Below are 72,089 nucleotides of genomic sequence, written 5' to 3'. Positions count from 1 at the left end.
CTGTAGTTTTCTTTGTTCAAGCTCCCATGCAAAATAACGACTGAAGCCACTGTAGCAGCTTTTCAACTGCCAACCGGCCAAAGAGACCATAGTAACGTGCTCTGCCATCCATCATTCAACGTGCAGTTACACAATTTGCCTCCTTAATCCAGGTATTTATCCATTTTACCGGTAACCCTGCAATTTCAGTTTTTCACTGAGAATTCTACCTGAAAAGCCAAATTCTAGTTAAAAATAGTCTGTAAGTACCATAAAAGCCCCCAAAATTGTTGTTCAGTCCATTTTTTCCACAGAAACCTGAATTCCAGTTTGAATACACAAGAACCAAATATGGAAGCTCCCGTAGCCCTGAATGTCACGCCCATGAATGCACCTCATAAAGACTTGAATTATTAACCCTTGGCTGACAAAGATTTTCAAATTAAGGATTTATCTGGTGACAGGAACCATATTCAAGCCTTCTGCCAAGTCAGGGATAGCTATCTAAATAACTCTGATATTTTTGGATTATGGGAATCTAGCCTTCCCATGTATTTCCTTCCCTCAGTCCATGTTTTCCCAGATATCATTCATCAATGTTGTCCCAACTATGACCCTATCAATAGAGCAGTTATGTCCCCATCCCAAACTATCATTTTTCCCATAACTTCTAAATCTATCAATGAGATGTTACAGTTCCATCCCACTCAACCCCTTGCTCCTCTTTCTATGGGTTATCTACTTGAAAAAGCATCCCAATTGCCCACATAAGAGATAAGCCATATTGTTCAGACTTTCATGCTACCACAACACCAGCCTAAAGACCCACCCCCTTTTCTGCAAACCTTTTCCACTGACACTGGCAGACTCATTGTTGATATGATATCCCTGATCTTGGGATTTAACACCAGTGAGTATGTTGATGAGATCACCCTAGTTCTATTTTCTATGTTTACTCCAGGACATCCCCCTGCTATGAGATATGACTATGCCACTTTCATTGCCAACAAAATTCATATTCAATTCCTAAATTTGGATAGAAAAGAATTTTTCAAATATACATGTTTTCTCTACCATCTTTTGTTATATCATCAACCAGACAACTTTCCTTTCCCCATCCAGAAACTGGACTCAAAGCAAAATCGAAGGTCTGTGATCTTTTGGAGCTCAATCTTCCATAATACCTATGAGACCCCTTATACCTACAAAGAATTCATTGACTTATTTGTACATCTAGCATCCACTCTGTTGATAGGAGCTCCCCCTCCTAGGATCACTGGTGACATGAAGAAAATTCTGCAGCTCTCTAAACAATACAGGGTAGGTGACCGGTACCTGTACCAAAATCACATTGAAATCAGAATGTATGGGTGTGAACTTTGCCCTTTCAAGTTGCCTAGGTATGTGGCCATGAGATTATTTGCTCTAGAGTATTTCAGACAGATCATAAATGCAGACTTAGTTCACTTTTGTAATGCAAAGAAGAAGGCTCAATTGAGAATAAAGAACCAGCTAGGCCCTTATGTCATCCATTCTAGGGATGCATGGCAAGAAGCTGAAAAGATCCTAGAAGACCATCTTAAATTAAAAAAGAGTTTCTGGTGGGTGCCTTATGACTTAAATAGTTTCATAAGTGACAAAAGGGTATGAAACAGGCTATCAGTTTATGTACATCATAGGATCCCAGAAATTGAACAGTTTGCAAATCAGGATGAATGGGTAGAAGGGACCCTAGTAGAAGAGATTAGTGAAAAGGAAAAGATGGAAAATGCTATGAGAGATCTTGAGAAAACCCTTGACTTGGATTCTTTTGGGCAGGTATTTTTCAAGCTACCTCAAGGGCCAGAAAGGGGGGCATCCATTGCTGGAACTTCTCAACAGCCTCTACCAGAAGTCAACATACCAGTTACAGAGACTTCTAAAGGCAAAGAGGTAGACACCACGGAGCACCCTACAATGACAGATCAGCCTGGGATAGAACAGAGTCAAGTAAAAATTCCTCCAGCCCAAACTAAAGCACCAAAAATTCCAGCACTACAAACTCCTCTAAAGGAGGAAAGAGGCAAGAAGAGAGACAGAGAAACCAGCACACCTATCAGTGGACCTACAGAACAACCAGGTGCAAAAAGACAAAGAGCGAATCCTCCTTCAGAAGGACAAATCGTTGAAGAGACTACAGATAATCTATGAATTGAAAGAACAGTTAGCCAGCAAACAGTGGGAGGAACATCTAGCTCACATGGGGAGAATCTAGAAAGACAACACAGTATAGAAATATCATCTACCAGACCCCAAAGAAAATAGGCCTCCGACATTAAGAAGACATTTACAGAGATAAAAACCAGGAATGATCCTGTGAGAATTGAAATTTATAATCAATACTTGAAAATGGCCCCCTCAAACCAGCTGAGGTTAATGTTTGCCTATGACATTAAGGAGGGTAAAATGTTAATGAGTTATTTCAAGCGAAAGGTGCAGCAACCCCAGTCAGCAGTAGACTACATTAGAACAAACTCGGAGGTCCTAGCTAAAGATATTAATCATTTGGACCAAATTGAACTTCACAAGCAGACCGGGGAGATTCTTTATTCCACACTAACTGACAAAGCTATGTTGGCCCACCAGTTGCAAAATTCCTTGGACAACACAACAGCTCAGTTACATTTGGAAAAAACCTCTTCTCTGGCCAAGGATAACAGAATCAAATCCTTAGAAGATATTATCATTGAACTGGGACATGATCCCAAAGATGCTAAAGGCATAAAGGCACTAATTAAAAAGAAAGAAGAGGACAATGCTGCCCTAAGGAAACAACTGAAGCTACCCCCTTCAAGGCATCCACAAACTGCAGAAGTTATACAATAGAAATCAGAAGAAGATATGATGGACTTGCTCATGAAGCTCAATGAAATATTAAATGATATAGTGCAAGCACTGGAAAAAGCACTAAAGAAAAGGTAGGGAGAGTCGACCTCCCAGTCTCCTGAGGTAATCCCCATAGTCTCAACTGCACTGGAAACAGCATTAGCTCCAAATGTCCCAGTAGCTACAGCAGAGGCAATTACAGGTACATCAACAACAGGAATAGCACCAGGCAGCAGTACTAATATGAGCACAGAAGAATTGATAAAGGCCATGGAAGAATTGAGGCTCCAAGTATCAGAATTGAAACGAGTGAAAGAACAATTGGCAAAAGTAGAGAAAAATTATGACAAATCCAAAATGAATGTTGCAGAGAAAATAAGGGAGGTTAAAACATTAGAGAACAAAGTGAGAACATTAGAAAAGTTGCTCACCCTTGATAAGCCGTTGGCATAGATCAAAGGAATTCTTTGGGCCAACATCAATGAATCCCTAAGTAATGTTTGGCCATCCATCCAAGTTATCTATGAGCAGATTGACTTAGTCAGCGCAACACAGGTCGAAATTGAAAGGACAAGAGCTTTGTTGGGACAGATGCCTGAACAAGCCAACTGGCTTATACATTTTCTGAATACCAAGACCAGGGAACAACTGGAAGCACCTCAAATCACAGACAGAACAGACACCATTTTGGAAATCAAAATAGTTCTAACCAAGAGAACTTTGATGCAGAATTTGGAAAGAAGGTGCTAGGATATGCAGGTAGAAATTAATTCTTTCATCGCGAAGTTCAAAATTTTGCAGAAGAAAGGGCTGCCAAGTCCCTTATCAAGTGATGACCGACTAATGAAGCACGTAGATTATGTACATAAATTGAATAAATATGCAGTAGATCAAACTAGTTCATCAACAAGTGCTTCAGGAGTAAAAGCCCTCCCCATAGGCCAAGTTCTCTATGATAACTTAGAGAACTTATTTTATATTGAGCATGAGGTAAAACATCTGTTTCAAATGTAGCCTAACTTTTTTAGATATACAGAAACTGATGAGACCCTAAGGAAGCTTCAGAAGCACAAGTTTCCAGAGCAAAAATGGTGGGAAGATATGTTGGAAATTTTGTAAATTTACCTTTAGCAAAAAGTAAATTTTTGAGCTTTTACCATGATGATATAAACAGAGATGAAAAGGGGTCAAACAGGTTGAAGTGTATCAGAACAGGTAAAGAGTATCAGGTAAAACAGGGCAACCAGCACAAAGTTACCATAAAGGACAACAGCAAGCCAAATTCCAAGGCCTGCCTCCAGCACATTCAGCAATAAAAGGAACAACACAACATCAGTTCCCTTTTCTCCTATTTTCGAGACTAAGTGTCTCTATTTTTCTGTAAAAATAAGTAGTCATCGCTAGTTTATATCTCAATCTGTTATGAGATATTTTTGTAAAGATTTTTTGCATAAATACCCCCTCAATTGGAGTATTGTGGGTGGATTCATATAAATTGCTGTAATATTGGTTTTTTTGGAATAAAGTGCTGATTGGATCAAATTTTCGCATGGCTTGCTGGATGAAGAATTGAAGCTAAAGATATTTCACAGATTTCTTGAATCAAACACCGGATCAATAAGTCATCTACACTTTGTGTTTTGAAGTTTTCCTTGTTTCCTTATATCATTTATGTCCACATTTGAATGATAAATAAAAATGATTAATTCGGAATATGCTTGATTATACTCTGTCTTCGAAACTTATCATTCTTTATGTTTTCATCTGAAGTAGAATAAACAGTGAAATCTTGATTGCTCCTGTTTTCTATTTCATTCATTTAGATTATTGCTTAAATAATACTTAACTTCACTTTAGTAATAATCCATTCAATTCTCCTTTTCAAATAGTTGAAGAAATCTTAACTGCTTTTCATCTCCTTGAAACCATTCCATTTACTATCAGTCTCAGTTTGTTCTCTGTTTGACCATCTTGCTCTGTAAAACCATCTTTTTTTGAGAAACCAAGTCCAGTTAAGCCATCTTACTTGACTCCATTAGCTCAATGGCCTAAACTACTCAGTCTTACCCCTTTGCTATTGAATCTCACCACCCAAACTCAAACAAAACTCATAAACTTCATAACTAGCCCAATATCTTTAAAAAACAAAGCTAAAACTCAAAGAGAGAGCCCTCTCTAGATGCAGATTAGCTAGAATCTGTATCTAAAAGATTGGTTTGTGGTTACCTCGGCCTCCTTTCCCCTTCCTACAACTTTTGGGAAAACCTAAGTGATAACAAGAACAAAAGGGAATTTGGTAATATCTTCAAAGCCAAAAGAGAAGCTGAGCAGAAACTCCAAGAGATCAATCAAATCAACATCATAGAGGGCTTTACCAAGTAACAAAAAAAGCTAGCTGATTCTTTGCAGGAAGAATGGGAACATCGGTGCTTGTAAGAGGATATTTTCTGGAGATAGAAGTCAAGGATACAGTGGATTAGAGAGGGAGAAAGAAACACGAAGTTCTTTCATAAATTCACAATGGATCACAAGGCACACAACAGAATCACAAAGCTCAAAGACCCTCAAGGGAGAGAAATCATCTCTCACAAAGACATGGAATCTCTCCTTGTACAACATTTCCTCAGTATTGCAGAGGAGCATTTGGGGGATAGATCCAGGTTCATCAACCATTTCACACAGTATATCCCTCAGCTGGTTACCAGACAAGACAACCACAATCTTAACAGGCCAGTTTTGGAAGAGGAGGTCAGTGAAGTGATCAATGAAATGAAAAATGGAAAAGCTCCAGGCCCATATGGGTTCAATGTAGACTTCTTCAAAGCATGTTGGAAAACAGTCAAACAGGATATACTTGAGGTGGTGGAAGACTCAAGAAGATCCAAAAAGGTTCTGAAGGCTTTTAATGTTTCCTTCATAGCTTTGATCCCAAAATAGGAAAAAGCCATGACTCCGGATGGCTTCAGACCCATAGCTTTATGTAATGTGGTGTATAAAATTATTTCCAAGGTGATTGCCAATAGACTCAAGCCCCTTTATCAGCTCTCATCTCAGAGGAGCAAACGGGCTATGTGGAAGGAAGACAAATCCTCAATAATATCATCCAAGCTCATGACGTGGTTCAGTCTCTCAAAAGCAACAAACAAGCCGGTATGATCATTCAACTGGACATAGCGAAAGCTTACGACAAGCTAAGTTGGTATTATATAAGGGCAGTTCTAAGAGCCTTTGGCTTCGATCAAAACTGGATAAGATGGGTTATGGCACTAGTTACCATGACTAGTTTCTCCATCCTACTTAATGGCACTCCTTCAAGACTCTTCACACCATCCAAAGGGCTCAGACAAGGGGATCCGCTCTCACCCTTCATCTTTGTTCTCATGATGGAAGGGCTAGGCAGAGCGATTAAAATGGAAAATGCTGAAGGAAGAGTACAGGGCCTCAAACTCACCTTAGATGGAGTGGCTAACACTCATCAACAATTTGTGGGTGACACAATGCTGCAAGGCATACACATAGTCAGGGAAGCCAGAAAAATCAAACATATTTTGAACGACTTTGCTATGGCTACTGGCACAAAGGTAAGCCCCAACAAATGAAAAAAAAAAATCTTTAACACTGACATTTCTATTCAAAGAAATATCACCAGAATTCTTGGGTTTCAAAGGGACCAGCTACCTTCCAAGTATCTGGGCATACCTCTCACAGATAAACCTCTTAGCAAGGAAGTGTGGGAGCCAATTATAAATAAAATTCAAGAAAAGATCAGGAAATGGACATGCAGGTCTCTAAATTTGGTGGGGCGCCTTGTGCTCACACAGGCTATTCTGCACGCCATTTCCATGTTCATGTTCTCAACTCTTCCTACTCCTAAAGGAATTATGCAATAGATCAGGAGCATACAAAGGGACATTTTATGGGGTAGAGGAGAAAAGAAAAAGAAATGGGCTTTAGTTGCCTGGGACAAGATCTGCAAACCCAAGAGCCATGGTGGCTTGGGGCTTCATGATCCTGAAACCATAAGCAGAGTTTCGGGAGCTAAACTCTGGTGGAGGTGGATCAAGGAATCGACAACTCCCTGGGCTAAGCTTTGGAAACAAAAATATGCAAAGCATTGGTAGGAGAAGGATCACATTAGAATGTCAGGGCATATTAAGGGCTCCCACATTTGGAACCTTGCCTGGGAAAATAAAGGTATTGTTCAGCAACATAGTTTCTGGGAAATTCGAGCTGGGAACCTAGCTCAATTTTGGGAGGACAACTGGCAACAGGAACCCAACTTATATAAGGATGAATTAGCAGCTCTCAAGAATGACACAGACAACAAATGTCTACTTATGGTTAAAGACTTCTGGGACTAGGATAGGAACAATGGAAAATGGAGATCTTGGAAGCATCTAAACTACAGTGAAGAGAGTCCTCTGAAGGCCCAGGCAGACTCTCTTACCCAGGATCTTGAACATAGAAGGATTCTGGTATCCTCCTTGCCTGACCAACTAATATGGGGAAAGAACACCGAAGGAAACTTTAACCTCAAAGAAGCTAAACAGGTAGTAACATGATTTAACTATCTAAACCCTGATCAAGTTTGGAAGAATCTTTGGCAGAGCCCCCAATGGATGAAAATAAAATTATTTATTTGGCTAGCTCATCAAAGAAAAATCTTAGCTTGGGAGAATATTCTAAAAAAAGGCTTCACTGGACCATCTAAATGCTACCTTTGTGGCTCACAAGAGGAGACGATGGATCACCTTCTCAACCTCTGCCGTTTTACCTCCACTGTGTGGGAATGGGTGGCCTCAATCTTTAGGTACACTGATAGGGACAAACTGAGCATCTCCAACAGTTTGAAGAATTGGAGGAAAAATTTCTCAGGGAATGAAATCATTAATAAGGCCTAGACTCTGGTTCTAGGCTTTGTCATCGGGAATGTTTGGAAGGAGCGCAATAGTCGGATCTTCAAGAACAAAGCAAGCAAGCCCCAACACATAATTGACCAAATTTTAAGGTAGCTTAAACACACGGTTAGTAGCTTGTTGAGGACACTTCCTAAGGACCCTCCTCTACCCCAATATGCAAGTATTCTATGTCATTTGGGTCTCCAGTCTATAAGCCCACAGGGCATAATCAAGGCTGTGAGCCAAACAAATGCAGATATAAATATTTGGAAGCCTCCTCCACATGGTTTCTTAAAGGTCAATATAGATAGAGCTTCTAAGGGCAACCCAAGGTTAGCTAGTTTTGGGGGTGCTATAAGAGATGAACAGGGTCAAATAAAGAAGATCTTTCATGGCCACTTGGGGAAGGCCACTAATAACCTGGTGGAACTCATGGCCCTAGAGCAATGCTTGGAAATCTTGTTGGATTCAAATTCACATAATTTCATCATTGAAGCAGATTCGGAATTGATTATTAGAGCGGCCAAGAAAATATGTAATGGCACATCACTAGACAAAGTGTCGAAACACTGGAGGCTATCACAAGTCTTTCACCGTATCTACACCCGCCTGCAAACCTTAAAAACTGTAAGCTTTGTCCATGTGAAAAGAAAAGCTAACATGTTAGTTGATCGTTTGGCGAATGAAGGAGCGACTAATAAGGAAAGGGACACTCGGCACGTTTGGGAGTTGTTACCCCCAGGTAAACTGTTAGAGGACTGTCTCTATCAGGTTGCCAAATATAGGGAGCATTTGATTGACAGGATGAATCGAAGAGGATCAGGAGACAGGTGGGAGGATAGGGAGGCCTTAATTGTTTTCCTGTTGCTTGGCGGAAGACTGTGCAAATTAATTTTCTTGGCAGAAGAGCGCACAAATTAATTCACACGGAAATGGTTTCTTGAACCACAAGTGGTATTTTGGGTGGGGTCTAAGTGGTAACCGGTTTTTCGAGGTTGGCCTCCAATTCCCTTCTTCAAGAAACACATAGCAGTGAGGAGGAGAGAGGAAATCGCTTTTCGGGCGGTTAATCCTCATGCTACTTGTCCACCCGAAATCAATGTGGACCATTGGATCCATGATGGTAGATCAATGGTGAAGGTTCAGTCATGCAAGTGGTTGATCGGCGATCAGAGGAAGGAGGTGGGTTGGAATTGCGATTCGCCGATATACGATTTCGCGATTCGATGTTAGCCGTTGGATCATTGAAAGAGATGGACAGTAGTTTTTTATGGTTGCAGATGTATTATTTTTGAAGTCCGAGCTTATGGGTTGCGGGTCGGGTTTTATGTATTTCCTGTGTAATCTTTTTTTTCCGTTAGAGTGAATGGTTCCAAGTTTTAAAGGTTAAGCCAATAACACTTCTGATAGGTTATGTGGACCATTTTTTGGTAAATGAAAGGATTTTTGGTTTACCTTGTAACATATGTAATGTACTTGTTCGGTTAATAGAAAGCTCCATTCTTACCAAAAAAAGGAAACTTAGACTCAATTTAATTTACTAAAAAAAATAGTAAATTATTATTTTATGCGTTGTCCAATATTAATAATTACGGGCTCCAGCAAAAGTCAAAATGCAAATTAAAAATAATTTTCATAATTGTTTTACATACTTGGCATTACCCTCAAGTCACTTTATTGGGTTGTACAAATGTTATATAGAGTCCTATTTATGCCATCGGATTTGAATGGCTTTAAATTCAACGAATATGGTTCATTATTTGGTATTATGTTATAACTAGCAATTGCACCAGATGTTGCAAAGGAAATGTCGCAAGATATATATTCGAGAATCTTGACATATAAAAAATTCAGTGTAAACAAACAATTAAAAAATAAAAGACGTACTTAACATTTTATCATTAGAAATATCTTATGCATTCTACATGTCCATTCTTTACCCTTTTACATTACAAAGTTATTAAATTTATCTAAAACATTTTCTAACATGAATCATATCCCATAATATAAAAGAAATTTAAAATAGAAGAAAAATTTAAAAATGGACAAATCTCGCATGGTTCTATCATTATAAAGTTATATAAAATTATATTATTCAAGATAGATATCAAAATATTTTATTTATTACTTGAAGAGTGAAAGAGAAATATCAAAGAATCAAGTAGAATGAAAATGAAATATCAACTACAAAGTTATATAAAATTATATTATTTAAGATAGATATCAAAATATTTTATTTATTACTTGAAGAGTGAAAGCGAAATATCAAAGAATCAAGTAGAATGAAAGTGAAATATCAACCAATGAGTTAATTATTGTGTTAATGGATTTTTAATTGTTTATTTATATGGTTATTCCAGCTCCATTGGCCATGGGGTAAGCACATAAATATTGTGACAATTATGGTAACCAATTAGAAGATGAGCTCATCATGATTTTCAATCTTAAAAGTTCATTTTCACGTGTTCTCACACTAATAGGTAATCTGGATAGAGCATCTGTTTTAGTTGCTTGACCTTCATCAATATCCTCATCAAAATCTACCGAATCACCATAAGTAACTGGCAGATCTAGAGCTGATATTTGAGACATTTCTGAAGCACTGAAGACAAATAATCAATTTGGCATGCTTGCAACATTCAAAGTTGATGAGAGGTTGGAGTTGTGGTTTGTCTGTGTACATGGGGTTTCTTTCAGGTGGTTTGGAAGCACATGAGGACATGTTCATGGTGTTAGGGTATATCAGTTGTTGCCACTATCCACAGTTTTTACAAATCCATGTACTATTTTTTACATAAATATCCCCACATTGACTGCTAAGCAAAGAAGTGTGCATTGAATTTTTTTTCAAGCTTTTGTTTGGATTATTCAAAGTATCAAAACTAACTTCACAAGCTGGAGGAATTTTTTTTCAAGCTTTTGTTTGGATTATTCAAAGTATCAAAACTAACTTCACAAGCTGGAGGAACCAAAAATACCTTTCTGTAGCTGATTGATTTTTACTATAAAGGAAATATGAGTTTCATCATTTCTTATATCTTTATTTTTGCAGCTAATGTGGAGTAAAAATGTTGACCTTCTGGCAGATGTTGGACACAGACATCACTTCTAATGGCATCTACAATGCCAGAAAGTTCATGACCATTTTCACGTGTTCTCACACTAATAGGCAGTCCAGAAAATCTCCAACCACCATTGTTGTCAGCTTGATCTCATCCTCTACAAATTAAGAATCTAGTGCATGGTATAGATTGGTAATTTGTCATTTTCCTTCTCCAAATTAAGCCCCATTTGGTCAGTACTTATAGTTTGTAAAACAACCATAGTTTTATAATTATAATGGCATTGGGAGTGGTGAAGTCTCTTGTGGGTTTTCTGCTGTTGTTGAATTTCTGCATGTTTCTTGTTGTGGGTGCTATTGTTGGATGGGCACACCCTTTACCACACATACTGGTACTTACTAATTTCTTAGTAAATATACATATTGTTTTTCTGGTGCATTTACAATATGACAAACTGATACATTTTATAAAATATTTATTGTTCACTAATATCTGTGTCTCAAGTCATTTTTTTTTTCATTTTTGAACTTTTATTAATTCAAGGTTCACATAAATCTCTAGATGAATCACAATTTTTCTTTTTCCTTCCATACATAGTGTGTTTTTTGGGCTAAATATATGATGAAGTGTGTTTCTAAATGACTACATGATTGACTTGCAGGTCATGGAAGAGCTCTTCCTCTAGGGTTTTCTCCAATCTATTTTCTAGTGGGGAATGAAGCAACGGGTTTCATGGTTATTTTTGCTTTGATAGCTGCAATTGTAGGAGTTGCTTCATGCCTTTCAGGACTCCATCATCTCCGGATTTGGGGTGCCTAGAGCTTGGCTTCCAGTGCTGCTTCCTCCATGACAGCTTGGGCACTCACTCTATTGGCCATGGGGTAAGCACATAAATATTGTGACAATTATGGTAACCAATTAGAAGATGATCTCATCATGATTTTCAATCTTAAAAGTTCATTTTCATGTGTTCTCACACTAATAGGCAGTCCAGACAAAACATTTGTTTTAGTTGCTTAACCTTCATCAATATCCTCATCAGAATCATCGTTCATAACATCAGTACCATTATAGTCACCCCATGATGAATGACGGATCCGAATGCACTTGGTATGGATTAAGATCTGTTAGAAACAAAATAAAAATTTTGTTGATACCCTTTACGAGATGGGTTGAGATTTTGATCCTGGACAGTTTCATCATCTACCCAGGATTTGTAATAGGTACATCGCGTATTATATAGAAAAATGACACTTATAGAACTCATTGCATACCTGTGTATGCACTTCATATACATATATATAAGGAGAGATACTGAACGCCCAATTAAATTAATTTACAAAAAAACGAGATAGGTTCTCTAAAATTGAAATCTTTGCCAATTGTTTAGTTTGTTTCTTTGTTATTCAGTATGATAGTTGATTTCTCTTCATTCCATCGACACGAAAAGTATTTTGATGCTTTTTGAATTCAATTAGCCCAACAAACATTACCCAGTGTATTGTTCTGGACATGATGAACGTAACTTAAATCGATTGATCCAAAAGGACAGGAGTTTCACTAGTAGAATGAAAGAGATCATCACCACGTAGTTGTTCAAGTTACCACTGAGGAGTAGCTATAGATATATACAAATCATGTAGTCTGCATTTTCCGAATTCACGAAGAGCTCAACAACCCTTCTATTTTTCTTGGTTTTCCAGCATTTATTTTCAAGGGTAAATTTGTGTTTCTGTGCCATGTGTTATTGTTGTCTTTCTTGCATTGTATTTTTGGTTTCACACACAGTAGCATTGAGATATTAAAGTATGTATCAATTTGCTTGAATTCACAATTTACTTAGTTCTTCATTTTAATGGTGTGTTAATCAATTTCATTTCCTGTGATCCTTCGTATTAATTTGCTTCCTTTGCAAATTTGATGCCATAGGTCATAAGGGCATGCTATGGTTTTACCCTCTGCTTACTCCTTGTAAAGTTGCATTTCATCCTTGAGAAATTCTTCTTCAATTACATTGCCATTGTTTATTTTTTAACTAGAAAGAGTATTCATATTATATAATTCAGTGTCTAGCTCGCCGATTATTTTTTTAACTGGAAAGAGTATTTGTATTATATAATTTAGTGTCTGGGTCGCCACAAGTACATCAAGAAGTTTCATAGACATCTCATCAAAATTTTCCTTCTCTTGATAAAAAAAGATTTTGTGCCTTACCTGAAGAGGGTGATTATGGCTTACAAAAACAATGAATTTGTTTGTAACAACTGGAAATAGTATTTGCATTATATAATCTGGTGTCTAGGTCACCACAAGAACATCAGGCAATTTCATAGATGTCTCATCAAAATTTTCAATTTCATAGATGTCTCTTCAAAAATTTCAGTGTCCTTCTCCTAATAAATTTTTTTTTGTACCTTACCTGAAGAGGGTGATTATGGCTTACAAAAACAATGAATTTGTTTGTAAAGACTTTACAAAATTGCCCCAACAATTTATTATATTTTTTTTACTAATTTGTATATCCCATAATATAAAAGAAACTTAAAATAGAAGAAAAATTAAAAAATGGACAAATTTTGCCATGGTTCTATCTTTATAAAGTTACATAAAATTATATTATTTAAGATAGATATCAAAATGTTTTATTTATTACTTGAATAGTGAAAGTGAAATATCAAAGAATCAAGTAGAATGAAAATGAAATATCAACTATAAAGTTACATAAAATTATATTATTTAAGATAGATATCAAAATCTTTTATTTATTACTTGAAGAGTGAAAGCGAAATATTAGAGAATCAAGTAGAATGAATGTGAAATATCAACCACTGAGTTAATTATTGTGTTAATGGATTTTTAATTGTTTATTTATATGGTTGTTTCATATTAGTTTTTTTGATTTGGCCGACAAGAGTTAAAATTATTTTATTATATCAAAGAATCAAGTAGAATGAAAATGAAATATCAACTATAAAGTTACATTTATTTATTACTTGAAGAGTGAAAGTGAAATATCAGAGAATCAAGTAGAATGAATATCAGAGAATCAAGTAGAATGAAAGTGAAATATCAACCACTGAGTTAATCATCGCGTTAATAGATTTTTAATTGTTTATTTATATGGCTATTTCATATTAGTTTTTTTATTTGGCCGACAAGCGTTAAAATTATTTTTTATTTTTTTTTGAGAACGTGACATACTTACACATGCCCCTCATACTCGATTGTTTAATAAACCTCTCAACTCAATTAAAAAGAAAATTAGCAATTTCATTTTATTAAATCATAAAAATTAATAGAAAATGTTATCCACAATATTGGAAATGGAAGCATGCCTTAAAATAAAACCTGTACATACCCACATGGTATAACTTCATAAAAAAGAGTCACACATTTAAAGGAGTCATAGATATTAGCTAAGTTTTAGTGAATGCTAGAATAATGAAGTCTAAAAGACACAAACAACAGTTCAATGCTAGTGGAAAGCGATTGATTTAAAATATGCAGTCAAAGGAAAACCTGTATCAAAGATGAGTTTCTCAATCTCCCACAACTATTGTAGAGGTTTGGTAGCGAATTTTGTCGTTACATGTGGCGTGCACATGGCGCACATGATCCTCCTGTCATAAGAATCAGAAATCTACGAGGACCTTCATATTCTCATTACATTTCCATGATGAGAATATTAGAAATAAATTCTTTACTTCCCACATTCAGCAGCTTATTCTGAACTTCTTTGCTTTTCTATCCGCTGCTGTAAGAGTTGCAAGCCAACATAGAGAAGGAATTAATTATAGTTCGGGGTTTTTCTCTTTCTCTTTTATTGTCAAAAATTTGAATGATGGTAAGAGTTTAATAGATGGGTAAATATAATTTCATTTTATCAGAATAATTGTTTATTCAGAATAAACCAAGTGACTTCCTCATTTTAAATCTATGTGAATTGTCAATATTCAATAAAAGAAACTTCTACATTTCCATATCCACCTGTTACCATAACATATACCAATCCAAGATGTCTTCCCAATTTTAAATTTATGTGAATGGTTTAATATTCAATAAAATTTCACATTTCTATATTCACCTATTAACCTAACATATAGCATTTCCAGTTAACATTATCCATTAAAGCAAGAAATGAAAAAGCTAGAAAAAAGAGCGAAAGACATGTGAAAAACATGACTACAAGGGTGCACGGTGTCATCTTGAAAATTGGTCTGCAGAAGTCAGAGAGAGAAAGATTTAGATTCACCAGTACATGTGAAATTCAAGAGTTCTTAAATCAGAAGGAAGATGAGGTACGCAATCTGTCAACTCACAAATATATGCCATATACAGTTTTGTCACTCCAACAACTTCTGCCTCAGAATATGGGGATTGCAAAAAAAAAATTGAGGTTGCTTATCACTACACGTGATCAAAGGCTTATGGTCGAGTAAACAACGATCCATTCTATATACAATGAAAAAGTATATTTGAAAAGCTGGTTTTTTTCAATGTTCAAATTTCCCAGCTTCCTTTTGATGTGTCAAAATTAAAGGGCTTCAAGGAGTTGAGACATTTATGTTTCCAACCTGCAGATTTACAAAATCTAAGTCAGGAAGTTTACATAACATTCAAGAACACCAAGCTCTCAGTTCAAAGATTATATGTTCCTATTTGGGGTCTATCTAAAACAGGGGGCTCTTCTTACAGTTTATGGCAATTCCTTGCTCCCGGTCAAGAATAAGGAGCGGCTTATAGAACAAAGGAAGGTCAGAGTGGGTGGTCGTGTGTGGGTGGACATACCTGTGTGATAAATTGAGTGGATGGATATTGAACCTCCCTGCCATCAGGTAGATCCCCTGTTGATCAGAAGCATCATGCACAGTAAAAATATTTCTACGGTTTAACCATTAATAATGGTATCTACATTAAAATAAATTAAACTGGATGTAGCACCAAACAGACCCAAAACTGCCTTCGCCAACCTTTCTCTGTTCTTGAAAATGAGCTGTGGCTCCTCTCAAAGTCTTGTTTTTGAAAATAAGTTCCGGCTTTCACTACAGTAGCCAACAAGCTAGTAGTAATTGTGAACTTTGGCGGATTGGTTTCCACACTGTTGCAGAAAACCTATTTTTAAGGGTTCTCATTGAAATTTGTGGAAAAACAATGATTGTGGTAATGTAAAAGGCAGAATGGAACGGTTAGAGTCTGAGTAGGTTGTAACTTACTAATACCATAACTGACATTTTAACTTACTAATACCGTAACTGACTAATACCGGTCCAAAATCAATCTAATGGTGTAGACTATTTTAATCGTCTAACATCCCAATCAACGGTTCATGAAGGTACAGGTGTCCTGGGAAGAGAGTTATTTTCATAGGGAACGTCTTACGCGTAATAAGACACATAGTAATGGTGATAACAGGAAAGGAAAGAAGTATTTTTCTAAGAAAATTAATAAGTGAGACTAAATCAAAACAAATATAGTGAATAATGGACTGTAAATGTGTATGAATACAACTGTTTTTGGGAAAAAAATTAATTAGAATGAAACTGGAATTTTTGTGTTATGAAGCTTGCTTGAGAGTTTGGATTGAGGCTCTGTCCTCAATTTCAAATCTACAAAGAAAATTGAAATATGTAAAAATTTTAACCTTATAATCAATATATTTTTAATAATACAAATCCTTACTCATTTTATTTAAAAAATAAAATAATATTTAAAATCCCTATTCCAAAATAAATATATGCACATACCAACATAATTCATAAGTGTTCAACTCAAATTAAACTCAATTTAATTTACTAAAATAAAATAGTAGTTTATTATTTTATGAGTGATCCAATATTAATAATTACAGGTTGGGCTCTAGCAAAAGTCAAAATGCAAATTAAAAATAATTGACATAATCGTTTAACATACTTTGGCATTACCCTTAAGTCACTTTATCAGGCTGTACAAATGTAAGTCACTTTGTAAGGTTGTACAAATGTTATATAGAGTCCTATTTATGCTGTCGGATTTGAATGGTTTTAAATTCGACGATTATGGTTATAACAAGACACATGGTAATGGTGATACTTATATAATGCAACCAATTAAAATGTATGTAATAAATGTATTCATCTCCTGGTAAAATGCACAATGCTCAAGGTTCCGCTATAGAGGTTCGAACCATTGTATCATCAATAAATATTAAATTGATCGTTTATATTTATCAGAAATTTATTCCGTCTTTAATATTCCCTCCAGCTACCGGAATATATATATATATATATATATATATATATATATAAATTATAATTAATTATAATTAAATTTATAATGATATTATTTATAATATTAAATAATAAGATAAAAATTAATATAAAATTTTATCGATATATTACCAAATAAATTTATTTATAATATTATAATACTATTAAATTTATATAATTATTATATGAATTTTAAATTTTAAATTATATTACAATATTAGAAATATAATTATTATATAAAAATTAAATATAAATTATAATAATAAAAGTTCATGATAATTTTTTATTAAATTTATTAAGGATTAAATTTTAAATTAGGGAGGGTTTTAAAGAAGGAGGTTCTTCATCTTTTAAAGCTTGAGTGGTTGGGAAAGTGGTTTGTTGTTCTCTCCATTTGGTTTCAATTCTCATAAAAGATGTCATGTTAACCCATTGTGATAAGGCTTGAAGAATAGGCACTTAAAGTCCTCGCATCTACACTCTTGCTAATTCATAAGTTATTGGTATATCTAGCTTGTCTCTTGGTGTTATAATGGCAATCTGATGTTTTGATCTTGGGTCTGTCTAGATTACTCCAACAAGTTATCAATTCACCATGGTTTACAAAAAAATTAAGTAGATTACTAAAGAATCAAAAGGAAATTCTAGTATTAAAGAGGTCTTAATATGAATATCATGAAATATCACACATCTAAAATTTGTTGATAAAATACATTTTTGTGAAAGCACATAAAAAGTCACTAAAATATTCAAAAGTATGATCGATTTATTTTGTAAAACAATTATAATGATAATTAATATGAAAAAATCCATAAGAACTTTATGGGTATTTTGTGAATGCACGAGAAGAACCATTAAAAAAATTCGAATTCCACAATTCCACAAGACAACCTTTACAAATAATTATCCACCACAAAGAACTATTTATTAGTAACAAAACGATCACAGGTGTGTATCTGTTAATTCTTATTATTATGCATCTATAATAAGACAATCTTTACCAATACTTATTGATTCACATCCACTTAAAAATCTACTCACCACAAAAAACTCTGTTAATAACGAAACGATCATAGGTGTGTATAAAGTGCAGGTTTTATTACACTGAGCCAGCGGTTACTGTTACCAAAATGGATTTGTTAAATGATGACGATGACAACTTAGATTCGGGGTTTATTTTTCACTAATGCATTTGTTAGAAAAGTTACATGACTCCAACAAAGAGCATTTGATGTTGGATATTTAATGGACATTTTGAATTTTTTACCAATTAGTTATTGTGCCAACACACCTCCAGACCCATTACGCAACATTACTATTAATATATATTATTATTAATATTATATAGAGTAGAATTAGTATAATCATATTAAAAATATTAATGTGGTTGATTTATGGTTTATATAGCTGAAAGTTTCATTTGTATCTATCATTCATAAATATATAACAAAAAATACTATTGCAACAAAAGTATTATTATTAATTAACTTTGATTTTACTTAACCCTTAAGAATTCCAGGTCTTGATAAAGAAACAAAAGTATTGAAGATTTTCATCCTTTACAACCAAGATATAAGGAAGTTATTCTAAAATTAAATATGCTTTGAAAATCCAAATTGGTGGCCATTCAGACATCATTTTTATTTAAATTTATTAAAAATCATAGCATTCAGATGAAACATATGCTGAGCATCTGAACATATTGTCTTAAGAATCAATCTAAACAGTCAATTAAAAAATTAAAAAATTTAACAAATTATCATGCACCTTAAGTTGAAATAGAAAAATTTAATTAAGAGGTGTTTAAATATATTCTCAACTATAATCACCAAGTTTCACTATTACATCTAAACATGAAATAAATTCCCACATAAAATGCTCACTACAATGCATTTGAATGATGCTTTGGGTTACATAACTTACATCCTTCTGCCAGCTATTTTTACGGTTTACACGAAGTTTATGTTATGCATTATTCAATAATCATGTCAAAACTAATTTTTGACTAATCTTAATCGAAATGAATGGATTCTTTTTTGTCATTTAGGAGCAACGTTTTTATTATTGTGCGGATAGGTGGACGCATTATATAATGTAGTGTTATGTTGATTAACATTAAACTTTAAGATTTAAAAAAAATAAAAATGGATGTATAAATTTAAAGTGTTTATGTTTGAGGAAATCCATTATACAATGTCATTATTTTAGCTTAGATATATTTAAACTCCGGATTTGATCTTTATGAGCATTTGGTGAATTGGGATTTAAGATATGAGATTTAAGATGAATCTAGTTTTCCAAACAAGTAAAGACTATGTGTGGAACCAGAAGCTTGATTATGAAAGTGTCTTCTTCAGATGTCGATCGTGCTTTGAGACGGGGCATCTAGCCAAAAATTGCCCAAAAGCCTCTGAGAAAAATTTTGCTAGAAAAAACCACCACAGATCTACATGGTGGGAAGGAGCACAAAAAGAACACTACACTGTCATCAAAGAAGAATATTCTAGAGAAAACTCTGAGTCACAAGAAATCAAGGAAGAAGGAAACAACTCTCAAAGCAAGCAAGGAGAAAGCCCGCCCCAACAAATCAACAGTTATGAGGATTTGAATACCGCAGAAAATAAATCTTCATTTAACAGCAAAGCAGATCTCCTAAACCAAACTTCTCCGACTATAGATCGCGAAGCTAAGACACCAATGTCCCAAGAACCAGAAGAGATGAAGGAGATGCAAGACAAAGGAAGTTGGAAGACCGTAGAGAAAAGAAAGAAAGCTATAACACCAATCTCGCCAAGAAAGACGAGGAGCCAGACAAATAAAAATTAAGAAAATTGTAGGTCCGATAGACCAATTTGGTCTCAGTGGACGTTAACCATCATCATCATCATCATCATCAATAAAAATATTATGACCATATTAATATTGTCAACTTAGGTCATATTCATGTTTTTGTAATGCATCATTTTTCCATGAAATTCTCATGTAATGTATTCTATGTGAGGGTATGATGAGTTTATTGTAAAATGTATTTGGGATAAATAATCATAAATATAATATTAGGATATGATTTCCTCACAAGGTTTCAAATATAATTTTAAAAGGGATTTAAAAAATAGTTTATGAATTAAGATAGTCTCACTTCTCCAACTCAAAGTAATTTTATAGCAAGTGGAATAAAAATTAGTGTTTGTGTAAAAGTGGTTATGGAACCATTAGTGATCAGGTTAATTGTCAAGAAATTTATTATAAAAGTTGATAGTTCAAACCTAGGTTTACCCATGTCCTTATTAGGGGTAGTCATGGACACCTAATGTCCCCTCTTTTGGGAGAAGGAGTGATTAGTAAAATGGGATGTCACAAATAAAAAAATAAAAATAGTTATAGAGTTGTGATTTCAATGGACTCCATATCATGCAGATATTAACCCAACCCACTTATAAAACAAATCATAAATTCTTTGTAATTTAAGCAAGTTACCAATTCACCATAGTAAAAAGACAATTATGATAGTAATAATTAGAATGAACTTAATATCTCACACTAATCCAAGTTATTTAAAAAATAACAATTTTACGAATTTATAAAAATTAATTATATATATTAATAAATAATTACATTCTTAAATATAATTTGTTATATTTACTAGAAATCATTCTTAAATATTTTAAAATATTTTCATTTCAAATTTCTATTCAACACCTTTGATTAACTATTTAATGCAATTTTATTCGTTAATTACATATTTTATATTTAATTACATATTTTGTATTTGAAAATATAAATTTGTAACACCCTCCTCCCACATTTACCCAAGCTAACTGGTCCACTGTGGTAAACATGTGACGAGAGCCTACTATGATGTGATTCAACCTCCTAGGTCTCCTTAAGGAAGTGGAACCGACAAACACAACCAATATGAACTTCCACACATGCAATAGAACCCTTAAGATCTAACCAACCCCTGAAGATGATCAACCACTGAGACAAAAAATCATTTGACTGACCTTGACCCTCAATCGCTCCCATGACAAGCCCTGCATGCAACTAACGCCTTCCAGTCACTCCCACAGCATGGCATGCCAACAACTGTGGACTTTTCTAGCTAGTTCTATGCCAGCGACCCTAGATTTTGTGCCACTTTTTTAGAGCCAGGACTTAGGCCACTGCCTAGAACTTCATAAAAACTTCAAGAATGATAAAATAACATGGAAAAAAAGGTACTAATGCAAACGTTGATACAAGTACAAGTAATCGTCAAACATGTCACAATTGTGTAATCTATACGTCATAAAATTATATTTAATCATAGGGTTCTCATACTTATCTGAGATTTGTCAAGAAGCACTGATGCCATATCACAATAGCTGTATAATCATCTATTAGGTCATATATTCATTGTAATTTGAAATACTAATCAAATCGTGATGATATCCATACATCAAGTTTGTCATGGAAGATACTCATAACCAACATATTATCAATATAAATAACAAAGATATAGAAGCCATAAATATCACATGTGAACCAGTACATTTATACATAAAATACCAAGGAGAAAGAGCTCTTATTGATGAATGAATAGGTCAACCAAGTTCTAGAATTCCACGAACTAACAGACCATAGATTGGCTAAACCAAATCTTTCTTCAGCCAATCACGCCCGTTCCATATTCCAAGCATGAATGTGGGACTCACAACCAAACCAAACTAAGGCTTCCAAAGGCCAAACCAGCTCAACTCTCATCAATATAATCAGGCTTTACCGCAATCACAACCAGATCACTAGGCCCTAAGCAAGCATGGAGGCCACCAGATTTCTCCACCTACATAATGAAGAATTTTCCTGCTTCCTAGTCTCTAGGATTTACCGTATATTCGGTCATGCACTGGTCAAGGATTCATAGGCATAATCGAGACTCCACCCTCCAGGGTTTACTATATATCCCGCCATACACCAGTCGAGGATTCCTAGGCCTCATCAAGGGCACACACCTATAGGATTTACCATGTATCATGGCATTCACCGGTCGAGGATTCCTAGGCCCACCGAGGCACACAATATGTGTATTTACCATGATTCATTGTCTGGTTCAGGGATTACTATGCCATTTGTTCTTATTTAGAGACCACCTCACTCAATTTCGAATCCATCTAACAATCCAGCAACACACCATGACTATCTAGAAATGGCAAGGAAAGGCTAAAGAACATTATCACACTTAAAAAAACCCATGCAAATAACAACAAGAGAACCAAGAACATATATGCATGTACCATGCATGCCAAAACTAGCGAGGAAATCACACATTCAAATTGATACCTGCAGGTAAACCCATTATAGATGCTTGATCCTGCTCTTCCTTGCTTGAATTTTACTTCCTCTTTCCTTCATTGCTCTTCCTTTTCTTTCCTTGATCCAATTCTAGAGTGCTCCAAGAATTCTCTAAGTGTACAAGAGTGTGATAGAGAGAGAATAGAGAGAGAGAGAGCTCCATAACTGAACTAACAAAAGGTACCAACTGATCCTTAGAAGCCTTTTTATTAATGAGTCCTCTATTTTCTTCAATTTTCCATTATTTTTCCTCCTCACATGCAACCCATGACCTTTCACCTTCCTTTTCTCCTAATTTCCATTATTTTCATAATAAATTGCCAAAAATTCCATTTTTCCTTTCCAAATCCTTTGCCATTTTCCTTAGCCATAATAAATCAAATGAAAATCCTCACAAGTATGTTTTTCGCAACATTGAACTTGGAATAAGCTTTTTGTGACTTTGGTTATTATTTTTTCCATTATTAAGTTTATTATAAGAAGTTTCAACCCGGGGTTGGTACAGTCCACTCCCCCTTAGGCGAACACCATCCTCGGTGTTGAATGACACCTACAACCAATAAGGCTACTAAAAGAAAATCATACTTCCCATGGAGCTTTATAGCTTAGCTTATTGCATTATTTACAATGATCAACCTAATGAGAATAAACCAACATGACAACATAATAACGTGAAAACCATAATGACATGGCAACCATACTACTTATTGGAGCTTTATAACATATCTCATGGCGATATTTACATCCATGTACATATGTACATATACCAAAACCATTCGCTCAACCAGTGAATAGAGAAGGATACATAGCCCGCATCTGATCCGCCATCTCCCATGTAGCTTCATCAGGCCCAAAGTACTTCCACTGCACTTTAACCTGCTCCATGAGTGTCTTTCTCTGCAAACTACATTGTGGTTCCAGTTGGACTTCTCCTTATGTCTCCACCTACAATACAGAGCAATCAATCACATGATCAGTATCTTTAACATACTTCTTAAGCAATGACACATTGAAAACATCATGTAATTTCACAGTCGGAGGTATTACAACTTGATAAGCTATTGGTCCAATCCTTTCAAGAATATTGAAAGGTCCATAAAACCAAGGTTCTAGCTTGGCACATGATCCAATTCTCAAGGAGCTCTTCTTGGGCTTGATGCGCAGGTACACCTGTTCCCCAACCTGGAACTCCCTAAACAACCTATTCTGATCTGCATAAGGTTTTTGTCTATCCCGTGTTTCCTTTATATTCTTCTTGATTACCTGCATTTCTTGTTCCATTTATGCCAACATATATGGTCCTAACAACACTATGCTCATTGGATCACTCCAACTGATGGGAGTATTACAACTCTTCCCATAGATTTCCTCAAATGGACTCATCATCAGAGACTCCTGATACCCATTGTTGTAAGAAAAATCAACCAACGGAAGGTACTCCTCCCATCACCTTTGCTGATGCATCACAAGCATCCTCAACATTTCCTTCAATATCCTATTGGCCCTCTATGTATTTCCATCTGTTTGTAGAATATATGTTGTGTTGAAGGCCAACTATGTCCCCAAACCTGCAAAAAACACCTTCCAAAACATGGAAGTGAACTTAGCATCCCTATCTGATACAATATTCCTTACAACACCATGCAACCTCCCTACATCTCCGATGAATACCTATGACACATCGTTAGTTGAATAAGTGGACTTCATTGGAATGAAGTGCACTACCTTAGTCAATTTGTCAACCACAACCATGATGGAATCATGCTATTTAGATGTATTTGGAAAATACTATGATGAAATCCATGGAAATGACCTCCAACTTCCACTCTGGAATCAGAATCATATGAATTAGTCCACCAAGATGTTTACATTCTCCCTTCACCTGCTGACAATCCAAGAATCTAGCCACAAACTCTGCCATGTCCTTATTCAGATTCAGTCAATAATAAAACTTCTTCACTGTTGTCAATGTCTTTTGATATCCTTGGTGACCTGAATATGTCTTAACATGAAATTCCCTCAAGATAAGCTTCTTGAGCTCACTGTTATCTACTACATAGATCATGCCTCTAAATATGATCAAACCATCTATTGTCAGACCATAGTCCACATCTTGATCACCTATACCCTGTTGTAACATGTGCATAAGCTCCATGTGCCTTTCATCCTATTGTCTTTCTTGTAAGATATGATCCTGTAGATCTATCCCATAAGAGCTCATAGCTGTAATATAATTCATATGTATCCTCCAACTAAGGGAATATGAAACCTTGTTCTCTTTTCCCTTGATGCACCTGATCTCAAAATCAAACTCCTTGATCATGGCAAACCATCTAGATTTCCTAACATTCAGATTCGGCTGATCAAACAAGTATCTCAATCCACTAGGATCACTCATCAACACAAACCTCTTGCTAAGAAGATAGTGTCTCCACATCTTCAATGCATGGATGATTTCTGCCAACTCAAGATGATGTGTCTGATAATTCTTCTCCTGCTCATTCAGTTTCCATGACTCATAGCATAGTACCTGTCCTTCCTGCATAAGGACTCCACCAAGTCTTCTCTTGCAATCATTTGTACATACCACAAACTCTTTGTCGGGATCTGCAATCTTTAAGACTTAAGCATTTGTCAACAATTGTTTCAACTCCTCAAAACATTATGCACATTCTTTTGTCCATTCAAATTTCTTACCTTTCCTTTGCAATGATGTAATAGGATAAGAAATTTGTGAGAAGTTCTTGATGAACCTCCTATATTAACCTACTACCCCCATAAATTATCTTACCTCATCCACGTTTTTAGGAGCTTCCCATTCCATGATAGCCCTTATCTTTTCTGGGTCCACTGCTATGCCTTCCTTGGATACCACATGCCCCAAGTAATGTATCTTTGTCTAAAAGAAAATGCATTTACTAAGCTTAGCATACAATTGATGCTCTCTCATTGTTTCTGCTAAGTCAGAAGAATTTCCACCACCACGCTGCTCATTTGATCCATAGGGATCATTTCGTGAACTCTAATCTACCATCTTTCTAGTCATCTTTGATCTCTTTCCTACAAGTATACCATGTCAGCTAAACCAAAACATAACCATAGCCAACATACCTCAGTATAATTAAGGGGAGGATATCTCATCTACAAGATCAACTAGATTAGGATGATACATGTATAATCATAATCATAAAAACATATGAACATAATTTCAACCATTATCCATTCATCAATGCATGACCATACCGACCACATACCATGACCTCATGCAGGACAATTATCACCATGTCAATGTATGCATAAAAACTTATAAAAATTAACATGCCTAATCAATTCATAACTGACATGAGCTCATGATGACCATATCCAATCAATGACACCATCAACTTTCACATGGCGAAAGAATTGCAACCATGACCAACATCATGCACACATAACAAGCATAGAGACAATAAGAATAAGAAACACATATGCAACTGACATATATGCATGACCAACACGCCACCCATCTAATCCAAGGGGTGAACCATGCTCTGATACCACCCTATGGTATTAGATATCACATAAAGAGAATGGAAACTAAACACCACCCAAAGAGAACAAAACCCGCTCTGATACCACCCTGTAACACCCTCCTCCCAAATTTACCCAAGCTAACATGTCCACTATGGTAAACATGTAACGAGAAGCTACTATGATGTGTTTTAACCTCCTAGGTCTCCTTAAGGAAGTGGAACCAGAAAACACAACCAATGTGACCTTCCACACATGCAACAAAACCCTCATGAGCCAACCAACCCCTGAGACAAATCATCATATGATTGACATTGACCATGAGGGGCTCCCATGACAAGCCCTGCAAGCAACTAAGCCATTCAATCACTCCTACAACAAGGCATGCCAATGACTATGGACTTTTCCCGCTAGTTTTGTGTTAGTGACTGCAGATTCCATGCCACTTTTTTAGGTACACGACTCAGGCCACTACCTAGAACTTCATAAAAACTTCAGGAATGATAGATAACATGGAAACAAAGGTACTAATTCAAACATTGATACAAGTAATTGACCTCACCCCTACTAACCATGACTGAAATTTCGTCAAACATGTCACAAATGTGTAATCTACAGGTCCTAATATCATACCTGAGAATATGGGTCTCATACTTATCCAAGGTTTGTCAAGAAGCACTGATGCCCTATCACAATAGCTGAATAATCATCTATTAGGTCATATATTCATTATACTTTCAAATATTAATCAAAACATGATGAGAGTCATACATCAAGTTTGTCATGGAACATACTCATAACAAGCATATAATCAACATAAATAACAAGGATATAACAACCATAAATATCACATGTGAACTAGTACATTTACACATAAAATACCAAGGAGAAATAACTCTTATTAATGAATGAATAAGCAAACCAAGTTCGGGACTTCAATGAACCACCCGACCATAGATTGGTTGAACCAAATATTTCTTTAGCCAACCACCCTCGTGCCATATTCCAAGCATGAATGTGGGACTCAAAACCAAGCCAAACCAGGGCTTCTAGAGGCCAAACCACCTCAACCCTCATCAATATAAACAGGCTTTACTGCAATCCCAACCGGACCACTAGGCCCTAAGAAAGCATGGATGCCACCGTATTTCTCCACCTATACTATGTGGAATTTTCTTGCCTCCTAGTCTCTAGGGTTTACCATATATCCAACCATGCACTGGTCAACGATTCTTAGACCTAATCGAGAGTCCACCCTCTAATATTTATTGTATATCCCGCCATACACAAGTCGAGGATTCCTAGGCTTGATCAAGGGCACACACCTCTAGGCTTTGTCGTATATCTCGCCATTCACCGGTCGAGGATTCCTAGGCCTAACGAGGCACATAATCTTCGGCTTTATCACAATCCAAAGTTCGGTTTAGGGATTACTAAGCCATGTGTTCTTATTCAGTGACCACCTCACTCAACTTCAAATCCATCCGAGAATCTAGCTCAACCAAAACAGGAGAACCCCATCACAGCATGGCTATCTGGAAATGGCAAGGCAAGGGTGAAGAACATGGTCACACTTGGAAAAACCCATGCTAATGACAACAGGAGAACCAAGAACACACATGTATGTACCATGCATGCCAAAACTAGCAAGGAAATCACACATGCAAATCGATACCTGCAAGTAAACTCGTTGTAGTTGATTGATCCTACTCTTCCTTGCTTGATATTTTCTTCCTCTTACCTTCTTTTATCTTCATTTACTTTCCTTGATCCAATGCTAGAGTGATCCAAGAATTCTCTAAGTGTCCAAGAGTCTGAGAGAAAAAGAATGGAGAGAGAGACCTCCAAAACTGAACTGAAAAAAGGTACCAACTGATTCTCAGAAGCCTTTTTATTAATGATGCCTCTATTTTTTTTATTTTTTTTATTTTAATTTTTAATTTTTTAATTTTATTATTATTATTTATTTTTTTTTTATTTATTTATATTTATATTTTATTTATATTTATTTATTTATTTATATTATTTATTTTTTTTATTTTTTTCAGTTTTCCATTATTCTCCTTCATTTTCCTCCTCACCTTCAACTTGTGACCTTTCACATTCCTTTTCTCCTAATTTCCATTATTTTCACAAATAAATTGCCAAAAATGTCATTTTGCATTTCCAAAGCCTTTTCCATTGTCTTTGCTAATTTTCTTAGCCATAATAAATCAAATGAACACCCTCACTAGGATATTTTGCCCAACATTCACCTTGGAATAAGTGTCACGTGACCTATTATTATTTTTTCCTTTATTAACTTTATTACATAAAATTTTAACCCAAGATTGTTACAAAATTACAAACCAACACATATTGAATAATCTGTAATTATACTTTATAACATTATTCCTAAATATAAGTGTCATGTGACCTTGACTATTATTTTTTCTTTTATTAAATTTATTACATGAAATTTTAACCCAATATTATTACAAAATAACAAACCAACACATATTAAATAATTTATAATTATAAATTATAACATTATTTCTAAATCATATAACTCACCCTATATCTTAGAACCAATATATAAATATAAAACACTGAACTCTACTCCTCTGTTAACACCATTTTATGATGTAGTCATCAGCTACTTTGATATCATATCCATAATCTTAATAACCTAATAATAGTTAAAAAAACATATCATTTCTATCACCGTAAAGTTAAGGTTTTATTTTAGCATCTTCTATATCTCAGAGATTGTATAAGTTAACTCTCCGATATTACATTGGTATTGGAGAAAATAGCTCATTATAAATTATGTAAAACAATAATTAAAGAATGATAATACGATCTTCCATCCTGTTACATATTCAAATTTTAAATATTTTAATGATATATGATATTTATATTTATATTTTTTTAATAAAATTTAATTTAAAAAATAATAATTAAATAATATAATTTAAGTGGTTAATAGCATGTATCTCTTTTTAAAAAAATTATAAATTTAAAAACCCAAAAGAGTTTAGCATTGGTAGTTAATCGTAGATGGAAATTAGCACGTTTAATACGTTATGTTTTTCTTTACTTCTAAAGTCACTTCATTTGTTTCCTAGGGAAAAGTTGCTGGGGAGTTTAAAATCGATTTCTGGCCTAACTAAGTTGCTGGGGAGTTTAAAATCGATTCATTTGTTTGACCTAGGATTGAGAAAGTTTGCAGTGGGCAGTTTGAAAATCGATTTCTGGCCTAACTAAGTTGCTGGGGAGTTTAAAATCGATTTCTGTGTAGTTCCATATATTGTCATTCAATGAGGAGCATCACCTGTTGATTGTCCATTTAGATTTCTGTGTGTAGTTTAAAAGTATCGGGCTAAAAGTACGGCGTGCCCATTCATATCCAACCCCTCAACTATCTTTAGAGAGTTAATCATGATTAAATAGAGAATAAATACAAAACATACAAGAATGATGTTTCAACAAAAAGCGGAGCGACATCATTCATGAAAAAAAGTTGAATCGTAAATTAATTAAAGAAGTTAACCCATCACATATTTCAATGGTTAGAAAAGCATAAGTAGATTGATGAGCATTTTCTATTGAATGTTTGTATGGTAATTTTTTTTCTAATCCAAGTCATAAATGAAATAGTGTGGCATATTCTTTCCTGTTCTTTTATGTCAATGAATATCATTTTAAATATTAATTATTTTTCATTTTTAAATTTAGGTTTATTTTTTCATTTTTATATAATATAATTATAAAATTATTATGTAAATTATTAAATAACAAATGTTGTTATATATATAAATTAAATAATCAATTATCAGATTATCAGATATTAAATTATGCAAATTATGAAAATGTAAATATATCTATTAATTATATACTAGCTATATTTGCTAATGTGATTGTGCTAGTAGATGGACATCATTTAATATATGAAATTATAAATAAATTGTGTTTAATTTTCTACATATATATATATATGAAATTATTTAAACGTAACATCTAGATCTATGTAAATGCAAAGTATACATAGGATGTTATAGTTTCAAATCCAAATGAAAGTACAATATGTATATGGAAGTGGGTCCCTTATCCCATAAACAGTGATTATCACACATTTTTCTACTAAATGTTTGTAATTTTTTAAATCTAAATCATTATTTTATAGTCATAAATGAAAAGGTTATTATAGTTATTATATCCTCATTTGTTTTGGAATTTCAAGTATTAACTCCTTTGCTTCTCTAAATCCATGTTTATTTTTTAACATTTACCTAATAGAATTATAAAATTTCCATGCAAATATCAAATAACAAATTATGTAAACAATGCAAATTATTGAGACAATAGGCACATTCTACAACCCATTATGCCTAATGCCTATATTTTATATCAACTATAAGAGATAAGATACTTAATGTTTAAAAAAATAAATATCTTATATTTAACTTATAGATAACTCAATATAGGAATTAAATAAAAGTTTAAATGTTCATTTAAATATCCCTATAGACCTATCTTAACCATGGATCTACTAAAATTTGCACTGAGAGGTATCCCTCTCGAAAAATCATTGGTAACCACGAAAAGGGACTACTTCTCTTGAGGTGTAAATCCTTCTGCATATCAAGAGATTTGATCCCTCTTACTTCTTGCTAGATATGTGGTTAATATAATCATTGGTAACCACGAAAAGGGACTACTTCTCTTGAGGTGTAAATCCTTCTGCATATCAAGAGATTTGATCCCTCTTACTTCTTGGTAGATATGTGGTTAATATAGACCTGTACTGGTCAAATTTCAAGTGATGTTGACTATATAACAACTATGTTTAGTAAATGTAGTAAATGTGCTTGATACACTCATCATCATTTGTTATTTAATTATCTGTACAATTTTTGTCATTAAAACAATATATTAGTAAATGTTGTTGGTATATATCAATCAACTTCATTTAATAATAATAATAATAAATTAATTTTAAGATCATAACTAAATTGAAGTTGAATTGGTGTATAAAACACTAAGTTTTATGTGAGACATAAGCTTAACTCAACATTTATAAACATATACATATTCTACCTTTTAAATTTTAATATATAACCTCTTAAAATAAAACAAATTTGACATAAACAAAATTACATGTTAAACTTAAAAAAATATACCAACATAATGTTTAATTTTTTAATTTGATAATAAACTAAATACCATTTTGAGGAAAAATAGAGTAACATCACCAATGAAAAGGAAACAGAACGGTACACTCATCAATGAAGTTAACCATCAATAGTTTTAGTAATCAATACATTCCTAAGAAGTTTGAAGTAATACGACGAAAAAGGCAGTCAACATGGGACTCAATGGCCTCTAGCTGATTCATAGGAAGATGCATGTAAACCACCCAGCTTCCATCCCCTAAAGGACTTGGTAGTGGCATTACGTAACCGGCTTCTCCACCCCAAGGAAAATGGTAGCTTCCAAAACAAGGATTTCCCCATCCAAAGTCAATCTTGGACAAAGGGAAACGTAAGCCAGAAGAAACCAAAATGCTTGGACCATTAGATTCTGCCATGTCCCTTTTGCAATAAATAGTAGCCAAGCCAGGGTCAGGTCGGATCATCTCCACCCAGTCAATTAAGCTTTGAAAATGTTCCTCATTTGCAGCTCTGTATATAACGTTATGAATGAGCTTAGCACTCCAACTAAGAGGTTGGCTTTTAATATCTGAGGCCTGAGCTTCCACACAAGGTAATAATAATACATTGCCGAAGTAATTAGATGGTATTCCCATGTTTGTTAAACAGGTACGACCATCTATAACCACACTTATTCTACAATTTCGATCATTGTGGATCTCCTGACTAAGGATCAGTAACTTCCAGAGATAAGCAGAAAAAGCAACCAATTTGCTATACAGTTTACCGTGTTGATTTGCATTACTTTGGAGAAACTGAACATCTTTGGCGGTGAGGTAATAGATCCTGCTAACTAGAGAAGGAGGAGGATCTTGTTTCTTGGATTTTTCTAAATGCAGAGAAGAGTGTCTCGTATACATTTCATCAATTGCAGAGCAATAATGAGGAGGCCGTCGAGGAAGTAATACGGATCTATCAAAGTTGGGTTTCAACATTTCAATGGACTCCTTTCGAGTAAGCTTTGCCCACGATAATATAAACATATTGGTAGAAAATGCATCAGCAATCCTATGATCAAATGTGCACCCAATAATAATACCTCCGCAACTAAATTTTGTTACCTGTCAAAATAGGAACCGAATCATTTTCGATAATAATCTCTGAAGTCAAAATGATTTTGAATAAGACTTTACTATACTCCTACGTAGGGTTTCATAAACTATTGCTTCTCTTATTATTGTGTGTGAAGGGATATATAGAAAGGCCTAACGCAGAATTAGCATATTGCATTGAACAGAGTTAAAAATACAGGGAAGCTTACCTGGGTAGAAAATACGGAGTTATTTGAAAGCATTGGAACGAGCTTCCCCTCAATGGTTTTATCTGGATTGTAGAAATCTAACTCAGCAAGTCCTATGTTCGCAGCAGCTTGAACGAATTCAACACCCTGGTCGTTGCAGAGCAGTTCTGGCTCGCCAGAGGTATTGGATACCATTTGGCCAGCAAAAACATAGTAATAAGCCAATGCCTCTGATAGCGAAATTTTCAGATCATGGGTAGCTTCCTCTGCAAAGGAGGATACTGATCTGGGGGTGGGCTGCTTATAACATAAGAAAAGGCTCACCGAAACAGGAGGAATTGTCAGATCCAAATTGGACAGAGGAAGCCTATGCTCCTGCACAGGATGGGTATTAACTACAACTTCCTTGCGAACTATTTTTACATTGAAATCATCACCTGGGAGGGCAGCCATCTCTAAAACTAGCCAAAGCACGAGTTCTTCATTGGAAGCAAATACAGCTCCTTATTTGTAGGGCTGGACCCGCTACCTTTTCGCTTAATTCTATTAGAGTTATCGGCTGAATACTTCAGGTGACGAGAGCTGTGACTAGAAACACGTTTTTAACATTATCCTATACGGTCAGCGTAAAATAACATGTTTTGAAAATTAAATGGTTTATAAATTTTGATAAATATCACGATAAGTATCAAAATTTTAAAACTATTATTTTGTGGAAATTAAATAAATTCACACATATGAGTTTTTATTGTTAAGTGTGAAGCAAAATTCACCCAGAATTCTAGATCTTTCTAGATTAGATTTTTCTAGATCTCTAGGATTCTAGATCTTTCTACACCGTCATTAGTTTCTAGAATCACATACAGAAGTCTAGATTCTTCTTCTGCCTCTATAAATTTGTAATTTCTCTGGCGAAGGAAAGCAAGCCAAGGCCCAAGCCTGTTATGTAATGCAAAGTGATTTCCTTCTCCAGTGATTGTTTTATCTATTCCGTTGTTTCTGATTGAGTAATCTTGTTGTGTCTCCATTTGTTAGTCTCTGTGAATTATTCTCTGTTATTGTCGTCTAAGTCTCTGAATATAAATCCATTGTGTGTTATGTATGCTCTGCTCTAACAACTGGTATCAGAGCTAAGTTCGAATATCCATGGTGCAAGCCGCTTACTGCCATCGCCTTACTCTGGTAGCGTTAGTTAAAACGTTGGTTATTACCCCTGGCACTGTAATATAAATCCATTGTGTGTTATGTATGCTCTGCTCTAACAACTGGTATCAGAGCTAAGTTCGAATATGCATGGTGCAAGGCGCTTACTGCCATCGCCTTACTCTGGTAGCGTTAGTTAAAACGTTGGTTGTTACCCCTGGCACTGTTGAAAATAGCTGAGGAACGCTAGAACTAAAAGACAGTTGCAGCAAGAAAAGCAAGGTCGTGGATCTATGTTGAAACCTGTTGCTGGAGTTTGAAAAGTGGAGATCCGTGGAGATTGGAGTTGAAACGTGGTGTTCGTAAAAAAATTTTTACATCAAGCTTGTACGTGAAGTTTTTTCTCAAACCAACATATGTATTTGTGAAATGTGAAAAGGTTAAAACATTATATATGTTTTTATATTTATTATGAAACATATATAATTATATGTTGGAATTTCAAAAAGTATATTTTAAAAAGAGGAGGAATTTTATGGGAACGCGTGCCCCATTGTCGAGGAGGCTCCTCACCAGGATGTCCCAATGTGATGCCACGTGGACTCCCACGCGCCATCTCAGAGTTTTGCCGCTGACTGGTTGGGTCCAGTTGTTTGTGGTTTTGTTTTTCGTTCACCTGTTTGGCAATTCTGTCTTGTTTCTCAACTGTTTCAGATGGTGATGTCTCAAGTCTTCATTCCAGTTTTGTCGATGTTTTCTCGGTCTTTGGCATGGTTTTTTGTAATGTTAAATTGGTTTTCCCAAATATGGAGCAGTTATGATTCCCAGAAAGAACTTAGTTATTCTCGACTGAGGCTGCAGCCTCATTGTAATTTTATTTTTCCTTCCTTTTAATAGAATTAGCTTTATGGAGAAAAAAAAATATTTCTTAATTTTTAGTGATAACATTCAACAATACAATATTTTATTAATTGTTTATTTTTTTGATAAATTTTATGTAAGTAGTATTTTTTGTTTTATTAAATTATATTTAAAGTAACCTACCAGTACTAACTACTATATCGCCCTGGTTCTTTTATGAGTCACAAGTAAAAATAATCACGGCCTCCGACCTAAATACAAAATAAGAAATAAAAGTAATTGACAATCGTTTTATGCGTTTCGGTCTTCGTCATTACCCTCGAGTCAACTTGTTAGGTTTTACAAATAGTATATAGAGTCCTATATATGCTGTGAGATTCGTATCGTTTTAAGTTCAACGGTCATTGGCACGTGCAAATTAGTATTGCCTGTAGCGAGAGATAGTGAATGGTTTTAAATTCAACGATCATGCTGAACCAAAATATTATTCGGCACGAGGAAATTAGTATTGGCTGTAGCAAGAGAGATAGTGAATGGTTTTAAATTCAACGATTATTGGTATGGAATTTAAATTCGATTATTGGTATGGAATTCAAATTTAATTAAAAGGGTTATTTTTTGTGATTACTATAAAGATTAATTTATACACATTTATTATTGACTAAATTTGGATTGGAAGAAGAAAGAGATTGAGATCACTTGAAACTTAATTTTAATATTCAATATCTAATTTTTTATATTAAATATCAGATTTGAATTTTTGTTATATATATTATTATATTTGACTTATAAGTTTTTCAAATTTGTAATAGTAATAAATTTTTTTTGATGCATTTTTCATTCATTATTAGGTAATTTTAAATATTCATAAAAGATTAATATTGGAAATAAGTACCACATTATTCAACGTGTTGAAAGATTCATTTCAATTTTTTTTTTGAAAAAAATAAGAAATTATTAGTCTTTATAACATGTATATTGTTGAATTTTTCTCCTATTGAATTGTACATTGTCAAATTTTTTCCTTATAAAATCGAATTCGAATTTGGTAACTATACTTTGTCCACCAAAAAATAGAAAATCTCTCCAAAAATCTCCACTCTTTGTCTACCCGGCCGCCGTGTTTAGGTGGCCTTCTTCGTCTCTCCAAAAATCTCCACTCTTTGGTCTACCCAGCCGCCGTGGTTAGGTGGCCTTCTTCATCCGCCTATAAATATCTTTCGTTACTTGTACTCCTCATATACCCCATCTCTCCTTCCCTGGTGTCGATCGGTCCATAGCCAAAGCTGCAAGATCAGAGAGAGAGATCTGTTGACGTCGTGAATAAAATTTTCATGATGAATAGAATTTTGATAGTTGGAGGTACCGGATATCTGGGAAAATACTTAGCCAAAGCCAGTGTGTCACAAGGCTATCCAACGTATGTACTTGTCCGCCCCGCTACAGCGGCAGCTTTCGATTCCTCCAAGGAAAATTTTCTTCATGAATTAAAAGATAATGGCATTCATATCCTTACAGTAAGTGATTCATTCTTTTTCTTTTTTCCATAAGTTCATGCAATATTTTTTTGATTATTTTCCCATTTGCATTAACATAGTGTTTATTATGCAATGCACCCTAAGGCTAATAGATTTTTTTAACAGGGATCTTTAGATGATCACAACAGCCTTGTGGATGCAATGAAGCAAGTAGACATAGTAATATCCGCAGTTGCCATTCCTCAGCATTTGGATCAGTTGAATATCATAAGGGCCATTCAAGAAGTTGGAAACATTAAGGTATATACACCACTTCATATTCCTTGAATAATCTTGCGCTCTGCAAATATTTAGAGCTATATTAATTCGTGTGTTGTGGGTGGTTCTTTCCTTTATGGAAACAGAGATTTATACCCTCAGAGTTTGGCAACGAGGTTGACCGTGTAGAGGCCGCTCTCCCTCCGTTTCAGAGACTCTGTGACACTAAAAAGAAAATTCGCAGGGCAATTGAAGAGGCGGGAATTCCATACTCGTTCATTTCTGCAAATTCTTTCATGGCTTATTTTGTTGATTATTTCCTTCATCCCCGTCAAAAACCAGAGCCAGTGGATGTTGTAATCTATGGGGATGGTCTTACCAAAGGTATGTCCACGCAATGATCATTTAACAGCAATTAACATTCGTTAAAGCAATAAGTAGAGAGGACGTACCATGAGCTATGCATGGTACATGAAGAACTAAGAAAAATTGGCTTCGGTATATTGCTATACCTAAATAAATTAAATGGTTGTCCTATTTTAATTAAATGATTGATGAGGGTGTATTAGCATAGTCTAATAAATTAAATGGTTGTGTTATATAAATTAAAGGATTGATAAGCACAAATAGTAATTAAAATATTTATTTATTCTTTGTATTTTTAGAGTTCATAAAATAGAAATTGGAAATTAATATATTAAATGTTTTGGATAATTAAATTAAATAATTAAAAAGAGTATATAAGCATAGCTAAATAAATCAAATGGTATATAAGAATAAATAGTAATGAAAATATCTATTTATTATTTGTAATTTTAGAGTTTATAAAGTAAAGGATTAGAGATCTTAAATTATAAAAATGTTAGTGAATTTCTATTTATGATGATGATGATGGTGGTGGTTAACGTCTATTTAGACTAAACTTTGGTCTATCATACCTAAAGAAGCAAATTATTTAGTTTGATTTAAAATTTTATTCCTATGCTCAAAAAGCTTGGAGAGAAGCCTCCGGAGTTCACTATAATTTTGACATCGTAAAAGGCTAGGAAGGTCAGTATTGCGACAAAGATTATGAAACTGAGATCTAATGTGGTTGTACGCAGAGCACTATGAGAGGAAGTGGGTTTCATCCTTGATGTTCCTATTCTCACATAGATGGCAAATCCTTTCCATCCATGGTGTTTTAGGAACTACCCAACGACCTGTTTCACTATGGAGCTCATGAGAGTTCGTTCTAATCTTTGCTATATTAATTTTCTTCTTTGAGCTAGTTAAAACAAAGAAATACTTTTGATTTTCTAGGGTGGGTTGATGACCTTCTTATAATAACTTGATTTTCTTTTAGCAGCTAAATCTTGCTCACCCCACAATTTTTCTTTGAACTTAGAAGTAACAATATTTTTAATGTTATTAATGTTTTGCAAAGCATCATTCTCGTTGATCTCCCAATGGTTTAACCAGGCCCTCCTATCTTTATACCACCCTCGTTTGAGCTTTAGGTGGTTTTGGATGGAATTTAAAGCTATCTTAGGAAGTCTATGATCTCCTATGTTATCGAGTTCGTGCTTGTACAACAGAAGCCTAGTCATAGCTAGGCTCTCGATAGGGGAAAGACCTACTTCTATAAGGAGAATAGGATAGGGTGTATTGCTTTTAATTTTCAGGTTACACGTTATAAAACGCTTCTGGATTTGCTTAGACTTTCTCTAAGATTCTCTAGAGATGCTGCAACCCCAAACCTCACATTCATATAAGATAACATGAGTGACTAAAGTTTCAAAGAGGAACCTATTTTTATCCCACATTACGAGGTTTGTCGTTTTACAATTATTTTCAAGACCAAAGTAATCTTTCCACCCCCCATTAATCCTTTTCTCAATGCTATAGTTCCAGTGGAGCTTGTGATGAATATCAATTCATAGGTACTTGTGAGAATACACTTCCTCCAAGTTATTATTGTCATACATAAAATTAGCGTAAGTGTCCTTCTTGGATTTGATAATCATAACTTTTGTTTTGTCAGTGTTAACAGTCATACCCATGGTAAAGCATAAATCCTTAAGAAGTCTAAGTTGCTTACCAAGATCAGATGAGCACCTTGTGAGAAGAACAATATCATCAGCATAGAGAAGGATGATGACTATCCCAGCTATGATCGTGCCAGCACATCTTGCTTCCTCTAAATAACCTTCAAGCTTGTCGATGTAAATGCCAAATAGGGTAGGGGAGAGGGGGCAACCTTGTTTAACTCCGATATTAAACTTAATATCTTTCGACCATCCCTCATTGCTCTATTGCTTGGCAATTGCATTCTCTTATAACCTTATAGCGGCAGCTCTCAACTCGAAAGGAACCTTTAGCTCTGCTAATCAATTCTGAAGGTTGTTTCTAGGAACCGTATCGAAAGCCTTTCTAAAGTCCACAAAGCAATAGAAGAAATTGGATTTATCATTATGACATTCCTCCACAATGATCCTAAGCGTAATGAGGTGGTTTGTTGTTGAGTGATTTCTTCTAAAACCCGCTTGGCCTTTAGCCAGTTTACCTTCACTTTCAAGCCATATACTCAACTTCTTTTCCAAAATAATACTAAAAATATTCTCAGCTTATTTAATTCAAATTGTGTGTAATATTTTTATTTTTGGAAACATAGAAATTCTAAAAACTCATTTTAAAATATATGAAACCTATCAACATAACAAGGACATTATTACTAGATTATTTTCCTTGCTTTTTATAAATGAACATAATTTTTCCATGGTAGTTTTTAAGCATATTACTTTAGAAATTTGGCTTAGTCTAACTTATAGATGAAATGGCATTTTTAAAATTATTTTTCTGGTTAATTTTAATCAACATCTGAGAGATATTTTAAAAAAGTTGAGTTTAAGTAGTTTAAATGTGACAGATTCCAGTGCTCAAGAGTTTTTCAAGATGTTGAATCCATTTATAGATTCAAAAATGTATTTTAAGTAACCAAAAAACACAATCTTACTTAAAATTGTATTGTCAAATTTCAATAAAAAAACTATTTCATCTATATTTTAGACTAAATCAGAAATTAAAATTAGACTCCATAACTTTAACCTTAAAGCTCAGCTGGATCTATCGTAATCAAATATTTCTGTTCCCAATTTTATAGTTTATAACGATTAATATTGTAGTTAATGTTTAACGGACATTTCAGTGGCTTGAATCCTTCTTTACTCTTTTCAATCCAAAACTATACCTTGAACACACGTGTCACAGTACGGTCCTGCCATTATTTACGCCAATAGCATGAAGTACCAGATAAATTATATGGTGTTTTTATATGGTGCAGCTGTTCTCAATTTGGAAGATGACATTGCAGCTTTCACGATCAGAGTGGCAAATGATTCCAGAACCATAAATAAGCTTGTGATTTACAAGCCACCGGGCAACGTAATCAGCCAGAGTGAGCTAGTCTCACTGTGGGAGAGGAAAACTGGAAGAACCCTTAACAGAGTTTTTTTGCCAGAAACTGAGATGGTCCGGCTTTCTCAGAGTAAGAGAACAAACGCCTTAATTTTTTGTCAAGAATTTAGATTAAAGACTTAAAAATCATGTTATAATCGTAATATATTGTTTTCAATATACATTAATAAATTATGGATGGTTTAAAATTTGTACGTTTTCAAATTGTAATATATTATTATCAATATACATTATAAAATTTATGAATTAAATTATTAGATATCATAATTTTATACTTAAAATACGTAATAAACTATAATAAGAATATTATAAATTAGTTTAAATATGATGCAGGTCTACCCTGCAAAAGCCAAAAATATTTCCCATCTCATGCATATATAAAATGCATCTCCATATTCAAAATCCCATTTATGACTCGAAGTCTGGCAATCTCATCATTATCATATGCGGAAGCTTCTTTTTAAATCCCTCATTATGGTTATAAAACCATTGCACAGCAAAATCATATATCTAACTCTCAATCAAATCAACATTCATATATGGCTTTTAATATCGTATTTTTCAATCAAAATTCTATAATAAATCGATTCCATTAACATTCTGCCTTTAACGCTGTAACTCATCATGTATGCTACAACTCAGTGCTCTTCCTCTGCATCGATCTTTAAATAAGTTCTTCTGCATTTCAATTGAACTGCGCCAACCTTGAAATCAACTTCCAAAGCCGACATATCAATTCGATCCAGTCCTCCTATAGGATGATCGATCTGCGTCCTTTTCACAATTGCAGATTTAATTCACTTCAAAACATGAATCGATGTTAATTCAAATCGATTCTCTCTTCAATAATAAATCAACTACATTCAATTTCATTACTCTAGCAACAGAGATTTAACCTCTATTCAAGCATCGATTGCAAAACTCTCTTCCTACAGAGAACTTGCACTTTTCAAAACCAGAATTATATCACTACTCAGTAATATGAAATATGAATCGATCTTATTGAAAATAGACAGAGCTTAAAAACAACTCTCCGCCCTTTTAATTCCATCAATTCGGCAAACAGAGGTTTAAATTAACAATTTATCCATCGCTCTTTTATCTCTCATTCGTTCACATAGGTTTACCATTCAAGCCCCAGTTACAGAAATTAAATACACAATTTCTAAATCAACCAATGTAGTTCTAAAAACACACTTTTCATATTAACAATGAAAATACTTACAAACTTTGTCTTTGGCCAGATATGCAACAGTCATGGCCCTTCCAATTACCCGGAGGCTTACAAACTTTTGGTTGTCCAAGCCTCACCTCTCCTCTCTCTATTCTGTTCTACCCAAGAAGAAGTTATACATCAGTCATACCTAACTACTTCTTCCCACACATGAAGGAATTAGCTATACAGTTATAATTCATTCTTTATCTTCATTTAACTAAACTAGACCACTTTTAACTACTTGCCCTTATTGAAATTAACACAAATTTAACAACTACGTCTTCCTCAAGTCTTGCATTTAGCCACAACATGTGACCACCCTGCCACATTGCTGGCCCAGTCTAGATGCTCCTGCATCAGACTCTCACGCTTGAAAACATTCATGATCTCCCGATCATGTGCTTTCAAAAAGGAACGAAGGGAAATAAAATTCCTCCTGGATCCCAGACTTTGTCCTGGAGTTGTCCATATGCTCTGCTCCTCCATTTAGGCTTTGTCCTGGAGTTGTCCATATGCTCTGCTCCTCCATTTAGGCTACATGTCAGCTGCTTCCTACTTCATCTTCCCTCTCTGGTCACAATAGTTTGGAGCTGAAATAAGTTTGCCATCGTGTTCAATCTCATAATCTTCTTCTTTAACTTCATGAGTCCTGACCACCTGTGCAAGATTGTTTTCTTGCAGAAATCTTTTGGTCACATCTTCTCCAAAAGACAAACCAACCTCTCGTTTGCTGGGTCCACGCCCTTTATGGAGCTGTGGATCACTACAAAGTATTCCACACATCAAACCCTCTTCAGGGCGCTCGCAGAATCGAACAATTTCTTTGATATCATCGAGTCTTATACCATCAACGCTAAAAAGACTATTACAGACAACAAAAATCTTGTCATTGAGGACATGAGCCAAAAGAAAACAACAAAATGCTTCAACGAAAAGCTCAACCATACTTCCGATGTACTTGGACTTGACTTCGCCCTCAAGACTATAAATCTGGTTCTTACTACTGCTTCCATGATTTCCTCTTGGACACATATACTTGAATACGAATGGCACAAGTACGACTTCAACTGAAAATGGTCCTCGATCAACAAAATCACCATTAAGAAGATAAGGATTGTCCTCTGAAGGAAGCCTACTAACCTCAAAGATGTTAAAAAGGTCATAATGCTGACCATGGATGTCATCAAAAACAGTGAATTGCTTTCCATTCGGAGAAATCACCTCCAACGAATCCTTTCCTTGCAATAATATTTGAAATGCACACCTTCTGCGTATACTTTTCTAATTCTTGAAGTCATCCATCTTTATAAATTCCAATGTTACATTTTCTCCTTTTACTCCATGCTGTCGCTCCACCTTTATTGAATGAAAATCAATGGGTTCAACAACTGAATGATTCACCAGATCATTCACTGAGATGTCCTCAATAAATCTAATTTTTTTGACCGTTGTTTCGGTCTCTTCAAACTTTTGAGTGGCATCAGGACCATTTGGACAAATTCTTTTAACTTGCTGAAAATCTGTTAATATTTGACTGTTCACCTTTCCTGATGCTGCCAGCCTTTGCCTTCTTGTCTGCTGCAACCTCAATTTCTTTATGTTCTCAGTCTCTGTTTCCAGTTGATCTTCTTACTGGTCGTCTTCATTAATTCTCCCTTCCTGCTCTAGCTGGTTGCTGCTGTCCAGCTGCATCTTCCTTTGTCTCACACATCTACACTGTGTGTCTCCTTTCAACAAAGTTTCAACTTGCTGTGCTAGACTTTTTCCTTTCATCCACACTTCAGTGTGTTGATTTAACTCTTTCAAAGAGTTTTCAAATTTTTCCCCTTCATCATCTATTCTAATAATGCTTCTTTGCCTTGGTTCACAGTTGTGAACTTCCTCCCCTGCTTCTGCTTCTTCTACTGCAAACCTCTTGTAGTCTTCATCAGGTACTGGTGCTTTTAGCCATTTCTCCAGTAACTCTAGCTCCTTCTCCCATACATTAGCTTCTTAATGAGTGCTGCTTTTTTTTCTCCTTGGTCCTGTTGTTGACTTTTTGTCACTGTCAGCTCTTCTTCCTTTTCTTCAGCTTTTGCTAGGTGAATTTCTGCTTCATGTCGTCTCCCTTGAGGTACGTTGATCAACTCAACATCTCCCACGGCTGACTCAATCGTGCCTATCATCATGACAACATGATGATCTTCTGCTAAGTTTTCAGAAATCATGGTCTTTTCTTCATGAGCTTTTTTGACAGTCATTGTTGGCTGTCCCTTTTCACCTTTATTCACTGATATCTTTGGGCTCTCGTCTTCTACGCAGTGTTCCCTTCCAGGACTGGTAGCTATATTCTGTGTGGGTGAAATTGGATCGTTTGAAAATAGTGTTGAGGAGCCATTGGGCGAAGAGGAATAATAGCCATGACCACATGCTCCCTGCCAAGAAATGTCGCTACCAACTATGGGTAACCCTCTATCACCGTGAAGACAAGATGTGGGCAACTTAACCCTTCCTCCAATTGATTTTATGTCTCCGCCTACTAACTTTTCAAGGGAACCGACCTGATATGCATCCCAAACCACGGGAGCAGAACAGGGTTGATCCCTACCTTTGATGGCATTTCCGCCAGGTTTCCGTTGACCAACAAATGGAATATTAAACGATGATTTGTCTTCTTCCACCTGTCGAACTGATACTTCCACGTCATTTAAACCCTCTTGGACCTCTTCTATCTCTCTCAGGCTGCTCTTGGAAAGTTGCACATCCTCTACAGAATATTTTTTAGCTGTTACATCTTGAATTAATGAATTCTTTTCTACTAATAAAACGCTCTTCCTGACGCTCATCTGGCCTTCTTGCATACCTGAACTTCCATTGAGCGGCAACAATGTAGCCAAGATTGCTGACAAGGGCGTATGCAACAAACAGTCATCAAGCTGTTGTGGAACATCAATTGTTTTATTTGCGTCTTTCCCATCAGTTTTACCTTCTGTCACCTGTTTCTCTGAATTTCCTTCTAGTCTTCCTGTCAACATTTCAGTATGCTGATGCAAGTTCTCTTCTGGACTTTTGAGACCTTCATACGATCTCACCACTTCCTCATCATCATCCAGAGATATTCCTTCCTTTGGCTTGCAGATAACTTCATCTGCTTCATCTGCTTCTCTTGCTTCTTCAAGCATTTTCCTCTGAACAAATTTGCCTGCGGCATCTGCCATTATCTTTGTCTTCATCCTCTCTTCTTGAGCTCCTCTCTCTACTGCAACAGCTTCAAGTACAAACGCATCGCTTCTTTCTTCTTCCGAGTATTTATCTCTCGAAAGATTCTTCTCCATACTTGTGACAGCTTCACAAGATTGCGCATCCTCCTCAGTAAAACCTGTAATCACATCACAATTGTCAGCTATAAAAACACAAGATTTTACATCATCCAGTTGATCTGGATCTGCCCAATAACCTAAGAAATCATCAATGATCTCCTCCTCTATTTCACCAATGGAAACCTCCACTTTCAACTCAGCTGCTTTGAGTTCTTCACCACTCAACTATATACTCATCATCTTCTCGAGCTTCCTCAGCTCTTCTGTTAACTGCATGTTTATCTGTTGATCTCTTTTCTGTTGTAGCCTTTGCCACTTCACTCTCTTGCTCATATTCCAACCATGTCTCTGGTCTCTCATATTTTCCCGTAACAATTCCATCAATAACTCAAGATGAACCGCGATCTCAGCTTTCTCTTTCTCATACTCTTCATCAGTCAACAGTTGTCTTATGCCACTTACCTTGGCATCTTCTTTCTCCCTCTTTCTACTATGGCCTCTTTCTGAACCCCTTATCTCTCCTTTATGACTTTCAATAGTCAACTCCTTCGCCATGAGTTTCTCACCCATGAGTTGCACCAAGCCTCTACAATAGCAAACTCTTCTGCTGCCACTTACCTCACCAATCCCTTCCTCTGGATCTGGTCTTTTGGTAATCACCCGGTCCTCTACTGGAACCTTTCGAGCATTTCTCCACTGCTCCTTCAGGCTTCACTCATCTGCAACTTTATTCAACCTCTGTTGAATCCTCAGGTTCTTCCACATTCACTTAGAATCCTTTGTTGGACTCCTCTATCACTACTCTACAACTGTGATCTGATTCTTCCCGCCGAGACTTTCTTCACTATGCCTGTAAACCAAATTGTTCAAGCATAACCTTCAACTAGAGTTAAATAAGACTTTGTCGGCTCACCTTCAAGATCCTATTGATCTTGCTTCCTTCCTCAACTGCACTGCGTCCCTGTGCTGCAATCTTCATTAGTTTCAAAATCCGACATTCATTCATCACATGCAATTAACTCAATTAAAGAAAAAACTTGCTTCTTCACACAGAGCTATTCCTGCTCTGATACCACTTGATGCAGGTCTACCCTGCAAAACCCAGAATCTTTCCCATCTCATGCATATATAAAATGCATCTCCATATTCAAAATCCCATTTATGACTCGAAGTCTGGTAATCTCATCATTATCATAAGCGGAAGCTTCTTTTTAAATCCCTCATTATGGTTATAAAACCATTCCACAACAAAATCGTATATCTAACTCTCAATAAAATCAACATTCATATATGGCTTTTAATATCGTATTTTTCAATCAAAATTCTATAATAAATCGATTCCATTAACATTCTGCCTTTAACGCTGTAACTCCTCATGTATGCTACAACTTAGTGCTCTTCCTCTGCATCGATCTTTAAATAAGTTCTTCTGCATTTCAATTGAACTGCGCCAACCTTGAAATCGACTTCCAAAGCTGACATATCAATTCAATCCAGTCCTCCTATAGGATGATCGATCTGCGTCCTTTTCACAATTGCATATTTAATTCACTTCAAAACATGAATCGATGTTAATTCAAATCGATTCTCTCTTCAATAATAAATCAACTACATTCAATTTCATTACTCCAGCAATAGAGATTTAACCTCTATTCAAGCATCAATTGCAAAACTCTCTTCCTATAGAGAACTTGCACTTTTCAAAACCAGAATTATATCACTGCTCAGTAATATGAAATATGAATCGATCTTATTCGAAATAGACAGAGCTTAAAAACAACTCTGCGCCCTTTTAATTCCATCAATTCGGCAAACAGAGGTTTAAATTAACAATTTATCCATCTCTCTTTGATCTCTCATTCATTCACATAGGTTTACCGTTCAAGCCTTAGTTACAGAAATTAAATACACAATTTCTAAATCAACCAATGTAGTTCTAAAAACACACTTTTCATATTGACAATGAAAACACTTACAAACTTTGTCTTTGGCCAGATATTCAATAGTCATGGCCCTTCCAATTACCCGGAGGCTTACAAACTTTTGGCTGTCCAAGCCTCACCTCTCCTCTCTCTATTCTATTCTACCCAAGAAGAAGTTATACATCAGTCATACCTAACTACTTCTTCCCACACATGAAGGAATTAGTTATACAATTATAATTCATTCTTTATATTCATTTAACTAAACTAGACCACTTTTAACTACTTGCCCTTATTGAAATTAACACAAATTTAACAACTACGTCTTCCTCAAGTCTTGCATTTAGCCACAATATGTGACCACCCTGTCACATTGCTGGCCCGGTCTAGATGCTCCTGCATGAAAATAAATATGTTAAAATAGGTTTATGATTTTTAGATTAAGTAAATTTTAACAATCGAGGATTAATTTTTTTTAATTCTTTCTTATTAATAAATTTTTAAAATATATTTTAAAAATAATTATACAAAATGAAAAGATAAATGTAAGATTATTCAATTATATTATTTTGAAATGAATACTTGTACACTTGTGATATATTTAAAATATAACATTTAGAATAATAAACAAAATAAAAATTATATTACTATCATAGTTATATCTCATGGCATTTAAAACATATATTATTTTGAGCTTAATATACAAACAAGACGAATTTAAATTGTCATTAACTTATTTAAAATTCCCCAATATCCTAAAAGATTATAAATGTGGTATTGTCACTTTCAGAAATATTTGTTTTAATCTATTGAAAGAGAGAATTTATGTGAATAACCGACATAATTTTTAATAATAAAATATATTAAAAATATAATTTAAAATAAGATATAAAACTTACGAGTCCAAAAATTTAAAAAATGTATATTTGTAATTTTGTTTTCTCAATAAATTATGTAAAGCATTCAAATATTCATACTTTTAAGCTTTTAATTTAGTACTTATGTGTTAATATTCAACTATTTATAATTTTAGTTTTTAATTTTGTATTTGTGTGTTAATATTTTATATGGACAACATGGTAACATCACATGCATATTGCTTTTAATTTTTTATCACTTCCAAAATATAAGAATTCTTTCCTTCCATATTTTCTCATTTTTTGTGTTTTCAAATGAAATGACAACATAAATTGAATAAAGGATGATTTTTATTTATTTTTGTTAAATGTAGTGTTATTGTGTGTAAGTATATATAATCGTTACATTGATTTCAAGATAAAATACTTTTATTTTCACAATGTATTTTTCCACAATTTCTTTACTATCATTTTTTTTACCAAATTCTTAAATGGTTAATGGTTTATTATGAAAATATTCTTCTTAACATTAATTTTTAATATATTTCATTTCATCACTCTAACAACCCTTATCTTGACATGCATCAATAATCCCTTTCTCTATATATATATAATAAATTGACATAATGTTTATTATTTAAAAAATAACATTTTTGTTTACCTTACTATAAAGTGTAATGGGTTATATAGGACTAGTTTCTCTACTAAGAAATTTTTCTCAGTATCTTTAAATTTATTACCAATAATCTTTATAGAGGCTCGTAGCCAAAAACTATATAAAATAAACTTTTTCACTAATGTTTTAAAGATTGATTTTCTCAATTTCAACTCTATAGATTTGTTATTTTGTTTTCATTTATTATGCATAGAATGGAGGACAATCATGCCTCTTAGCACTTACTCCTCCAAATAAGAGTTCTAATTACAATTGCAATCAAGACCGTGGGCTTGGTATTCTAGGAAGGAACTACGTCCAACTTCTCATTATTAATCGTGATGGTTATATTTTATTATAAGTGTCTATTACCATTACCTTTATCTTTTTATACTAAATTTCATTTGAGGGAAAATGCAAAATTTGATTAGGGCATTAAGATGCCCGTGAAGGCTATCTCTATGATATGCGAGTAACACAACATCATTTTCCTAAGTCAACGACAACATGGAAAAACTAGGCATGTATATTTTTCCTCCTCCATTCTTCCTAACCAATTATTCAAACTGGTCTATTAATATTTCAAATAAGGTTGGAGAGATGTGTCATTGTATTATCCTTATTCCTTATTAATAACACAGATTCCTTAGCATAAGGGTGGGTGGAAGAACATTAGTGGCAATACAAACTTGAAAAACAATAATATATTAACTTGGAGTCAGAATGACTAGAGGTACTTACACAATGAACTCGAAGTTAGAGTAAAAATATAAAATGTACAAACAAATGAATTACTTTTTTAAATATGTATTTTTCATTTATATAAATTGTGTCTAACTATGTGAATTTTGAGTTATCCTATAATTTTTATGTTTTCATGCAAAATATGATGTGTATTTATCGTTAATGCAACCTTTGAGTAACAAAGTAATCGAATCTTGCTACAAAAATTTTCTTAGTTCTAAATACAAAAGTGTTGTGCACGATTATTTTTTTCAAAATTTTTGATTATGTGTGTGTGTGTGTGTGTGTGCAAGTCATTATATCCTTCAAATTACAAGGTCTTTAATTAGTGCATTCTAAAATGTTCTTAACATTCTCAATTATTTATAGTGGAAATAATTGAGGCATGTATTTTAAGATTTTGAGATATGTAAAGATAAAAATGTGTTGAAAATAGTGTGTATATATATATATATATATATATATATATATATATATATATAGAGAGAGAGAGAGAGAGAGAGAGAGAGAGAGTCAACTCTATATATTTATGTAGTTTCATGGACGACAAACTTGTCATCATATATATATATATATATATATATATATATATATATATATATATATATATATATATATATATATATCTATATATATCTATATATATATATATATATATATATTATTGAAAAATGATGTTTTCATAATTTGTGGTCTATACCAATAGTTTTTTTTATCCTGAACCTATATCCAAAGAAACCAACTCATAGTGCACATAAGCTTTCTCCTAGAGACTTTAGATTCAAAAAATTCCATTTGCATTCCTATCCCTAATAATGTGAGTGTGCTCTTCACACTAAAAGTGCATGTGCATTATTGCAATTAATTAATTTAACACATTGGAAATAGTTGACATGAGGTTAGGAAGAATGGGGAGAGAGAGAGAGATAGAGGGAGAGAAGCTTGTGGGGAAGAATGAGTTTCTTAATGAGGGGAAAGAAAGGGGTGAGAGAGAGAAAGTGTGATTGAGGGATGAAAGGTTAGAGATATAGCGAAAGAGTGTGGGAAAGGGAGAGGGAGATAGATAGTTGTGGGAGACATAAGGAGTAAGAAAGAGACAAAGGTTTTTTGTGTCTATGAGAGAGAGAGAGGGAGAGAGAGGGTTTTGGGTGAAAAAGAGGGAGAGAGTTTAGGGATATATTAAGATTAAGATAAAAGAGTAATAAAATCAAAATGAGTGCAACAATAAAATATAAAATGAAGCAATATAAAGAAGACACCAATATACAAGGTTCATCAAATTTGGACTATGTCAATAGAGAAATAACCAATATTTCCTTTTATTCCATTCAATGAAATGAAGGGATACAACTTGTAGCACATTTTCTACAACATACTCTTCTCTCTCTCAGAGCCTCCACTCCCTGAATTACAATGTTACCTCAATAATAAATAGTCACAATATAATTCCCTCATATAGATAGGGTTTCCTTCTAATTAGAACAAACCTTGACATAACATATATAATCATATTTGTGACCTAGTGATGAATGTTTTAGATGGGTTATGAAATTACAAAATTTTACAAGGAATTTTTAGTATAAAATTTCTCTTTGGTTATGTTCCCCCTATGTACCCCTACCTAGGGGGACTACAAAGAATTCTCAACTCCCTCCGCATAACCCCTAGGGACAATAGAGGGGGGGAAATAACCTCTTCACTACCCATCAACAATTTGGGTTAAAAATGTAGTTAAAAAATAAGACTTGTGAATTAGGAAGACAATCAAGCTATGCAACCAACAATATCCCACCTACAGATTGATTAAAACAACTCCATTACTACTAGATTTATTGAACTATTCTTCACCTTTGGACCTAGCTAGTTTCTCATCTTCGTTATGATGCTCAAATACCAAGCGAAAATAAGTATATATTTATTTTCTCCTTGGTTACTACCTTTATTAACATATCTATAAAATTCTAGTTTGTATGTATCTTTTCCAACTTCAATCGTTCATATCCCAAAATTAGTTATATGAATTGGTACTTCATTATACATTCTCAGTCTTAGAATGGAAGGTTGCATTCCATGATGAATGACACTCTTTCTATCAATATATAGCCTATTATTCTCTTGCTTCTTTCTCAATCCCTCCATGAACCTCTGTAACCAAATAATTTATTTACTTGCCTTTGTAGCAACAACATACTATACTTCTATTGTTGAAAGTGAAACAACTTTTTACAATTTAGAAAGCCAACTTACTATTTTTCCACCTATAGTAATGACATACCCTATGGTTATCCTCCTAGTATCTATATCACTTTCCATTTCTCAGTCAACATATCACTATAGAATTTAGAGCTTGAAACCCCAAAGCACAATTCCATAACAATGGTACCTCTTTAACACTTGATAATCAAGTTCACTACCTTATCATGCTCTTCACCTAGATAATTCATACACCTTCTCACAAATCCCTAAACCCTAAACCACAAACTATAGATAAATAATGAACCTTGGAAATGTATATATTTCCTCTTAGGTATTCAGACACATTTCCTTAAGTAATTTGAAATGGTGTGCCAAAGGTGTATTAACTGGTTTTAAATTTTTCATTTTAAATTTTTCTAACATCTAATCTATGTACCACTCTGAGACAATGTTAATGTATGATTTCCCCCCTCTCTTGTTATTCTCATACCAAGGATTTGTTTTGTAGCACGTGTATCCGTCATAGAAAATGAAATAGATAAGTTTCTTTTGAAATCATTTATATCATGGATGTTAGACATCACAAAAACCATGTCATATGCACAAAATAACAAGACAATATAGTTACCTTTATCTAGTCTCTTAAAATAAATAAAGTGATCATATTAACATATGCTATACCCTTTCTCTATCATAAAATTGTCAAACATCAAATACCACTATCTTGGAATTTTCTCTGAACCATACAAAATCTTTTTTATTCTTCACACTATGTTTCTCTTCCCTTTTTCCTCGCACCCTTGTGGTTGTTGCATATAAATCTCTTCCTCCAAGTCCACATAGAGAAATTATTTCTTTACATCTAACTATTTAAGATGCAAATATTCTAGGTCACTAAACTTAAAATAATTCTATTTGAATTCATTATAAAATAGGGGAAGAAATTTCATCAAAATCTATATATTTCTTTCATGCAAACCCTTTTACAACATCTCTAACATTGCACCTCCTTTTTCCTTTATCTTCTTCCTTTAACATTTATGCCCATTTATTTTGAAATGCTCTTTTACCTGGAAGCAATGGGACCAAGTCCCAATTTTGGTTATTTATAAGAAGGATTCCATTTCTTCTTTTATGTCTTGCTCCCATTTCCTTATGGTTTATACCAGAATTTCTTCCTCATATCATTCTAGTTCACCATAATCAATTAATAATACATAACAAAATGAAGCAGAGTATTGTTCAAGGGGACTATCAGATTTTCCATCACCATTAGATTTTTTGTATGTGATTTCATCAAGCACTTGTATTTTATGTTTCCATTTTCCTATTTCTCTCTATGCAATTTATCTTTGTACATGTCATTCTCATTTAATGCGACACATCCACTCCCATTAATTTTGTGATTTCCGCAATCCCATAAGTGATATAAAAAATCATGAACTCTATGTGACAAGAGAGAGAGAGAGAGAGAGAGAGAGAGAGAGAGAGAGAGAGAGAGAGAGAGAGAGAGTTGCAGGAGGCTAATTGTGAAGTTAGGACTAAGTGAGGGAGTGGAGAATAATGAAATGAGAGAGAGATAGAGAGTATGTGTGATGGGGGGAGAGATAGAGATTGATCTGTATGTGTAAACTTTAAGATCTTTAACAATTTCAGGTTAAATTTATATGTATTTTGGGCAGAGGATCAATTTACTAAACACATAAACAAGTAAATTTGAACGAAATTTTAAAGACAAATAGAGAGAAATAAGCATATCTTAAAAACATAACACAAAGGATGATAAAGGAGTTCACCTCTCTCTTGGGATACATCTGCTGGTCCAACTCCCAATGCAGGGCCTCTTTCATTAAAAATGTTAAAAAGTGTGTTTACATACTTTGAAAAGGTTAAACACCAGAAATGATGTCTCCAATGGATCTTGCACTATCAAAACCCCCAATTTGGTTCTTTCTACACCTCGTTCGGCCAAAACCTAAGTATGTTATGACTGTTTCAAGTTTTCCCAAATTCTCCAACTAATAATCCTCCAATTCGACCTAAACCTGGCTTGAGTGCCTTGAACCTGCAATTGATGTGCAATTCTAGTCTCCCCATTAAGCCCCGAGTTCTGAAGATCATGGCCACATGGCTCCCATGTGACTTGGTTTAGGGTCGAGATTACAGGACCTATGTCCAACAACCTTAGGCCCTTCTTTTGGCATGCTCTTGGTCGCATTTTCACCCATATGTCCTTGGGATGGCCCCTCTCCAAGCCTTCATGCTCTCGGTCGCATGGCTCCTTATGACCTGTGGTTGGCCCCTCAGGGATGGGCCACCTAATTTTTTCCTGGTTTTTGTCGGTGGTCTTAGCGCTAGCCCCCGTGGGCTTCCCCCGCATTACCTCCGCCATTGGTCATTGGTGTTGGCTCCGACATGCGTTGTGGCTTGAGCTAAGGCCTAGCCCCTTGCCCCCTGCCTATGGTCACATGGTGCTGCGGTGGCTAGGGGCTAGGCATTAGCCCAACCCCTCCCCCAATGGTGTTTCCATTTAGCGTTAAATTTAAACTCGACACATTTTTTTACAAGAACCACTGTAGCGCAGTTGGTTAGGCCATTGGAGTTGTTGGTTGAGATTGCGGGTTCAATCCCCATGGCCTCCATTCGACCCTTAAACAAAAATTTTCCACATAAGAGGAGGCCATGTGGCAAACACCGATTGGCCCACATGGCTCTCCCTCATTGGTCGAACATTACACCAATGAAATCACACCATACAAAAGCCAATAAAAATGAGACAAGTGTCATCGAATTTTTGGCCCATAAAAAACTCTCAAATGCCTAGTCATATGCTTAGTCAATGTACGAACTATTGATTGGGTGTACCTGGAACCCTAATTTAAAAAAATAGTTATTTTCCTATTCTATCAAAACATGATATTTGGAGCATATGATATCAGTTTTGAGTGAAACAAATTGCGTTGGGTTCAGATCATCGAGATCTATCCATTTGTTCATGATTCAATCTCTATCACACACTTTGAATTTAAGGCACTATCTTGATCCACCAGATTAGAGATAGAGGAGGGGATAAGATAGAAGTAGAGGGGGAGGGGGAGAGGAAGTGAGGTGTGGGAGGGAGGGAGAGAAGGAGAAAGAGAGACAAAGTTGAAAGGTATTTTGTGAAGAAATGATTGAGGGAGTCATAGAAAAGGAGAGGAAGTGACAAAAAGAGGAGAGTTGGTAGTTAGGGAGGGATGGAGAGAAGGAGAGATGGAGAGAGACAATGATCGAATTGGAGGGGGGAGAGAAGAACCGGGACAAAGATATAATTAGAGGGGGGAGAGAGAGGAAGGGAGAGAAATATTGAATTAGAGGGGGGAAAGAGGGAGTCATAGAGGGGATACATTTTTCACTTAATTTAGTCATTATTATTTATCAAAGTCCCCTCTATGACTTAATTTAGTCGATATAATCCCGGGATGATTTTCTAATATTTGAAATATGAAATTCCCAATGGAAATAATTCATGAATTGTCATATCTGGAGTTCAATGATGAGCATGAAACATCTATAGTTGAACATACACTCCAGTTTCTAAATTTTTTGGATTTTAATGAAGTGGATTGTGATATTTTGAAGGTTATGTTTAGCTATGGTCGAATACCTTACCATCTTCTTATATTCATTAATTTGACAAAATCTACAAGGAAATTCAACAAGCCTTTGACACGTATGATTATTAAAATGTGTATAAGAGGATTAATTGGCTTAGAATTAAATCTAATGAATCATTAGAGGACTTTCTGGATTGGTTTCTTCACTTTTGTTATGAATTTATCGAGGAAGATGTGGATTGGGATTTTATTAATGAAAAGTTTCAATATTTAGTTTGGATTTATTTGGAAACATATGAATCTAAATATTTTATAAGCCTTTGAACTTATCTTGGTCCTAGGACACTTAGAATTTTATGGGAGGAACTACTCCCTCTTTTGTTCCTTCTCCTCCTCCTTTTTCATTACCAATAAAGTGGTCTCTTGTGCTGATGTTGGAGTTGGGAAATATGAAAATAAAATTGTTGATCTATTTGTCCCACCTACATATTCTTTCCACAATCAGGATCTTATACAAAAGAACATTGAATTTTCTGGTAAACCAATTGAGCCTGAGGTAAAGATTGATCAATTCATTCCTACATATTACATTGATATGAATAATTCTAATACTGAATATGATATTATTGAAATTACTACCTCTTCTATGGATACCTTTCATCCTGTATCATTTACACCTCGTGACCCTTTCTACCTTTATTCACTTAATCAATCTAGTCCACCAGTAATTTCTTCATGTACTTTGTATTTTCAATTTACTGGTTCACATGGTAATTAGGTACAAAGTGGTCACATTTCATAGGTAGAGATGCAAAAGGACGAAGAAACTTTTAATCTCTCTTCTCTTTTTCAAATTCATCTATGTCAAAGTGATGTTTCTATGCTCTTTGCTAATCAAGAATATCCACATCTTAGTAATCAGTCAAGTGGGATCAAATTCCTCAACTAAAAGGAACTCTTTGGAAACCATTACCCTAAATACAATGACTCCAAATATATACATAGTGATGAGTGCCCAAGTACATTAGACGATCTCTTGTTTTCACAAGAAGACTTGGATTTGCAAATCTTTTACCTTGAATTTGATCTGATCATAGCAGAATTTCTCTCATGAATTTGTTCTTGAGCTCAATAGTCTTATGTCGAGATGTGTGTAATGAAATAATTAATGATGAAAGTATTCCATTTTATTTAAAATCACAATCTTATGAATAGAATTAGATGTCCACACGAGGTGCTAAGGCTTCCCATAATGAAGAAGATTATCAGGTTGAACATATTTCTTATAATTTAGGTAATCTATTTAGTCAATTCAAGGAATAAAAAGCATCGTTTCACTACCAATGAGCATATTCAATACATTAGTGAAGTTTCTTTCTTCACCTCTATGCATAGGACACCTTTCTCTTCTTTCACCCTTTGTTTATTTTATTTCTTTATACTTACTAGGAGAGGAGCAACACCAAACACGATGATAAAACTATAAAAATCTTAAAATCGTGGAACTTAGATACTCCTACTCCCTAATAGAAACAATTGAAGTTTGACTAGTCTTGTCAAATGTGTTAAGCCAGCAAAATGAATAAAAGAGACTACATCTGTAACTGAGTTAAGTAAAGAAGCTAGAGTGATCAACAAGATGAGACAATACTTCCAAAATGCTAGACCGCGTACTTAATGTTAGACCTGAATAGAGAAGTTGCAGTTCTTCTAGTGTGTCACAAAGTGTTGTCACTACAACAAAGACCCTACAAATTTTACCTACATTCAAATTTTGTAACCTCCTTATGACCATGTCATCCTTCATTTTGAGCCATAAATGTCATGCTTAGTCCTATTTCTCAAGTGTTCAATTCTTCCTTCAATAATTCTAAGTGTCGAAGTGAGCTTATCTTACATGTTGATGTTTTGATGACTACATAACAAACATATTCTAAGAAATCCTAACAGTCAATATGTATCTTTGGAATACAAGCATTGCACAATTCTTGATGACAATTATTATGCAATTACTGATGGAAGTTACTTAACAATCCTTAATGGAAGTGATTGTGGAGTTCCTTAAGGATGATGACTACACAATCTTTGAAGAAAGTGTTTGTGTAGTCTCTAATGATAGTGATTGTGCAATTCCTACAGAAAAAGATTATGAAATCATCCTAAATAGTCACAATGTAAAGGAATCTCCTGTGGAAAGTGACTATGCACCCTTTTTTAACAGTGAGAATGTTTTTGAATTTAATCCATCCACTCTTGGATCTTACCTTCCTAACATGCACTGAAAATACTCATCAATCCTAAAGCCCATTACATGTCTTCTTCCTTGTAAATATCTTAATCCAAATCTCATCTTTGCATTCATCTTTCACAAATGAGCTTTATGAATAGTGGGATTGTGAGGAGCATTCTCTCACTCATGGTTGCAATGCCCCATCTTCTAGGTGAGTTACTCAACTGCCACTTTTGCTTTCAAAAGTGTTGCTTTTACTTTCTTTCACTCTTACATGCATTGTCTTTTATTTCTCTATTTTTTATAAGTGTTGTTATTTTTGACTTTAATTCTTGCATATGTCACTTGTGTTTTCAAATGTCGTTTTCACCCTTGCATGTGTTCCTTTCGCTTATTTTTCATAAATATTAAGAGCACCATGCCACACACCCTAGAGGTAGCTCCAACACACTATCCTACACTACTTGAGGTTATTTATCATTAGGACATGTGTTGGATACATTTTTATGGCATAGCACGCCTTTTGGTTGCATAGTGACACTTGTGGCATAAAGGTACATCTTAAGTGTCACACTTGGTGTTAAGTGTTGGTTTACTATCATTTCAATGTATACATGTTGATTTTTGGTGTTGAACATATTTTGGTCATGTGTTTTATTGTATAACTATGTATGATCATGTTTAAGACTTGCCATTTTCTCTTACTCTTACTCTCTTGTTTCACTAATCCCACACTTTGTCAATTTGGAGTTTTCTTGGTCCTCTCAGCTTACACATTTCATGACTGATACCTCAGCCTCCTCCAACTACACACTGTGCATTCCTAAGCCACAGTGATGAATTCCTATGTCTTGGAACTACACACTTCACAATTATAGAGGATAACCTCCAACTAGGCATTGCACAATCCCATAGCTCAGTCACTCCATTCGACATATTACACTTGTTTAATGCATAGTCATTGACCAACCTTGCCTAATTTTTCACACTACACACTTACTATGGATATTTGGGTCATTCCTACACCCTTTCCATGCTCAACTACGCAATCATTATGTCCTCTACCTGATCAACTACACATTGTGCAATCACAGTGCCTAAGCATGTCACTTTTTTCTCCTAAACTTGTCAAATGTGAAAATCCTGGACTAGCCCTACCTTCAATGTACATTCGACATCTCTAGTGCATAGTGATTTTATGCCTCAATCCCTATAGTTCTCAACTACGTAATCCCTAGTTTCTATCCCTCAAGCACTGCACATTATGCATTCATAGTGAGCAGGCATGTCATCTCTACCTCCCTAACTTTCTGAATTATGGATTCATATCCCTCATGCCTTACCACTATGAACTGCACACTTCCATGCCCTATCTTGTCACTCGTAGCCTCTTGAATCTATGAATTATGCCCAAGAAGCCCTTTCTTTCAAAAATTGCACAGTCTTCCATCACAATCAATCTCACATGAGAAAACAGAGATATAATAGGTTATTTTGGGACTGATGTTGTCTTCTCATGAGTAAACTCCATTTGCAAATGCTATCACCCTATTATAGAAAGATGATGATTAAGGAGGTTAGCAAGAAGAGGTTACAAGAATGACACTTATGGAGATGAGGCATAGAGGTGATATCATGCAGGGGTAAAGGAATCTTAGACCAACACAAAAGGATGTAAACTCATGTTTACATAGAAGGTTCCAACACTCATCCAAACCCTTTGGATGGTGAATCTGAAGTACAAGAAAAGATCTGCCACGAAGACGTCAAAGTCATAGAAGTAAAGAGAAAAGCTTGGAATTGATATAATAAAGTCTTATGTTACCATTTCCAAGTCATGACTTCTCAAAGTGTCACCACATAAGTCATCTATGTCAATATATTTTGCCACATTATTTTTGTAATATAATTATGAAATTTCAAAAATTAGAAAATGTAAAATGTGTTGAAACCCGAGGGTCCCACATGGAATGTGAAAATTCATAGAAATTTTTAAAGTCATGTAGAATATCAAAGGTCTCATAGGAATTTGAAAAGCCACATGGAAGCACAAGAGTCATGAGGGAGGCTCATCAGTCACATGGAAGGTGGAGAATCACCTCATTTGCTATATAAGCACCCTCATAACTCAAGAAAAGGACTTTTCACCTTGTCTTATCTAGCTCTCCATAGGAGAGAAGATCATTCTTTGGAGGATAAATTGGTGACTTAATACTCTACTATTGGCGCTAGTATTGTAACATTGCAATTATGTACCTTGGGACATTCACTTAATATATGAATCTCTCAAATCCAACACCTTTTCATGCATATGTCATGAATGATTGTGAGATGATTCTTTCATTATTTGTGTTGTATGTTTATTTTCACACATACTAATGAAAATGAACTAATTGAATGGCTTTAGTATGGATCTTGTTGAATTTGCATTGCTATTTCCTTTTATGCTCATTGTTATCTTGTGGGCTACTTTGTAGGTTTTTTAACATTTCTTGTCATGCTCTTGTGTGTCTCTTTTGGGATAATACTATTAATTTTTTCTAGAGGCTAACTCTCTCTTTCCCTTTCATGAAAGTACCTTATATATGTTACAATTGTATGCCTCACATTGTCAACTTGCTTGTTTCAAAGGTTGTTTTCTCAATATCTTATTTTTATAATTGTAGTGAAGGAAAATATGTAAGATTAATCGTTGTCAGGTCAATTATTCGGATGGGGATCCTATTCCACATGGTGTGAGGTCTAGTTGGAACTTCATACTAGGGATACCCCCTTTGTTTGTAGATTTATAGCACTACCAAGAGAACTCTTTTTATAAAAAAATTGTTACATATTTGAAAATTTCCTTTGTATTTGTTTTTCAAAGAAATTATACTTGAACCATAACTCTACTTTTATCTCCTTTCTCATAAATTCTTCATTTATGCAATTGTTATATATTCATGATTGAACTCTCAATTTAAAACATCTTTATTAAGTAATATATTATATTGCTACCATTGAGTACTTCTTTCCTTATTTTTAAAATAGAAACTACATTATTTCACCTCTACTCTACTTTTATTCCCCTGACACAAATGCTAGATTTTTATTTCCTAGGTCCAACAATTTGACATTTTCCCTAGTATTCTAAAGCTTTGTTCATATATTTTGTGGGTTACATATGGCCTATGACCATATCACAATTCCATTAGTTTGTAGTACATGTAACCATATTATTCCTCACATTAATATTATCCCATTATTTAATTATATTCTTGTCTATTTTGAAATAAGTGCCAACAAAGGAACAATGAATATTACCTATGTTCTTTTTATAGGCTATTGCACTTACTTTTAGCACAATTCAGTTTTTATCTGATAACATATTTACATATTCATTTATCGTGTAAGCTAAAACTTTATTTACATATGCATGTATCTTGTAAACTAAAAATTCATTTGTGCACTTATGAGGTGAGTATTTAATGCATATCCATTCTTCAAAAAATTATTTTCACAACTAAAAAAATTATTCTACTTTGTTGAATTATAATATGCTCTCCATTGTTTCATGCATAATGATTTCTTTAAATAAGTTTGTAGTGTTAAAAAAAATTAAACTATTCATGCTTTTCTTTTCTTTTCCATGCATATTTATTCAGATAAAGATTCAAGAACAGTAATCATACTAAGGTAGACAATTTCTCAAATATAAAGCACTTCAACAAATAAAAACCATTAAAAGCTCAAAATTATTATGGTACTAACTTGTAATTTTGTTCTCGAGCTACCAATATCCACCAAATCTTGACTCGTTTTCCTCAAAGGTTCCCCTGAGATCCAAATGGTTTGCAAGTCAATATATTTATTCTTTTCTTTTTTGTTCCTATGCCTCTCACTCTCAGTTCTGCACTGTGTGATGATTAACCAACATGGGACAAGAAAAATATTCTCTCTTTCTAATTTAATTGGTAGTTAGTAACTACCTCCACCTCATCCATAAGGTGGCAGGTGGTTACTTTCTCATTATCGAGCTTCACTTCCCAACCCCCAAAGATAACATCTCATCTCTTTGGGGAAGTTATTAATCAACAATGTTTCATAAATTAAGTAATATAATCATTAAATTAGATTCCCACGTCTTACTACATCAAGGGTAACTAGATTATCTCATCAAATTTCAACCCATTGTTTCTCTTCAGCGAGTTGCACCTTCAGAATGCAAATTTGTATTAACAAGTTAACAAAAAAAAATTATATAAAATATTTATCAGTGACATAAAAATGATAAAATGGTTTTCCATTAAGTTTTAAAGTTATAACATTAAAAAAACATGACATATACACATTTATGAATAAAGATTAAGTCAGGGATATCACACCCTCCCCCACTTAAGTTTGACACAATCCTTGTGTCTATTCTGGAATCCAACCAAGTTTTATTTTTTTTAAATAAGGACAGATACACTTCTTTAAAATCTTCTTCCAATTCCCAAGTTTACTCTTCTAAGCTAAAGTGTTTCCATTGAATTTTAATTTGGGCTATGACTATTCTAGAGCATGACATTCCTTTGATATGATATGCATAGAGGTTCTTCTAAGAACACTCCCTCTAGTTTTACCTATAAAACATTCCAATTAATTTTGTGAGTTGGGTAATGTACATATTTATTTAACAAAGATGCATGAATGACATCATGAAATTTTATGCGTTCTAGAAGAGCAAGCTGATATGAAATCGGGCCTATCCTTGATAACACTTCAAAAGGTCAAAAATATTTGTGTGATAGATTGGCACAACTACCAAGTATAAGAGTACTCTTCTTGGGTTTCACCTTTAGATAAATGTGGTCACCCACATTAAATTATTTGTGAACTCTCTTTAAATCTCCATAACTCTTTTGTTAATCCTGAGCTATTAATTTATTTTTCATTTGCTTAACTATTTCTTCCATTTCCTTTAACATATCTAGTCCTACAATCGTCCTTTCTTCAATATGATCCAAAATTAAAGGCACTTTACACCATCTCATGTACATTACCTTAGAAGGACTCATCTTTGATGAAGTTTCATAACCATTATTGTAGGAAAATTCAACTAAGTGTAGATAGTCATCCCACTTAGTGGGCGTATACATGACATACATTCTTAGCATGTCCTCTAGGATTTGATTAGTCCTTTCTATTTGAACATAAATCTAAGGATGATAAGTTGTGATAAAGCTAAGTTTTATTCACATTCCCTCAAATAAACCATTCCAAAACTTAGAAAAATATTTCTCATCTCAATACGTTATTACAGTTTTGGGCATGCCATGTAATCTAAGGATTTCAGTCATGAATATTTCTACTATATTATAGGATTTGAAGGTAGACTTTACAGGTATAAAATGTTTTCCCTTACTAAGTTTTTCTACCACAATCATTATAGAGTCATATTTTCTACTTGATTTTAGTAAACCAATGATCAAAGCTATGGATATTACCTCCCATTTCCATTATAGAATGGGTAAAGCTTGTAGTAATCTAGCTGGATGTTGATGGAATGATTTAACCTTCTGACATTCTAAAAAATTTTCTACATATTTTTTTGTTTATGTCTTCACGTTAGGACAATAAACATCCTTTCTCAATATGGTTATTAGCTTCTGATTGTTAGGATGTATAGCTGTAGGATTTTAATGCAGTTCGTTACGGAAAAATAATTTTATGTTTTGGTCATCGAGTATATAAATTTTGTCTCTATACAGTAGTGTATCCTCATCATTAACTAAGAAATCATTCTCTTCCTCATTCCTAGAATATTATTTTTGAATTTTCTCCTTGATTTTAACTTATTCGTTTATCAAAATATGCAAATTCTTTAAGTTTTCGAGCCTAATCTATTTTCAGCTACTTATAGAAATAACATAAATATGATTTAGTTTTTTGTGAAGAGCATCCAATATTTTGTTTGCTTTTCCTTTAATGTGTATAATGTCAAAATCATATTCATTAAGGAATGCTAACCACTAATCTTCCTTAGCATTTATGTTTGTATGATCAAACAAATATTTGAGTGTAACCTTATTATTTTTTAACTGGAAGTTTCTCCCTATAAGATAATGCCTTGCCATTTTCAGGTATGTATAATAGATAACATTTATAAATCATTGGAAACATAATTCCTCTCATGGTTTTTAATATTTTGTGACTGGTAGCTTACCACATGAACTTCTTGCATTATGAATCCCCCAAACCTTATTTACAAGTATTATTACAAACATAAAGTCTTTGTTGGGGTCATCAAGTTTTAAAATTATAGCAATAGTCAACACTTGCTTCAGTTTCTCAAATATGTCCTCACATTTTTTATTCAAATCAAATTTAGTTCCCTTCTTTTGTAAAGAAGTGATTGGGTAAGATAATTTGGAAAATACCTCTATAAACCTTTTGTAATATCATATGATTCCATTGAATGACCCAATATCAACCACAACCTTATGCACTAGCCATTCCATAATGGATTTTATCTTCTCTGGATCTACATCAATCCCCTCTCTAGAAATAACATGCCATAAATAATGAATATGTTTTTGATAAAATGCACACTTGTGAAACTTATCATATAGTTCATTTACTCTAAGGGTTTGGAGTACCATTTGCAAATTTTGGTCATGTTCCTCCTTATTTTTTGAATAGACTAAGATATCATCAATAAATACAATGAAAAAAAATTATATGTAGGTCCTAGGTACATTATTCATTAGACACATAAAAGTGGTTGTTGCATTAGTGGGTCCTAAATGAAATACGGTGAACTCATAATGTCCATAACATTTCTTGAAAGTTGTTTTATGAATGTCTTTGTCCTTGACCCTAGTCTAATGATATCCATATCTTAAGTCGACTTTTGAGAAGATAGTAACTCCTTTTACTTGATGAAACAGGTCAGCAATATTGGGTAAGGGATACTTGTTATTCATTGTCATTTGTTGACCTAACGGTAATCTATGCAAATTCTAAGGATTCCATCTTTCTGTTCTAAAAATAATACCGGTGCAACCCAAGGTGACACACTAGATCTTATATATTTATTATTTAATATTTCTTGTAATTGTATCCTTAATTCCTTTAACTCTTTAATACTAATTTTATATGTAGCTTTAGATGTTGAGAATTCTATAGGGATGAGGTCTATAATAAAATCTATTTCCCTTCTTGGAGGTGGTCCTAGGATCTCCTCAAGAAAAGCATCCTTATAATTTCTGAAAATAGGATAATCTTCCTTAGAAATATTTTGATTACTGTCGAATAATCTTCAATCTGTACTGTAAATAATTGACATCCCTATTGGGCACATTTCTTTAATTGTAAGGAAGATATTTGTCTCACTAAAATGACTCTTGCAACCCCTTTTACTATACAAGTCCCATATCCATAATTGACACGTGTGAAATATGTTTCCAAATAGTTTAAGATTAGCTTGTGTTCTTCTAACCCATGTTTGCCAATATGAAAATCATATGATCACAAAGGGATAATATTCAAATTTAACTTGGTATGCAATCCATTGAAGTCTATTGAGTAGTATTTACTAATTTTATTATCTCTTCCTTTAGTTCCTGTAGCCAATTTCACTAACCGAGGTTTAGTTTTTTTTTCCTTTTGAAGTCCAAATTTTTCAATCATAAAAGGAGAAATACAACTTTAAGTAGAACTAGGATAATTGAACAAAAATACGGCCTTTCCAAATATTTTATCTTATATCCCCACCATGGTAGGTTGATGATCAGCCTCTTTATAATCTAGAGCAGCACTAATCATTGTAATATTACATGCAACATCATTTACTATAGATGCCTCCTAAATTTTATGTTTTGTTGTTTTCCTATTCAAAGTATTTTGTTGAAAAATTTTCAACAACTAATTTTCATTACAACCCTAACAAATGATTGGTGGCCTAGTTGACTCACCAATGTTTCAATTCCCTATTCCTACTACTTTCCCACTTCCCTACCTCATATTTTTTTGTGGATTTAAATTTCTAATATGATCCCCCCCTTGAACACTTTTAAAAGTATCAACAAATGTAGGTTTCTTAATTCCTTTCTTTCTAATATTGATTTTTCATTTTTCTTTACCATCTAACTCTTAGAATTATCACTTTTCTGATTGTTATAGTTATAGCATAGTTTTTATTTTCTTATTATTTCATCCATTTTTTCCAAATTGTCAAATTCAATACTTTCCTTGTAGGAGAATGGTAAAAAACTAATAAAACTTTGAATATTTTCCTTTTCTTATTTAAGATATGGAACATACCACAATAATATCATAAATGTATTCACAAATCCATGCATTGTTAATTGTCCTAGTCTCAACTCATGGAATTCCATGGATTTCTCAACAAAGTACTCGTCTCTTAAATATTTATTTTTGAAATCCCTTTTGAATAACTTACAAGCTAAGTTTTTTCCACTTATTCTTTTATTTCTTTGTTTTCCTCCCACCACAAAGTTTTCTTCCAGTTAATTGACATGGAGCCAATATGGCCTTCAGGTTACTAGGGTAATTATTAACCTCAAAACATTTGAACATATATAGAAGCCAAGCTTCTGGCCCTTCTCCAGATTCTCCATCAAAATTAGAAGGTCTGATCTTTTTAAAGTCACCCTATAACTGAGATACAACCTTTTTCTTCTAAGACATAGAAGCACTACTCCCAGTGTTTTGTTCTTCCATTTCATCCTCAAAATTAGGTGCTTGACTCTAACTAGAAGTTACATATTCAATTATGTCTAGAGATTCAATTCTAAATTTTTCCTATGAGTTCTTTCATCTTTCCTACTACCTCAATTTTCTTCTAGCCTCTTCAGCAAGTATCCATTTATGTCTTCTCTTTCATCTCTTGCCTTAGACAATTTCTTCTGATTAGTTTTTACACTGTTTCAATCTATGTTTAGACTACGCATTACATGTAAAATCTCTAATTCATGATTGTCTTGGTTTCTGGTTTCTCCTCCCATCATTTCCAACTCAATATCATGTCCTCCACCCCGTCCAAGTGATCCTATAGAAGTTTTTCTATTATTATCTTCAGTTGTTCTTAATATTTTGGTTTTTAGTAGTTTTTATTATCTGTATGTTACAAAAAAAATAACAATTCAATTAGGACCCATAAAGTCCCGATGTTGTAACATGTACCTCCTATACCACATGTCACAAATCTACCTATTCACACCTTATTTTTTTTTTAATTAAAACATGGTATTGATCAATGTCCACTCTTCTATTTCAAAGCTTAGATTCAAGGTTAAACCTTGAATTTAGTCAATTTCACTTATGCATTCCAATTATAATTATCATTTCATAAATTAATGGACGTTATACTACAATTACTGAAGTCCTGAAAGTCATTATAGATCTTCTTTTCTATCATAATTCATATTTTTGTTATAACTATAAAAAGATCTAAACCATGCATATATAATTGGAATTTATATCAAAACTTGCTCAAACATATATTTTTCTTCAAAATTATTCCCATACTGATATGCTCAACACTATATAATTATATAACCAACTAAATGTGGTCATAACATGATTTTATGGGGTTTTAACCCCTTCTCCTGTAATATTTATATGAAGATTTAAATTAAAAAGGTATGCCCCTAACCTAGCTAAACTAATGGATATTACCATAAAACATATCCTCAGCTTAATATAATTTGAAACATTCATATCCTTAGGATTTTATAATTTCAATACTTCAAGTTAGGATATATGACCATATAGGAATTTTATTAACATTTTGTAATGCGTAATCCACGACATATGCAATATGTATATGAATGTTTCATGTATAGATTCTACATTATATGTATGAACGGTGGATTTATATTCCTAAGTCTATTTATATAATAATCCCTCCACAACACTTGAAGTGGCAGACAACTATAATTAACATATAGTTCTCTTGGTATGTGTGGAAGTATTTCGTTAAGACACAAGGGTAGCTCCACCTACCTTCACATGGCCCTATCTTGAAATTCATGGATTTCAATAAACAAAAAAACGTTCTTTTAGATTTTAATTGAGGCTGGTTATTCTTTCATGTTTGGATTTGGTCATAATGATCTTTCTATTTTTTTGGTGAGATTTCAGACAGAGCCCATCCTATTCTACAACTAAGTTCTCGGTCCATTGCTATTATTTTTTATCAGTCACCAGAGGAGCTTAGCTTTTATCATACTCCTTTTCTTTCTCATCAAAGAGTACTCAACAGGATTTAATATTTATTCGAACTTGTAATTAGCAAAATGAGTTTTTATGAGGAAATTGGATCATCTACTTGATACATTCTTTCTCTTCCACTTATGTATTTTTTAATATGAATTTAAACACATACATTTCTCTTCCTCTTGGATTTCAAATTTAAAATAAACCTCTTTGGTTGATGGTGAGATTCTACTTAGTCTCCATGTTTGGCGAAGTCACTCTACAAACGTTTTATGAGTGGTTTGGACATAATGATGTTTTGGATGTTTCATCCCTTTGTTTTTTCTGGGTAATTTCTACCTTGGTTCATTGTTCAACTTCAATATCTATTCATTTTTTTATCCCTCAAGGGTCTAATTCATTTCTTATAGGTCAGAAATATTTTTCAACTTCTAATTATTTTCTTGTATGCATAAAAATAATATTTTCTTTGAAGACAAAGACACCCTGGTATCTACTTTAAATTAATTGAAGTTGTAATTCTTTATATTATACCTAGAATTAAGATTTAATTTTTATAGGCTCTCATGCCTTACCTGTATTCTCTTAAAATGACTAAGGCTAGGAGCTTATAGTCAAGATATTGTTTACCTCTTAAACTTGTAATTAAGGGTTTTTTTTAGCGCGTTCTTATAAGAACTCTTCTTATATAAATTATGTGACATATTTTAAAATTTCCCTTGTATTTGTTTTTCATAGAATTTATGCTTGGCCCATAACTCTATTGTTATTTTATTTCTTATAAATGCTTAATGTATGCAATTGTTATATATTCATGATTGAATTCTCTGTTTGAAACATCTTGATTAAGCAATATATTATATTAGTACCACTAAGTACTTTTTTCCTTTTTTCGAAATAAAAACTATAGTATCTCACCATTGCTCTTATTTTGTTTCGTCAACGTAAAATGCTAGATTTTTATCTCCTAGGTTCAACTATTTGACATTTTCCTTAGTATTATAAAGTTTTGTTCATATGTTCTAAGGGTTACATGTTAGCAAACCAGCTCATAAAAAGATAGAAAATATAGATCAATGCCTTAGAATTCAGCCTCTTCGAGGGGCAACCTCCTTTACATTACACAAAGGAACAATTATTGGATGATACAAATGATTTAACCTCCCTTCTATATATAGGAGTCTAAGGGGTCATAATATAATCAAGTCGACATAATAGTAATAACATAAGGTCACAAAAATAACTATAGTGGGTTTCTATGGGGCATACTAATAACAATATGGGGACAATAGGGTCGCAATAATAACAATAAGGGATACAATGACAATAACAATGGGGGAATCACTAGTATTATACGGGCCTAACTGATACATGAAAACCCGCGTATACCCATAGTATGCATATGTTGTGCATAAAACTATTTGCCCCCAGGAATTTCAGACTCTCTACGAGTCAAATCTTCATCTCTTAAGGATTAAGGTCCCCTTTATTAAATCTCTACAGAATGATTTGGTAATTAACCACAATTGACCCTTTAATCAATCCTTTCCATTGGGACTTATTGCCCTCATAAACCTTGACAAATATTTATGCCCGCACATATAACTAAACCGCCATTCTATAACTTTGGTTATTTATGGACTTGCCACATAAAACCTTCTATCAGTATTTCTATTATAATTCTTTTATAATAGAAATATACATAAAACATATGTCAACCATACCTTTCTGTGTTTCTTCTGTCTTTGCACATTACCTGATGCATGCCTTTATCACTATCGCAGGATTCACAACTCTTAAGAACTTGGCATTGGAACTCCCGATCTGCGGGATGCGATCAATAAACTACTCACGAATTTTATATATTCTCCCGATTCTCTATCTTTCGCATACATTCCTCACCATTGGTTTTACTCATCAGATCCATCAATGTCGCAATATCGCGGATCACACCAATATGCCTCCTAAGACTCCTTTCGCATCCGATATGCGATTAACACAATCAGACTTCCAATAACATAAACCTGTGTCCATACCTTCTTGGGTCCACTCTCATCACACATCGCACTTTCACATATCGCAATTGCTTAGGGCATGGTACATTTACCATGGAATGTTGTGATGTGATCTAATCACCGAGCGCATCGGACTTCGCATGTCACACTTCTTAAGGCCCAAGGTTAATTCATTCACAAAGGAATATTGCGATGCAAGTTTTATCACGATCCTCTACCATTGATCAAAACACTTGATCCAATGGTTGTAATCGATATCACTCATCGCAAATGACTCAAGGCCAGCTCATTCACTCCTGAATAGATTGTTTACCTCTAATCCATGGGCTCATTATGTTCTTCAATGCAATGATATAAAATCTCTTTATCAACTTTATTTTTACATAAGATAGCCTCTTTTGCTATGATATATGGCTCAATATATTGTTGTCCAGCATATCCCACTTGTTGGTTTCTTCCTGTAGGTTCAACACCCAACTGATGAAATTGAAGAGATTCATACTGCAACTTAATTATTTCTTCCTCTTCTCGACTGCTGAGTAGGAATTCTTGATGCATGTTTGAATTTTCGTCCATCTAAATACTCTCTTGATTTCCTTTATTCACTTGTTTTGCAGGTTGAGATTCTTGTGGAGTTGCCTTTGGTGAGGAAGTTGCAACTTGCTACTCACTTTTATTTTCTTGACATCTTGATCTTTTCCTGAATCTCAAGTCATATTTCTTATGTGGTTCAGTCTGCATAAAATCAGAGAATTGCTTCCAATATTCGTCAATTTTATTTTCATCATGAATGGCATATGTTTCATCATATTCATACTCTTCTCCTTCGATACCAAGTTCATCTTTATCTACTACATATAATGTAGGTCTCTGATAATTCTTATTTTCTCACTCTAACTTATTCAACCTATCTAACAAAGTTTTAATTACATTACACATATCCTCCAATGTTTGACTTTGAGAGGATTCCATCTTTGCCTTTTCCTTGTCTTGGATAGGCTATGTCTCTGGTGCTTTTCCTATAACCACCAAATTTGCTTCTATCTCTAATGCGTTTGTTTGGATCTAATTAATCTGGCTACAACCTCTCTGAATGCTTGATATATTATCAACAAAGTCATTAGTTTCATCAACAAGATTATCTTGAGCCTTTAAAGTTTCTTTAACATCATAATATTCACAACAACCTTCAAAAAGAAACTTGTGAGTATAATAAGTTCTATAATAATAATTGAATACTGAATGGAAGTCTTTCAAATATGAAATGCTTGAATGAGGTAGAGACCTGAACCAAACCCTGGCTTCTAGGTCCAAAGAAAACAAAAACAACTTTATCTTCACATCTTCATGAATGATGCCCTGCTACTCCATGCATTCATGAAACTCTTGGAGGTGTTGAGTTGGATCTTCATATTCCTTTCTACTGAATTTTGGAAGATACTCATTCCAGACATAAAATGCAGGCATATCATGAGGATAGCCAGTGATCCTAGTAAAATCAAATGGATCAAATTTATGGACTAAAAATGTAGGGAGAGCCATTAAAACCTAGAAAAGAAAACTTCAAAGTACAATGGAGTCGCCAATCAATGTTGTAATTGAAAATCACTGGTGTGAATGTACAACCAACTGCTAAAACTTCTCATTCTTAAGAATCAGCTTCAAACTTAGTAAACCCAAGGAAAATAGCTCTTATTAAATTGCTTTTATTCAAAATAGCCAAACATTTACTCCTCACTGAAAAACCAGAGGAAAATATTAAAAACCCAACGAAAAATGTTCTTGTCTTCTCTCCCCAATAGCAACACCAATTAATGTTGTACCTTAAGAAACCAATTTCCTGGTTGTGAGGAAATTGTGCTTAACAAATTAATGGTTATTGTTTTTTGTCACTTATATGTCACTTTATTGTTTGTTGTGTTCTCAAATGAAGGACCTGGAAAACTTGGTCTTTAACCCTTACTACATGTATGACCAGAACATCTCATAATGCCATTTGTTGCTAGATATAAATGATGAATGAAGAAAGATTGAAGGAGAAGTTAAAGATAATACGCTACTTAACACGGAACCTACTATTTGTCACTTAGAAGAATTATGAAAATGAGAATTGAATCATAGACAATATGCTGCTTAACACAGAAACTACTATCTGCAACCCTTGGAGAAGTTAAAGATAATATGCTGCCTTACACAGAAACTATTATCTATAACTTAGAAAGGAAGGTGAAAACTTCAAGTATAGGAGCGCTTTTTTAAGGAATTTTAACTTTATCTACATAAGCAAATAAAGACTTGCAGCTTCACTACTATACTTGAAAGAACAAAAACATAAGATGACACATGACGGAGAAGGTTACAAAATTATATCCAACAATTCATGGAAACTTCTGATTCTTTCATTAATCAACAGTTATATAGGAATACAATGGCCTAGTCTCCAAGTTCTCCAAAATTCCAACAACCCCATTACAATTCACTTTTCGGGCTTTTATCTCTTCCCTCTTTGATTAACTATCAAATCAATTTTGGAAATTGATTTCTCGAAGAAACTAATAAACTGCTTTATAACAGCTATAAAACTATTTCCTATTTGAAATTATTCAACTTTATTACATATAAAATATTGAAACTTAGAACATATGTAAAACTGCGCCAAAAGCTTTGGAAGGGGTCCACATATATATATGTCAGGAATGATCTGATTTGTGTAAGCACAATGAAACCCAACCAATCACCTTTTCTTTGGACTCAGCTTTAACACTAATTTTCCCTTTATATAGCGAATCGCAAACCTTTGGTTACTGTGGAACTCAAAAGAATTAACTCTGATTTATTAATCCATTAGATCCACCTGTTCAATGGTTCATTGACTTTCCATCACAAATCACAATTAGTGTTATAAATCGTTGTATTGACCCAATACTTAACAAACCGCAACAAGATGGAAGCGTCGGAGTTATAAACCATAGCATATACACTATCGGGTCTGGGATCTTTATTGCTGATTGCAATTGGCGGAACCCATATGCATGTATATGAAATACTTTACTATACAATGGACCTGTCAAAACTTTACAACATAATATATATATATATATATATATATATATATGTTTCGGGTCCGGCTATCGTGAATAGCAATCGGCCAAAGCGGAGGTGCTACATTATATAGTTTCCCACTGTGATTTGTGATTGCGATTTAACCGCATTTCTAACACACACACACACACAGATATATATACATACATACATACACACATATATGTATATATATATATATATATATATATATATATATATATATATATATATATATATATATATATATATATATATATATATATATATATATATATATTGGGTCCAGCACCATATAACTTCTTGTATTGCGATTTGTTTTGATCCTTGGCTATACTGGGGCAGATTCTTTTATACTTGTTCGTTTAGCGATTCCGATATATAATAAACAAAATGCTTCATTTCTTTTAGACTTTGTGGGGGGTAAAGAATATAAAGGAGTTTCATTGAGTTTCAACCCTCGATAGTGATATAACTGATAAATAAATCTAAAAACACAATATAAGCTGCAACATCTTGCATGAAATTTTCCTTAGCGCGCTCCAAATCAAACTTTT

General features: G+C 34.1%; 2 protein-coding genes across 2 annotated transcripts; one reads left to right on the top strand and one right to left on the bottom strand.

Moving 5' to 3' along the window:
- Positions 1-31,151: 31,151 nt before the first annotated feature.
- Positions 31,152-32,817, bottom strand: LOC149142336 (coniferyl alcohol acyltransferase-like). Its single transcript, XM_089449634.1, has 2 exons — positions 32,344-32,817; positions 31,152-32,143 (listed from the first exon to the last, which is right to left on the bottom strand). The coding sequence occupies exons 1-2, from the start codon at positions 32,773-32,775 to the stop codon at positions 31,187-31,189; spliced, it is 1,389 nt and encodes a 462-aa protein (XP_089305760.1). The 5' UTR covers positions 32,776-32,817; the 3' UTR covers positions 31,152-31,186.
- A 2,738-nt stretch (positions 32,818-35,555) lies between these two features.
- LOC149142335 (isoeugenol synthase 1-like) lies at positions 35,556-39,641 on the top strand. The gene is made up of 4 exons (XM_089451454.1): positions 35,556-35,843; positions 35,970-36,104; positions 36,209-36,446; positions 39,385-39,641. The coding sequence occupies exons 1-4, from the start codon at positions 35,661-35,663 to the stop codon at positions 39,639-39,641; spliced, it is 813 nt and encodes a 270-aa protein (XP_089307580.1). The 5' UTR covers positions 35,556-35,660.
- The last annotated feature ends 32,448 nt before the right edge of the window (positions 39,642-72,089 follow it).

The sequence above is a fragment of the Pinus tabuliformis genome, chromosome X (genome assembly GCF_031772625.1).
Source record: "Pinus tabuliformis cultivar Carrire ecotype Pingquan chromosome X, CPIR1, whole genome shotgun sequence".
Taxonomy (NCBI): domain Eukaryota; kingdom Viridiplantae; phylum Streptophyta; class Pinopsida; order Pinales; family Pinaceae; genus Pinus; species Pinus tabuliformis.
This window is presented reverse-complemented; position numbering and strand designations above follow the sequence as displayed.

Coding starts and splice junctions, on each gene's coding strand:
- LOC149142336 (XM_089449634.1), bottom strand. CDS start 32,775: ATGGCTGCCCTCCCAGGTGATGATTTCAATGTAAAAATAGTTCGCAAG. Junction 32,144..32,343: donor ACTCCGTATTTTCTACCCAG/GTAAGCTTCCCT, acceptor CTATTTTGACAG/GTAACAAAATTTAGTTGCGG.
- LOC149142335 (XM_089451454.1), top strand. CDS start 35,661: ATGATGAATAGAATTTTGATAGTTGGAGGTACCGGATATCTGGGAAAA. Junction 35,844..35,969: donor ATGGCATTCATATCCTTACA/GTAAGTGATTCA, acceptor TTTTTTTAACAG/GGATCTTTAGATGATCACAA. Junction 36,105..36,208: donor AAGAAGTTGGAAACATTAAG/GTATATACACCA, acceptor TTATGGAAACAG/AGATTTATACCCTCAGAGTT.